The 71926-nt window shown below is 48.5% G+C and overlaps 1 long non-coding RNA gene and 1 pseudogene across 1 annotated transcript; both read left to right on the plus strand.

Annotated features, from left to right (window-relative positions):
* The first annotated feature begins 3523 nt into the window (after positions 1-3523).
* Positions 3524-4089, plus strand: LOC126929377 (uncharacterized). Its single transcript, XR_007717161.1, has 2 exons — positions 3524-3595; positions 4027-4089. It is a non-coding gene; the product is annotated as an uncharacterized LOC126929377 (long non-coding RNA).
* A 13310-nt stretch (positions 4090-17399) lies between these two features.
* LOC126964095 (uncharacterized) lies at positions 17400-31863 on the plus strand (annotated as a pseudogene).
* Positions 31864-71926: the final 40063 nt, after the last annotated feature.

Genomic DNA, 71926 nt, shown 5'->3' on the forward strand with positions numbered 1-71926 from the left:
GCGCAGGTGCTTTTCCAAATAATTTCTTGTCTTGTTTTATTAAGTGAGACATACTAAGGATGCTATTCTTTCTGTTATCAGCCCATTATCAGTATTGGAGTCAGTTTCACAAGTAATTTCTGATTCACTTGCTTTCCGAAGAGAGGGCTTCCCACACATGCAGGACCTTGGACCAAAGCAGGACAAGAAGCATTTGAAGTCCTGGAGTAGAACTTCAGAATTAAAGTCTTACATCATTTTCATCATTGTAAAAAATGTGCATTCATTGTGAAAATGGATGTGAATTTTTCACAGCAATATTTGGAGGAACATAACGAGTAGCCGTTTAAGGAGTGACTATCCTATGTTTCTTCTGGGCATCCTAAGACGCTCTCCAGAAAAAGTGAGCCAGCAGCTCTGACGTCTTTCCCGACGCAGCTTTTCAACAGGAAATGCTCATTCAGGCATTTGTGGGAGTGATGTCTGCCCAAATAAGTGTTGCAAAGACACAGTTCTTGGAAGGTAAAACTGAAGCAAGTGAAGGATCAGGCTCATCTCATTACCTGATTTGTTATTTTTATTGTAGAAGCAAATTTAATGGCATGAAAAAGATGGTAATGTATAGATACATGAAAATTAGCAGGTTATAAAACAATACGCAGTGCACGTTATCATTACAAGTAGGTGTATATTTTAAATGTGTGTGTAAAAATAAACATGAAAAGCTGCATGTCAAAATACATTTAGCAGATTTCATTGGTGGATATTTGGATTATGTTTTCTTTTTATTCTCATTTTTTAAAGGGGCTTGACAGTCAATTCTGTTTCCCAGGTTAGGTTTCCTTCAAACTGTTCAACTGAAATTAGCAAATGCTAACCAAGGATCCAGGATGAGTCCTTAGTGCGTGCCAGAGATGGTCAGTAACAACAGCTATCATAATGGTAATAGTGTCACGATGATGGCATCACTAGTTAGGACTATGTGGGCTGTACGTAAGAGAAACTCAATGGTAGCTTAAGAAATTGAGCTTTAATCCTCCCACCTGCTTTATACGATGAAGTCCAGAGATGGGCAATCCAAATAGTAGCTTCACAGTGCTACTGAAACCCAGCCGCCTTCTTTCTCTCCTCTTACCCATCCTTCTAGTGTGCTTTTCATCCTGAGAGCAAAATGGCTGCTTTGTCTCCAGACATCACATCCAGAGTCCAAGAAGAAAGAAGGGAGGATAGGAAAGAAAGGAAATTTTAAAATCTTTTTTTTTTTTTCCTGTTAAGGAGAGAAACCTGCCAAAGGATTGTGACCATGGTCACATGGTCATTTCTAGTTTCAAGGAGGTCTAGGAAGGTGAACGTTGTTAAACAGGCACATCTAATAATGTGCCTATTGTGAAATGCAATTTACTGCCTGAGTAAAATTGAGATTCTGTTAGTGAAGAATAAAACGAAAGTGGATATTGGTTGAGGACCTTGCAGTGTTCACCCCAAATAACAATAGTGGTCATAATATCATTTCCTATGAGTTTTACTGCATGCTGAGAACTGTGTTGAATGCATTAATGTTTTGTGTCAAACATTAATAACTATTATTATTATGATTTCAGATCACAGTAAAAGAAACAGAGGCTCAGAGAGGTGGAGCCAATTGCCTGAAGCCACACAGAATATCAGCTGGAGTCAGGATTCTAACACCATCCCATGTGAGTTTAGACATGTGCACATAATCCCCAGGACATACCAAGAGAAACAGGCATTCAACATATCAAGGGATAGCCGTTTCTCCCAGAGCCCAGACTTATGGGCTGTGGCTCTTGTGTCCCTTAAGACCAGTGCTGCTTGAACTGTAATGTGCATTGAATCACTTGAGGATCCTATTAAAATGCAGGTTCTGGGCCGGGCACAGTGGCTCATGCCTGTAATCCCAGCACTTTGGGAGGCCGAGGTGGGTGGATCACGAGGTCAGATCGAGACCATCCTGGCGAACACGGTGAAACCCCATCTCTACTAAAAATACAAAAAAATTAGCCAGGCGTGGTGGCGGGCGCCTGTAGTCCCAGCTTCTAGGGAGGCTGAGGCAGGAGAATGGCGTGAACCCAGGAGGTGGCGGAGCTTGCAGTGAGCGGAGATCGCGCCACTGTACTCCAGCCTGGGCGACAGAGCGAGACTCCGTCTCAAAAAAAAAAAAAGAAAAAAAAAATGCAGGTTATGGTTCCTGGCTGGGCCTGAGATTTTGCATTCCTAACAAACTCCCAGGCAATGCCCATGCTTGTAGTCTGTGGACAGTACTTTGAATACCTGAAGCCACCTCCCAGACATGTCCCACCTCCCTGGAGCTGGCCTCCTGGTTTCAGACATGTGGGCGATCGGGGTTGAGAACATACAGTGCACGGAAGGAATGCGCACAAATGCAGGGCTCCAGGGAAGAAAAGCCACAGCACAGGACCCAGTAGGAAAACTGCCACGAGGGGGGACCAAGCCGAGGAGAGCTTTGCTCCTGCTGCTTTCCTCAAGGAAGAGCCTGCTTCCTGCAGTAAGTGAAGTCTAGGGTGCAAGGACACCTAATGATGTGCCTCAGACCCAGAGGATCCATTAAGAATCTGATGCTCCTAGAAAACTGGCTCCATCGTCAGTGTCTCAGGAACCGCTGGGTTGTGACTTTTTTTCTTTGGTGCTAGGATGACAATGGTGATGATAATAATGGTGATGATGACAAAGATGACTATGAAGAAGTAGGAAGAGATTTGGAAGAGGGAGAAGAGGAAGGAGAGGAGGAAGAAGAAGGTCATCAGAGTTTGTTGAACACTTACTACATGCCTGATCTCAGTTAACCCTTAAACTCACCTGGTGAGGGTTGTACTACATTTATTCCCATTTTACAGATGAGGAAACCAAGCCTCAAGGAAGCTGAGTCTCCTGTCCAAGCCCATGCAGTTGGCAAGTTGCAGATCCGGAGCAGAGTACAAAACTCCCTTATCTGTGTCTCCAAGAGACACCGTGACCTATTATGGCTTCCCTCTGCTGGTTCAGGCGTAGTCTCAGAATTTTTCCTGCCCCATTGCCCTTGCCACCCCATTAACCCCACTTGCTGCAGGTAGCCGATGCTATCTCCTGCCAGCCTGGAGCCAGGCTAAGAGGAAGAGAAAGGAGGAAATGCCTGCAGAAACATCCTATGGAAAGAACACTTTGGGTTCAGAAAAAAGAAAAGCCCGTGTCTCACTTGCGGCCCCACCCTTCGCTAGGTACAGCCAGTTCTGCTCCGAGGCTTGTCTTGAAAACCCAAATTTGTTCTAGTGTGATTGACGTGTTAGTGGATAATTTGAGTGTGATGTGAATTTGGTTTTTACCTATATGTGATTTTGTCCTCAGGAAATGCTAGGCCGTTGCAGAAAACTACATCCTGCTTGGTCAAGCCCTGCAGGACACACACACAAGCATGTGCACACACACGTGGCCCTCCAATGCCACCTCAGCTGTGGGTTAGGAGCCACACCTATCTGCACCTGGTGTTACAACCGTCTGCTCCATTTCGGGTAACCTCCCTTCCTCCACCACACAATCACTTAGAAACTGTCACTCTTCTTGGGCCCAGGTGCACAGGGGAATTCAGATCTTTCCCAAGGTAAGTGCCATGTTTACTTTAGTGTTCATGCATTTCCCACACATTTAATGTGTGTAAAATGGTGCTATCATTTTATTCGGCTTCTATCTTTGTTTTTAATGTTACCAGTAATGTTTTGAGTGTTGTGCTCCTGACCCCATTTTTGCCATAAGCCCTGCATGGTATGGAGATTTTTAGGAACCATATGTTACCTGACAGATCTGACCATATATGAGTTGGGCTCGTCACCTGGCCTTCTGGGAGTCTCAGGTTCCCTATTTGTAAAATGGACATAGTAAACCCATCTCCATCTCACAGAGGATAGTAAAAAGAGGCCTGGCCTTGGAGTCTGGGGGCTGGGCCCAGTCAGGCTCTAAGACCCACTGGGCCACCTTGGGGACTTGGGTTCCTGAGATCCAATCTCTGAGCATCAGTTTCACTGTCTGTTGCAGGAGCACCACTTCCCCCACGTTGTCCACCTCGTCCACCTCACAGAACAGCCGGGTGGCTTAGAGGTGAGCTCTCAAATGTCAACAGGCTTTGCAAATTCCAGTGGTCAGCATGATGTGAGTAGTTCAGTCTTTCCACAGGGATCTCGGAGTCCCAGGGTCACAGCAGACCAGAACTTGACCTGGAGGCTGCTGTCCCCCAAACTGTTGTATGGACCCTGCAATAGCTGGGGAGTCCTCATCCCAACAGCCCTGCAGTCTCCCACCAAGGGCGTCTGCTGACCCTCCTGGTGGCCCTGTGAGGAAGCCAGGAGTCACTAATGCTGCTCTATCGAAGGGGACAGATGGATCACAGCTGATAAGTGACTTGCCCAGAGTTTTGCGGCTTGGAACTCACAGGACAGAAGCCGGTAATCAGCTGGGGAAGCACCCAGCTCTCTGCCCCTCGTAAGCCAATCTCTGCAGCAAGGTCCGGCTTCCCTCGGGACGCCCCATCAGCGTAACGTGAACTCATTTTGAATGTAAAGACAATGTCAAAGCCCTACAGCTACTTATAACAGAGCACGTGTTTACTAGCTCACTCTCCAGGGGGGAATATTGCTATTGTGAATATACAACTACTCATAACCACCCTCTTAAAAGTCTCCTCTACTCCAAAATATTTACTAATGTATTGAAGTATTTCTTTTCTTGTAGTGAAAGGAAATCAAGATAATTCTAAAATTGTAGAAGAAAACAAACAAACAAAAAAACTATAAAGGAGAAAGCAGAAGTTTCACATATTCTGACCATTATTAATCTCAAAATATTTTCTTCCAGGTCCTTGTCTATGACAGCCTGTGCTGAGTGCCACTGCGCTGTGTGTATGCAGTCTGCACTCAGTGTCAGGCACAAACACGCCGTTTCCGTTTTATTAAAAAAATACTCTGCATACATCAAAGTATGCTTGCATTAAAAGTATGCAAACATCAGTTTTAATAACTGTATAAATAGTCCATCATAAGGACATTCCATAATTTATTTAATCACTTTGGTAGTGTTGGACATTTAATTTTTTAAAAAGTCAAATAATGCCATGATTAATGCCTGTTTATATGAACCTGTTTTCATTTCCTGATTATTGTCTTGGGCCAGATTCCCAAAAGTGGAATTACTGATTAAAGTGGATGAGTGTTTTTAACACATTTCTTCACACACACACACACACACACACACACACACACACACACACACCCATCAACAAATAGTTTTTCCTGAAGGAGTTTCCAGCAGTGTATAAGAAAACCTATTTCACCACACCATCCCCAGCAATGAGAATTACTATTTTCAAAAATCTTTGTTACATTAACTTTTTGGATGACATCTCATTTTCTCGATTGCATTTGATTAACTCAAAATGTATTTCTACAGGGCAGGGAACATCACACACTGGGGCCTGTCGTGCGGGGGGGGGGGGAGGGGGGAGGGATAGCATTAGGAGAAATAGCTAATGTAAATGACAAGTTAATGGGTGCAGCAAACCAACATGGCACATGTATACCTATGTAACAAACCTGCATGTTGTGCACATGTACCCTAGAACTTAAAGTAGAATAAATAAATAAATAAATAAATAAATAAATAAATAAAATAATAAATAAAGAAAGAAATGTATTTCTAAACAGGTTTTTCCCTAACAATATGTTAAAGCCTCAAAGTGAATATCAGAACTGGATTTTAAGGCTTGTCCCTTGTGAGTGAGGACATAAGCTCTGCTGAGCCACTGAGCAGTCCAGCAGCCTTGGCAGTTAGGTCAGCTGGTCACTGGCCCCCGGGGAAGGGAGATTCCCTTCCCGCTTTGCAGCAATCTGAGTTCTAAGACTGCACTGGCATTGGAGGAGCTGTTCAAGAAACACCAATCTGGGTTTTTAGGCCAGATGATTTGAGGCTGCTGTGACCTGGATGGTCCCAGCTGCTGGTTCTGGAGTGCACTTTGCCAGAGGAGTAGTTCAGGTTTCACAGGGTGTGACGGGTCCATCGTGTGGGCCAAGAAACATCTGCGGCCACATAAAGGATTGAAAATATTATAAGAACAGGTCATAGTCCTAGCATGTCTTTTCAAGGGTTACACTAAATGACAGAGTTAGGGCTGAAAAATGAGGGTCGACTGGCTGAGTCTCCTGGCCCTGGATAACTTTTTTCCTTTTTAGTTATGGGACCTCGCTTTGTTGCCCAGGCTGGAGTGCAGTGGCCATTCACAGGTGCAGTCATAGCATGCTACAGTTCCAAACTCCTGGGCTCAAACGATCCCCCGCCATGGCCTCTTGAGTAGTTGGGACTACAGGCACATGCTGCAGTGCTCAGGTGGCTTTTGTGACCCCATTTGACACTAGCGTGGCTTTCGCTCGTCAGTCAGCTGACGCTCCAGGCATGCTTTTTCTTCCCAGGACTGCACCCATCTCCTGCCTCAACTCAGGAGCAGTCTTGGCATTTATCAATCAGCAGACAGCCGAGCCAGCACCTGGAAGATATCTCCCCAATGCTGTAAGTTCGAGGTATTCCCTTTTAAAACGGTTAGATTCCGGGCAAGGGGGATAAAAGATATCAAACAATTAAAGCAGTTGCCTCTTGGGGACAAGTTTGGGGTTTGTAAAATGGTAAGCGTGTGCCACCGGGAGGCAACGGAGCTATCGAAAAGACTGTGGCATTTGGAGTGAGGAGACCTGGGTTCAAGCCCAGCCAGGTAATCTCAAGTAAGTCACAAGGGCACTGACCTTCAGTGTCCTCACCAGTGGGTGATGATTAAAATGCAGCAGTGTGGTACAAGCCACCTGTGCTCAGCAAAGCAGCATCCGGACATGAGGAATCCCAGGACCATTGCCATGGTGATTACCACACTGATAGTGGGGTACTGTGGTCCACCTTCCTTCCTTTGTTGTTTGTTTTTTTTCAATTGAGACAGAGTCTCACTCTGTCAGGCTGGAGTGCAGTAGTGCAATCTTGGCTCACTGCAAACTTCGCCTTCTGGGGTCAAGGGATTCTCCTGCCTCAGCCTCTCTAGTAGCTGGGATTAAAGGCACCCGCCACCACACCTGACAAATTTTTGTATTTTTAGTAGAGACATCTTTCTCCATGTTGGCCAGGCTGGTCTCCAACTCCTGGCCTCAAGTGATCCGTCCACCTCGGCCTCCCAAAGTGCTGGGATTACAGGCATGAGCCACCATGCCTGGCCAGCCTTACTTCCTTTGGTTTTGGTACAACCAACCTTGTTTGTAAAGTTGTATAAATGTATATAAAAATAGGTATATTTTGTACATGTGCACACACTATATGCATATATTGATATCATATATTGATATATGTAAACATACATGTGTGTATCTCTGTATATAAGATATATTAATATATATGTGCATATATATTGATAATGAAATACATATATGTCAAAAAATACATTTGTTTCCCATGTTTTGTTTCTAGTTCTAATTGTAAGTCACAGGCAGATCTCTTTCTATAATGAAAAAACACTTCTTTTTTTTTTTTTGTAAAACTGTTATTTAATTCTCTGTGACTTCCCCCATCAAAATACTATTTGAAGAAAAACCTAAACGTGAACTAAAAAATCTGATAGAGTTATCATTCCTTTCACAAGTCTGGTTGGGCTGGAATAATTTCAGTGGACAATGAGAGCAAAATAGATGCTAAGATTAAACTCACCCTGAAGTGAGCACCCCCATGATGGATGAGGAACGGCTGCTGGTGACAGACTTAGCATCGAATCCATAGCTTCATGCCCAGTGAGTGGCTGTGGGCTTCTCCTCTGCATCTACTGTGGCCTCACCAGCTTACTTGGGATTTTCCGGTGATGATAACATTACCCTCTCCAGGCAGATGGCCATGTTCACGTTCTTTTAGCCACTGCAATCTGTCCAGCATGGGGCGAGCTTGCCTCCTTCCCAGGCTGATCAGCTTGGCCCGCTGGACTGAGCCAGAGGAGGTGATCCAGGGCGGTGGCTGGCCAGGTTGGGCGGGAGACTAGCCCCTCAAAGGCAGGGCAGAGAGAGCACTAATGCAGGATGGCTCAGCAGGAACCCCGGGAAGGACCTGTTTCTCCAAACACAGTGCCTACAAGAGACTTTTAGGGGCCAAGGAAAAGGTTTCAACTTCTTTGAAAATCCGAAGAATAGTGGCTTGGAAGTGAAACAGAGCAGGGTGTCTGGGTGGTGGAGTGTGGGAGGGGTCGGTGAGGGCAGAGGAGGAGGGTCCCCCGGGGCGTGCTGGAGAGCGGGAGGTCTATCCAGGGAGAACAGGACACTGGGGATGTACAAAATCACACCAGGTGGGGAACAGGAGAGAAGAGATGGTGACAAGTTGGGAGGGGTTGTACCAGAAGCCCTGGGAGACCAAGAGCACTGTCCAGGGAGAGATGCTGGGGGCTCCTGGGCTGTGCATGGAGAAGGGGACAGATTCAGAGACACGAACACGCACACCTGGACGTGCTCCCATCTCTACCTGCGCCCCTACCTCCCTCAGCCGCTGCCCTGACTCTCTCACCTTTGCATGGCCAACTTGCTCCTGCCTACCTCTCCTTGTGCCCGTCACTGCCCCTCCCATCTGGCTTCCTGCCCTCTGCAAAAAAGCACCCGGTGAGAGGCCCCATGACCTCCATATGCCCAAGTCCAGAGCACTCTGCCTTCAGTTCTCATTTTACCTGGTTTTTGGCAGCTTGACACAGTAACCAAACGACCTTTCCTTCTGGCTTCTGCAAAACCAGACTCCTGCTTTCCCCTGCAGTCCGGGGACTTCAGCTGCCAGACTCTCCAGCAGCTTCTTCCCAGGTTCCTTCTCTTCTCTACCTGCTTTCCAGGTGAGCTCACCAGAGCCTGTGGCCCCAGTCACCACTGAGGCTACTGCCAGGTGTAGCAAAGAAAAACACAGGACACCCAGTTAGGCTTGACTTGCAGATGGACAGCAGGTCATTTTTGAGTATATCCCAAATGTTTCACAAGCCACAGCATGGGGTCCCCTGTTTGATGTGACTCCCCTAATTACCACCTCTGCACCGATACCTCCCAAACCAATTCCTTCAACCCAAACACAACCAAATCTTTCTGACTGCAGACCTGCCTGCCCACCTCCTGCTCATCATTTTACTAGAATGCTGCAAATGAACGGGGCTTCAATAGGCCAAAACCCAGACCCCCTCTCTACCCCACTCCAAGCTCATCATGGCCACAGTGAATTGTACCATCAGAAAATTAGAAGTGATACTCTTGAATCCATGTGTCCTGGCCTTTATCTTGTTGATTTCACTGCCTAATGGTCTCTAATTCATTCACTGTTTTCCTACCAGTCTTCTCCAAATTGTTTGCACCTCTTGCCTAGATACTCATGACTCTCTTAACTGCTTTCACCCTCTTCTTTCTGATCCTCCCTCCCCTCACTACAAATTCTCCTCCCAAGCGATCTTGTCACACAGACACATTGGATGTGTCATTGAGTGGCTCCTCAATGCTGCTGGATAAAGCCCAGTGTCTGGAGCATGACCCTTGAACCTCTGATGTAGTCCGGCCCCTGCCTCCTTCCCCAATCCCTCGTCCTTGGAGGGTGGGACCAGGGTAGGGAGAGAGAGCATTGACCACAAGTGCACAAATGGAAAAAGGGGTGGAAATTACTCAGAATCAAGATCAATAATGCAATGCTTAACAAATAAAAATTAATGCAAAAAATGTGATATAAAAGTTTTAGGTCATGATGGGCTTCGACCTGCACCTGCATGACCTGCCTCACTCACCTTACCGTGACCTTGGTCTTGTGAGACCCTGTCCTGATTTTAAAATTTGATATTTTATTTATCATGAATGTTTCACATTAATTTTGATTGTTTTCTAAGTGTTGCATTAAAATCATTAAAATATTCTTTATCTTGATCACTGAGTTTTTTTGTGTGCCCTTAAATTTTGGGGTGCAAGGTGAGTGCCTCTCTCCACTCTTGTCCTGGACCTGTGACCTTGCTTTCCAAGCTTCTCCCAGATTCTCTCTCACACAGGGTCCTGTTCTACTGCTGAGCACTCGTTCAGTGACCTGCCCCAGCAGGCACCATCCACTCATGGTGCAGATCTCACTGTCACCCTGACCCTGCACCCGAGCTCTTGTCCCTCAGTACCGCTGGCTCCGTGTGAGACTCACTGGTTCGTGTCTGTCTCCACCACTGGATGCTTTGAGGAGTAGTTGGGGACTGGAGAATCTCAGTGCCCCGACAGTGCCAGACACATGGAAGGATGGATGAAGAATGAATGAATGAACAGGCAGCATTGCTAGAACTCAAGGTTTTATCAATGAACCCTCACGGTGTTGTCATGTTCAGATAATTAAACTCAGTGGAATTCAGAATTTGAGAATCTAAGCACTGTTGAGTTGTCCTTAAGGCATATCTTGCCTGGTCTAATACATGGAGCTTATCGTGGTTTATCTGCAATTCAAAAATCTTCTTCTTACAGGCTTTTAGTCACCACTGGGTCTTGAAGGAGGAGTGAAATGGAAACTATCCGAACAGGACTGTAACAGCTCTCTTCCTCCAGGCACTCGCCTGTGATTTGCCACTTGATCTCACAGCTGCACGTCTGCCCCAGCACAGAGCCCAGCACTCGGAGGCTGCTCAGTCATATTCCGTAGACCAATGCCTGTGCAGCTAGCTTTGCTTTTAACTGCAGCATGGAATTTTATCCAGGACAAAGGCCACTTCAGTGCATTGTTCTTCTCTGCTCTGATGTTTAGGAATCTTAAGATGATTACAGTACATGTCTCCTGCAGATTCAATAAGCACATATTCTGTCTTCTAATCTTTTTATCAACAGTTTAATTGGAACTTCTTTCAAATTTCTACCCAGATCCCACTAAAGGTGAAAACAAGGGCTTATATTCCTAGGACCCGGGGCATGTTTTATCTCAAAAACTCTTCGGTTTTGCATTCTTCTCTGATCTTTTCTGTATCTTTTTAACAGAAAAATTAGTTCCCGTGCCAAGTCTTTGGACAAAATCTACACTCCAGGAAGACAAGCTCTGTTTTCCTGGTATTTTCCTGCTGCCTGAGACCTGCAGGGCCAGGACGATGGTGAGCCAAGTGCCATGCTCATGGCTCAGAATCAAGGAGGCCTCACTTGTAGAGACCGGCCCCGCGCTTGCGTGAGCCTGGAGGTGACATTGCTGAGTGTTTTGCATCCTTGTGCCTCGCCTGCCTCATCCTATTCTCAGCCCTGCTTGCACCCTGCTGTGAATCCCATTGTCAGAGATGGGAGCAGACCCTCAAGCTCAAAAGTGGTGCCAGAGAGTTCTGTCTCCCTGATTGCCCCGTTGGCTGCCCCAGATGTCAATCTCACGTGCATCAAAACAGAGGCGATTCTGACAAAACACCTCCTTAAAGATCTGACATGTGACTGTTGTGTAGACAATGAAGTCATTCACAGTGTTATCATCCATCCATTTATTTATTTATTTATATATGTTGTGAGACAGAATCTCGCTCTGTCGCCCAGGCTGCAGTGCAGTGGCGCGATCTGGGCTCACTGCAACCTCCGCCTCCCGGACTCAAGTGATTCTCCTGCTTCAGCCTACCGAGTAGCTGAGATTACAGGTGCATGCCAGTGTACCCGGCTAATGTTTGTATTTTTAGTAGAGACAGGGTTTCGCTATGTTGGCCAGACTGGTCTCAAACTCCTGACCTCAGGTGATCCACCTGTCTCAGCCTCTCAAAATGCCGGAATTCCAGGCGTGAGCCACCATGCCCGGCCCCATTCACTCATTTATTTGTTTTTAAAAAGTCGTTACCAAAATGTAGCCTATCCCCAACATCTGCATGCCAGGTTCCACGCTGGACACTGAGACCACAGTGGGGACCAGACACACTGGATACCGCGCTGGACACTGAGACCACAGTGGGGACCAGACAGACCAGGGTCCTGGCCGGGGCCTGCATTGCGGTGACTTTGCTGTATTTGCATGAGCATAACCAGCCTGGAAAAAAGGAGTCTGTGTCTCAGTGAAGCTGGGCTTGTTCCTGGGTTATGCCCAGGCATCCCGCTTCTGCATTTGCAAAGCTAACTGGTCCTTGAGAGGTGCTTGCTCCAAGAGTCAAACAGACTCGGGAGGTGCAGGATTTGGGGCCCTGGAATAGGCTTGGGATGCACATTTGCAGCTTAGAGTCAGGGGAGTCCTGTGGGTCAACCCTGTCCAGCCTTTTCACATTTGGCCCCCTTTCCTGCAACATCTGTGAACATCTGGCCAAACAGGTTCTGCCAAGCCCACTTTCTCACATGCTGATCTCAAACGTTTGTCTGTAATTTGTTGGGCTCAACATCTTCATCATGGTGTATATTTGAGGGGTTGGAGGGCTTACCTCTTTTCTCCTTTAGAAAGCGTGTGGAGCCAGGTGGACACGGTTTAACCGTGCTGGGGGAGATGTGTGCTTATGGGCAGAGGTTGCTGGGTGCAGGGCCTGCCCAGGGCTGCCTGCCATTGCTGGGAGCTTAGGGATGATTTAGAGATAAGGAGGATTTTGCTACTTCAGAGAGCTTTGGCATAGTCCCTGAAATGGCAATAATCAGTCAGAAACATTAAAAATGAAAAAAAGAAAAAAAGCAGAAGGAGGGAAATCACAGGAAAGAAAAAATGATGCCACGTTGCCAAGCAAGACGTTTTAGAAATAAAATAGAAACAGCACCAGAGACTCACCTGGTAGGTTTTCAAGTTTTAGAAAATGCTCATTTCTGGGGCCAGGTGCCATGGCTCACCCCTGTAATCCCAGTACTTCGGGAGGCCGAGGCGGGCAGATCACGAGGTCAGGAGTTCGAGACCAGCCTCCCAATATGGTGAAATCCTGTCTCTACTAAAAATAAAAAAAATTAGCTGGGCATGGTGGCATACTCGTGTATTCCCAGTCGCTTGGGAGGCTGAGGCAGGAGAATCGCTTGAACCCAGCAGGTGGAAGTCGCTGTGAGCTGAGATAGAGCCACTATACTCCTGGCAGGACAAGAGCAAAATTCCATCTCAGAAAAAAAAAGAAAAAAGAAAAAAAATGCTCATTTCTTTTTAGGGACATGGATGAAGCTGGAAGTCATCATTCTTAACAAACTAACACAGGAACAGAAAACCAACCGCATGTTCTCGCTTATAAGAAGGAGGTGAACAATGAGAACACAGGGAGGGGAACATCACACACTGGGGCCTGTCGGGGAGTGGGGGCAAGGGGAGGGACAGCATTAGGACAAATACCAAATGCATGCGGGGCTTAAAACCTAGATGACAGGTTGATAGGTGCAGCAAACCACCATGGCACATGTATACCCGTATAACAAACCTGCGTGTCCTGCACATGTATCTCAGAACTTAAAGTAAAATAAAAAAATTAAAAAAGACAATGCTCATTTCTGGCGACATGTCAGAATCACACGAGGCCTCTCCAACAAAGCAGGCCACCGACACCTTCAGTGGCACTAGGGAAGGCCTGGGCGTGTACCATTTGAAAGCACGCCCGCCTCCAAACCAGGTGACTCCGGCAGGCAGCCAAAGCTGAGAAGCCCTTGCTTTCAGGCTCGTGTTGGAGCAGGAAAGTGTCCTCAGTCAACACTCTCTCATCCTTTCCCATACTCCTTTGTTCTGCTGAATTTTTTTTGGCATCTTATTAAAAGATTCCCCAATGATGAAACAACTATCCTCTCATCTTTGCTCTTCCCGTATTTCATATTATATTTCTATTTCTCTTCCCATTTGGATCTGCTTTGTGAAGGTTTTTGTTTTGTTGTTTTTCTTTCCTAATTTCTCCCCAACTTCAACTCCCCCAACCCCCCACCCCACTTGTGTGGTGCAGCTCAGCTCATACAAACAGCTCCGAGACCCACAGCGGCATGGATATTTTTGACTGTGCAGCTGCAGTCTCTCTGGGAACTCAGCTACAGAAATCCCATGAAGATAGCAGGATCCGAAAGAGATAACAGCGCCTGCATTTCTGCTGCCTACTGCAAGGACTTTGCAGGTCCTGGAGGAACCCGGGCCAGCTCTGAGGCCGGGGAAGTGGGTGGATGGGACTGAGGCTTGCCCTCCTCCCTTTGCAGCTTTTCTGTTGCGTTCCTCTGCAGGTCGACAGCCAGAGGGGGTGTCTGAGGCCTCCTCAGGGTGCCACCTGCAACTAGGTCAGCAGTTCTCAACCAGGGACATTGGGCAATGACTGGAGATAGGTCTGGCTGTCAGGAAAGGGTGCGAGGTGCTCCTGGCATCTAGTGGGTAGAGGCCACGGATGCTGCTTAACATCCTACGATGCCCAGGACAGCCCCTGCCCACCCTTTAAAGAGAATGAACTTGCCCCAGTGTCAATAATGCCCAGGTGAGAACCCTTGAACCAGAACATAAAGTCCTTGAAGGCTGGCAAGGTTTCCCTCTTCCTTGGCAGCCGATAGTTTATTATTACTGAATTTGGGTTAGGATAGAGTTGCATCAACCCCAATCATTTTTGTACCACTATCACTTGTTTCATAAATTTCTTTAAATTAAATCACTGTGCTTTCTTAAGTCCAATAAATGTATTTAACATGAAAATTTTAAATAATTACAGTATTTGGGCAACCAGTATCACATGCCACAAATAGACAATACCCCTAAAAATAAGTGAAATGAAGACACAGCCGAGTTATGCGTGTGGCTGGCTGGAGACGGTTGCCTGTGAAGGTTCTGAATATGAGGTTCCCTTTTTCCTGTTTGTTGCCATTCAAATGTCAGAAAAGGGTTAAAATATGCTCGCACTCCGTGGAAACTTTCTCCTTGCAGTCGTGGAAGGGCCCGGGAGAGGGAATGAACTTCGACCTAAGTCTTCTCTGAAGTACGTTCCTCGAACTAGGGGTCACTGGAGCCTGCCTGTCCTAGGCCAACCCAGGAGCTGGGCTCCCTGACCCAGGGGCAGCCTGGGGTGGTCACCGTGCTGTGGATTCTAGAGGGGAGCGGCTTGAGTTCCAGGCTCCGTGCTGCCCGTCACCAACTCTGCAATCTCAAGTGTCATTTAAATTTCTCGGCCTCAGTTTCTTTCTTCACCTGTAAAGTGGGGTGTTGCTGTGCCCACTCCTAGTGTGGTGATGAGGATGGCAGGAGAGAACGAACACACACTCCACGCTCGGCACAGTACTGCACCCACTTCCTGCTCAGTAATCCCAAGTCTTCCCGTAACGCATTGTCAGGAAACATGAAGACATTTTCCACTAATGATAGTAGTGATGATGGTAGTGGTGGTAGTGATGGTGATGATGGTGGTAGTGATGGTGGTAGTGGTGGTAGTGATGGTGATGATGGTGGTAGTGATGGTGGTAGTGGTGATAGTGGTGGTGGTGGTGTTGGTGGTGATAGTAATTATGGTGATGATGGTGGTAGTGGTGCTGGTGGTGGTGATATGATGATGTGATGATGGTGATTATAGTAGTGATGGTGGTAGTGGTGGTAGTGATGGTGATGATGGTGGTAGTGATGGTGGTGATGATGATGGTGGTGGTGATGATGGTGGTGATGGTGGTGATGATAGTAATGATAGTGGTGATGGTGATGATAATGGTAGTTGTCATGATTGTAGTGGTGATGGTTGGTGGTGATGGTCTTGGTGATGGTGATAACAGAGTGTGTCTAATGTAAATATAACGTGGTTAGAAAAAGTCTCAAAGAGAAGGCAAAATGTTTGTACAGATCTAAAGAAAACAAGGGAGTAATGTGCTGGTCTAGCAGGAGCCTGTTTCATGTGGAGGAACAGCAAGTGTGCAGGTCAGGAGGGGAGAGTGGACCCAGCACCTGAGGACTGGCAAGGAGGCTGGTGGGCTGGGACTGAACTCTCTGGGAGAGTGCAGGCAGAGTACGGGAAGAGGCAGGGGGCGGGTGTCATGAGACCGAGGCCATAACCAGAACTTCAGCTTTTATACTGCATAAGATGCGGATGCACGGGAGCATCATGAGCTGAGAGGTGACACCTGGGACTTAACTTCCATCTCCATGGGGCCCCTCTGGCTGTGGAGATGGCAGACTCGGGGGTGAGGGACTCACATGGGCACCTAGGAAGAGACATCTGCAAGAATCAGGATGGGTTCTCCTACAAGAAGGGCTCATATCCAGAATCTATGCTGGAGGACAAATTGACAAATTTACAGCCAAATAAGTGTGGGGAGGGAGGGTGAGGGAGACCCTGCTCTGAGTCAGGGTTTGTTTTCTGCCCTGGCCACCACGTTCCCTCTGCCATCGTGGGTGGGAGGCTGACAGAGTGGATGGGAAGGCAGAAGCTGGTTGGATGCGCTGCAGAATAGCCTTGAAGGGTTTAAGCTGGCAGAGGACAGGTCCCTGGCCTTGGGCAGGACAAGCTGTGGCTTTGGTGAGGCCAGTGGGCCTGGCAGGAGCCAGCACCCCATGGCCTGACCCTGGCCGGCTGAGGAGGGTAAACAGATTCAAAGGCTTCCCAGGCAGAGGAGGCAGGGCAGGACCCAGACAAGGGCTCTGGCTGTCTCCATGTCCCCTCTCCTGCGGATGTTTGGCTTCTCTGGGAGGGCAGGAAAGAAGAGGCAGGCACCTGTATTATTTCAGCTGAAGGCGCGAGGAATAGTGCAGCGGAAAAACCCAAAAGGAGTGTGGGGACAGTGTTCCCAGAGCTGGGCGTCTCCACGGGGGAGTGGCCTGGCAGGATGGATGCCCATGACCTGCGTGGACTGGACGTCGCTGCTGGGGAGGGGGAGCTGGGGGCAGTGTCTGGCTGCCCAAGGGGCCAGCAGAGGCTTTGTACAGCGAGAGACCCTTGAAGTAAGGTGGCGTCTCCAAGAGCCAGGGTCCTGGGAAGCACATGTTTGGGGAAGCCCTAAAATGGAATGGTGAAAAAAAGAGAGGAGGACATAAAACGACAGAAAGGGAAGGGGTCGGGCGGAGGTAGAGCTAAGCATTTGATCATGGACACTTCTCCATAATGACTCAGCCCACAGAGCCCCTGTGCCCCGACTTGGGGTGGACATTGCCAGCAGCTTGGGTCCCCACCACACCGCGGCCCATGTGCTCTTCCCACATCCTGGAATTTTTCTCTCTCCTCCTCCTCACCTCAGAAATCCTACCCAGACCTGATGGCGGGCCAACGACTGCCTCTCTGAGAAGGCCACACATCTCCCCAGGGCCTGCACTGTGTCTTGGTCTGTCTTCTGCCAGAGCAGTTGTTTCTCCATCAGGGACCGTTCTGCCCCTCCCACACGGGACATTTTACAATGTCTGGAGACATTTTTGATTGTCAAAATGGGGGAAGTAGGGTGTGCTCCTGGCATATCTCGGGCAGAGGCTAAGGATGCTGCTAAATATCCCAGGATGCACAGTGCAGCCCCTCAGAGAATCACCAGCCCCAGATGTCGGAAGTGTGGTGAGAGGAAAGCCCTGGAGGGTGTTGGGGGTGTTTTGGGTGAGGGCATGTTCACATCACTGTCTGCTCTATGTTGGGTGCTTATTTTAAGCCAAATGCTGTCCTGAACTTCTCACACGCACTGTTCCCTCTAACTCTCACAGTCCCCTGTACGGAGGCCCTGTAGACAGCAGTGATAGGTGAGGGAGTGGCATCCTCCAGTACTTGGCATGCAATAGATGCTCAATAAAACAGATCTCTGGCCTTGTGGGGTGCAATCGCCTAGAGAAGAGAGACAGAGGGAGGTGGAAATTTCTCCTGGATGAGAAATGGTTGCAGCTGACATTGAAAAAGAACACGTCCATCCCAGCACAGCTCTGGGCAGATGCCATCCAGACACAGCCAGGTCCAGTGGGTGCTTCTCTGGGCTGGGCTTATCCAGCTCACAGCTGTCCTAAGTGCAGGACCACTCCTGCCTTTGTTTTTTTCAGCTGTGTTACCTGTAGTGGGTATGGAAGTACATCCCCAGATCCCACCCCCATGAAGAACTGACTGCTCCAGCTGCTGGGATGTCTATCAGCAGCCAGCTGCAGAAGTCAGAACCTGTGAGGACTGCCTCAGTGGCAAGAGGCTGCCATCCCCTAGGCCATGTTTCTCCTGGGGTGACCACATCAGATTCTATCTTAGCAGACTGGAGAGAGAACCTCTTGATGGTCTTGAAGAAGCAAGTTGCCACGTGTGAACTGCCTATAAAGCCAGTTATGTGGAAGGGAACTTCGGATTCCTCTAGGACCTCCAACTGACAACCAGTAAGGAGTTGGGAAAAGAAATGGGTGCTGCCCACAGCAGGAAAGAGCTTGGAAGCAGATTCTTCCACAGTCAAGTCTCTGGATGAGAATGCAGCCCAGTCAACACCTTGATTGCAGCCTGTGAGACCCTGTGTAAAGGATCCATCTAAGTCATGCCTAGACACCTGACCCATGGAAACTGTGAGATAACAAATGTGTGTTGTCTTAAGCCACTAAGTTTGTGGTAATTTGTTATGCAATAATAGAACACTAATTATTGCTAGTGATAAAGAAAGTAAATGCTGCATGTACACCAGCAGACATTCAATAGATGATGTTTGTTATTATGTTCATCTATCTATCCGTCCATCCATCCGTCCGTCCATCTTCCTTCTTTCCTTCCTTCCTTCCTTCCTTCCTTCCTTCCTTCCTTCCTTCCTTCCTTCCTTCCTTCCTTCCTTCCTTCCTTCCTTCCTTCCTTCTTTCTATCTATACAGCCAGCCATCCTGTAGAGTGAGGGCTATCACAAGGAAATTCTGTACCTTGCAAAAGTGCTGGTGCTTTGACCAGCTGAGTCTGGGATCCCAGGGGTGTATGGGAGTCTTCTCGGGATGTCCTTTATCTGCACTTTTTAACACACAGTAAACATTGACCATCTTTGAGAAGGCACCGCAATTTTTTTCAAATTTTTGGAGCCAACCTTAGGACCAAGAGACACTAAAGATCTTGCCATCTAAGTCTGATCTAAGGAAAATTAAACTTGTGGGGTGTGTGTGTGTGTGTGTGTGTGTGTGTGTGTGTGTTTACCCATGAGGTTTGTCAAAGGCAGGGTGGGCAAGACACCCAGTCTATCCTCTCTCCCACCCGTTTGGCCCAAGCCCTGAATGGCTTCAGGTTGTGAGTGATGAGTGCACAAGGGAGCAGGGGAGCTTCTGCGTGGATCCAGCTCTCCATCTGGTCGTCAGTGGGGAGACCAGACACAGATGTCAAATATCTACAGCAAATGTGAGACTATTTGGGTACAATTTAGCAGAAACGAGTCATCCTGCAGACATAAACATTTTAATCGGAGTGACAATTTATTCAAACAATTTGACAATGCTTACACATGCTGAACAGATGGGCTAGGGTGGGGGGCCCAGCAAGAGAGCTGGTGGGGGAAGGAAGCCCCCGGCAGAGACTGGCAGGACTACTGGGAGGGGCAGAGTGGAAGATGAGGGCTCCCTGCCCTTCCCATCCCCAGACAGGCTCCTGGAATGACCCCAGATCGCACCCCAGGAATCCTGCCTGTGCTTTCTGACACCTTTGTTGATGTCCTGAACTGCCGGGGACTTGAGGTAAATGCTGCAAAAAGGAAGGCCATTCATTCATTAATTCACTCATTTAAAAAGTATTTGCTGAGCGTCTGTGAAGGGCCAGGCCTTGTGCTGGATGCTATGTGCTGTACACATGTATGTGCATGCATGTGTACATGTGTGTAGCCTCATCCACTATTCATGCCTTCTGATCTCTGAATTTGGAGTTTGTAGTTGTCTGAGGCTGGCCCAGAAGTAGCTCCTAATTTGAGGCTTTTGGTGCAAGCGGTTTGTTTGGCGATTGATCCCAGGAAGCTCCTGTTGGGGTGTGAGGAACGGAGAGGCAAGGAAAGGGAGGAAACAGACACAGGGCAGTAATGAGCTGGCTGTGGAGTTGCTACCCCATAGGCAATTTCACTGGGGACCCCAGGGAGATGGTGTGGGGCATGCCTCAGACATACCTTCCCAACCCCCAGGTCCTACTAACTGAGGGCGTTGGCTCCTGGGCACTTCCTAATCCATCCCACCTGGGCTGAGGAGCGAAGGTACTTGCCGTGGCTCATGGTACTGCACTAGCTGGTGAGTATCCAGGGAACGTGAGCTCACAGGTGGTGCTTTTGCATCAATACTGCTCTGCTGAGTGATGCATCAATTTTACTCCGGCCTGGCAGATGAAGGAAACTGAGGCCCACAGACTGAAATGACATGCCCAAGGTGTCCAGTTGGTTAGCAGTAAAGCCAGAGTAGATCTCATGTTTTCTGAGCTCCCATCCACTGCTCTCTCCTCAGTACTATATTGCGATTGTCAGTGCTTCTTTGGGACATTTAAAAGAAAATTAATTCACAGTAAAAAATTATGTCAGTGGAACAGTCCCTGATATTCAGGCTCTTAGCTGTCCCTTTGATGAGCTTATTTGATTAGAAGTGTGTGAGCTCTTTGGCCCTGATTGAGAAATCATCGTCTGAGGCCCTGGGACAACTATGGTCAGCCCCTTGGCCCTTGATGTACTTGGGGTTTCTTTCCCTACGGCAGTGGGCAGAGTTCGGAGCCCTCATCCTCTCATCTCAAAGCAGCACCCTTCAAGCTACCTCCCCTTCTCCCTCATTTCTCACCCCAGTCCACATTGTCCAGGAGTGAGTCTTCCGAACCAACTTCAGGCACAATTTCCTCTTCTCCAAAACCACCATGAAGGCCATTTGGAGTCAGTGATAAGATTCAAGTCTCAGACCCAGGCATCCACCTGCCCTCTCCATAATGACTCTGTCATGCAGCAAAGGCCAACATCCAAATGGTGCCCTGGGGTTGCCTCCAAAGTTGCCCTTGTCCATCTCGGCGGGCATCCCTGCAGGGTACAGCAGGGCAGAACCTGACCCTGGGAGTCATCTTGACATCCCAGACCTTTCCTCACCTGCTCCTCCCATCCACCAGCAGGTGACATGAGATCTTCCTCCAAAACACATCTTGGATCCCATTCCTGGTATTCATCTCCTCCCTAGTCCAAGGTCTCACCACATCCCAATGGTCTCTCTCCTTCATCCACTCTTACCCACCCCTTGATCTGTTTTCCATTCAGCAGCCTGAGCCATCTTTTAAAAACTTAAATTGGATGGCATTGTGAGCATGTGTAAAATGCTCCAATAACTCTCAGTGGTTCTTACTGTGACCACAGAGGACCCCCATGATAGGTGCTGCCTGGCTTTGTGTTCCCCACCCTCCCCTTCCTCCACCCCACTTTATTCCAGGCACACTGGTGGCTTTCGGTGCCTTGCCCACTCCTCTCTCCACATCCCCTCTCCCTTGGATGCATCTTCTAGCTGATCTCCACCCACCCTCCCTTTTATCCTCCAGAACTCAGCCAAAATGTCAGCACCCGGGAGGCCCTTCCCAGAGTCTCTTACAAGGTGTCTCCCTGCCATTCTCCACACCAACACTCAAGAATCTGCCATGGTGTAATAATATGCCTATTGCGGTCACTGTCTCTTCTGCAAGACTGTAAGCTACACAGGCAGGCACCATGTTTATTTTGTTCAGCAGTATATTCCCCGATATCTGGCATGTACTAGGGTTTGTTTCCTGGAAAATTGTTGAATGAATAAACAAGTGGTGGAATAAATCTCTAGGGCTGCTTCTCACTCCAAAATCAGAAACATTTTCCATCAGATTCAAAACCTTTCCCTTAAAGGGCTCCCTCCAAGGTCCAGTCCTGGACACCCGGCCTTCATGGCTCCTGGAAATCTCTCACCCCACATTCCACACTCCCGACGCTCCACACAGGCGGGGCCATCAGCTTCTGTCATGCCTTTCTGTCTGTTCTCTCTTTTGTTCATTTCTGATCCCTTTGCCCCAGGTGTCCCAACAGCATCTGCCTATGGAAATCCTTACTGCTTAAAGCCCAGTCCAACACCATCTCCTCCAGGTGACCTTCCTCGTCCCCCAAGCCAGAAGAAAGGGCTGACATTCACGGTGCTTCTTGCTATGTGTCAGGCTCTTGGCTAAGATATTATACCCTGGGGCAGATTGTGTTTTTCAGAGAAGAGTGCCATCAATGATTCCACACCACTTGCTCTTCTAACAAATGTGACATTGACACTCCTCCCATTCAGTAGTGGGAGGAGCTTGGGTGGAGCGATAGGGAATATGGCAGAAATGATGCTGTGTGGCTCCCAAGACTGGTCATGAGAATGCTATGAGCTTCCACCTTGTTCCCTAGGATTGTTCATTATTCAGAGTGCCATTGAACTGGATATACAGTCAATTCGGCTTTTATTTTTCTTTCCCTTAATGACAAATCCACTGGGAAAAGGCTATGAGTAACTGTGAGACCCCAAAGCATGAGGGCACATGTTCTGTAACAAATGTTTGACAAGACGGCCATCTCCTTCGAGTAGGGATGAACTGTTTCCCTCCTCCTTTCCCTCCTCCTGTCTCAGGTTTTCCGAGCGTAGATGCTTCCCAATTTATCTCTTAATATAATCTCCAGTAACTCACCCCCCTCCTCCCAAGCAAGTGGAATGGTTTTGCAATTTAATTTAATCACCCACTGAGTTTCCAAAATTAATTTCCTGTTAGAAATAAATATTGTACTATGAATTATAAATCAGACCAGGCGGTAATTTGCAGACAACCTGTAAATTACAATTTCTACTGTTGTTCTCTGCAGCAAATAGAAGAGGGAGCACTTAGTGTCCCCGAGATTGAGCCTGTGCAGCCACTTAGGAGGAATGTCAGGTCTGAGTGGACGTGTCATCCACGGTGGAAGGCTCTGGCTGCCAGGGGGCCTCCCGCCATCAGCTGCTTCTGCTCCTTATGATTCTGTAGCACCAGTGTTCAGAGAGCTCCCCACTGTCTATTGGCCCCCGGGGGTAGAACTATGAATATCAAGGTCCCTGATCCAGGACATCAGTGCCTCTTAGTCATGCCCCACATGAAGAGGCTGTGATAATAAAGATGGAGGGAAGGACTCACACTGCACTCACCGCGTGCTGATGGCTGATTCTAAGCATTTGTATATATTAATTGATTTGATCTTCACAATAGCCCTATGAGGTAGGCTCTATGATCAGCATTCTATTATGGAAAAGGAAACTGAGGCACAGAGAACACAAGTAACCTGCCAATGATGGTGAGTCAGCAGGTGGCAGTGCCCTGTTGTGTGAGGCAACCTGGGTCCAGAATTGGGGTACTCCTCACCCCTCATGCTCATGTCCTGGTTGACCCACGCTCACCCCACTGCCTTCTCCCCGGCCAGGCCACTTTCATCTCTAAGCCTGATGGCCATCGGAGCTCCCAGCCAGTCTCCAGCTTCCATTTGTCTCTTCCAGGACCCCTCCCTCACCAAGGAACTCAGAGAACTCCTTAGAAATGGGAACTCCAGTGTGAAAATCCCAGGACTGCCTCGTGCTCTTAGGATGAATGACACGACACCCTTGCCTCCAGGCGACTACCAGGTGGGCAGGAAAGACGGAAGCTCTCAGCACCGGCGAGCTGGGCCCCTGACAGAGGTTGTACACTGTGGCTTCTTACAGAGAAATGACGACCTCACAGGTTGCACTGGGGGTGGGAATGAAAAGATCCTGGGAGGGGCACATGTCTGTGTTTCTCTGGTGAGCAAACCACTCACAAATCCATGAGGCAAAGTCCCAGCATCCATTCAACATCCATGTAGCCAAGTCGTTATTGACTAAAAGCTAAGCCATCAAAAGTAGGGTGACTCCATGGTGAGTGGCACAAGGAAGACCCTTGGCCCCAAGTAACTCTCAGTTCAGGAAAAGGATGGACAGTAAGCTGGCAACCCCAGAGCTGCATGGCCCACCCGTGCTGGGAAGTGGGGTGTGGGGCCGTGCATGGGCCTGAGGGGGCTTCTGGTGGCTTTCCTTTCCTCCCACAGCCTACGGGTCTGGGGAAGCTACTCTCATCGACCCAACTCACAGGTGAGGAAACTGAGATGTGAAGTGACTTTCCCCAGGTCATAGGGCTGGCATGTGGCAGAGCCGAGGGCATCAGGCAGCTGGCTGCACAGCCTGTGGGGTGACTCTCATGAGTCCCAGCTGTTTTTTCCTGATTCTCAGTAAGTTGTTGAATGAGAATGTCAGGCCAGCCAGCAGAGGCAGCTCATGGGGGTCCTGCCTAGAGTGGGTTCCCTCACCCACTCTGGGCAGATCATTCTTTCCTTCCAGACAGTCTTTGGATCCATCAGTCTTTCTATTGCAGGTCCAGAAGCCCAGTGCAAAATAGCTAAGAAAAAAAAGAAAGTGTACTGCCTCATTTTCACTAGAAATTCTGGGATAGTGCTAGTGGCAGGCACGGCTGGATCTAGGGACTTGAGCTCTGTCTTCTGGATCATTCTGTGTCTCTCCTCACTTGATTCTATGTGGCTTCTGGTCTGCTTCTAGAAAAGAGGCTGCCCTGCCCTGCAGTCAGGGAGCACCCAAGCTGTCATCCACGGGTGTCCTCGCAGCTCCACACCCAAAAGGAAAAGCCACTTCACCACCAACAGCAAACACAGCCATTTTCAGAGAGGGCCCAAAAGACCTGGCTGAGGCCAACTGCCCACTCCTGAGCCTACCACTGTGGCCAGAGGAATGGGTGCTGTGACTGTCTAAGGCATTGATGAATGCAGCGAAGACGTAGGGCAGGAATGACATTCGACGTCGGCCACAAGGTGCTCCAAGCGCTCCAAGTGCTGTGCTGGAAGCGGCTTCTGCCTCACAGGAGGCTTGGGTTGGGCTGCCCCCGGGAAAACCTTGGGGTAGACCAAGAGAAATCCCCAAACTACCTTCCCACGGCTTTCCCAGCCTTGGCCTCCAGAGCCATTCAGGATGAACGGTGGAGGTGCTTGTGAGCATTCCTGGTCTGGAGCAGGCTCACTGGGAAGGTGTAGAAAACAAAAGACAAAGCTGGCCTCTCTTCTCATTGAACTATTCAGCCACATTCGAGTGTCTCCTCCATTGCCTCATTCCACTATCTGAACACCATTTAACTGAGAGTGATGACAGTAACCCCCTGAAATGAATTCACTTGAAGGTACAAATGGCTGATAAGTCACTCAGGTCCTTTCCCACCTGGCAGTTGGTCACCTGATGGTCTTAATGGTCCCTGGAAAGTGGGGTGTCAAGGGTGAGGCAGTGGAAGGAAGAGAAGGGAAAGGAAGGGTCTACAGTGCATGATGTTGGACCATGTCTGTTTCCTTTGGGGAACAAGGAAGATTCTTCTGGGACTGTCATCACAGTGCCTGGTCCCTGTACCCCCTGGGATGGCAGGTGACCTAACTTAAGCCGTTATGGCCCCATCCCTCTTGTCAAGAGGTTGGGCCGGAAATGGTATTCCCTGAAATTGCTGTGCTTGGAGCAGCACAGAAAGAAGCTTTTTGTGTTGTTCCTGCCACTGAGAGGACACACACCTAAAATGGCAGAGGCTGCTGTCTCTGCCATGGGGCCAAGGGACAGGAGCCTTTTTGAGGGAGGAGAGCCAGAAGCTGAGTAGAAGCAGGCAGAGGCAAGAAGGAGAAAGACCCCAGAAGACAGAGCCTGAGTTCCTGGATCCAGCCGTGCCTGCAGCCAGACCTACTTCTGAAAAACACCTTAAAATGAACCAGTAAACTCCCTTTTGTTTCTCAGTTACTTTGAGTTGGGCTCCTGTGACCTCAGTAGCCAGCTTGACTGATCTGAGGGTTGGCCGAGAGAGTGGTTACCATTTCCATCCCCACCTCCTCCTCTGTCTCCTCCTTCTCCTCTTTCTTCTTCGTGGGCATGACCACTCATTAAGTGCATACTCTGATCCGTGTGCACACAGGCCAAGCCTCTGTGTGGATTATATCAGCAAATCCTTCTAGCGAGCATCACTTTATACTTCTCGGTCCAGCTCAGACAGAGCCAGCACCCAGGCCTCTGACTCCAGGTCCACGTTCTTCCCAATTCTCCGTGCACAGACAGTCTTGCTTCAGGCAGAGGGTCCACCTCCCACACAGTGACCAGACCAGCACTGTCCCCAAGGATGGGACAGAGTGTGACCGGAACAGCTGGGCAGAACACCTGGCAGTGCTTCTTGCCCCATTTTTTTCAGTGCATAAATTCCCTTTTCTTTGCTTCTTTCATCTGGCCCCAGGCCTGGTTCCCTGGGGGACAGGGAAGAAGCAAGTATTTCCTGGAGGCATACTCGGCTTAAGTTTAGGCTAAAAAGCCTTTTTGACATGTAGAAATGGAAACTGCCAGAGCCCTGGGGTTAAACCCTTCCGGTCCCAGTTCCGTTGGTAAAACAGAAAAGAGAGCTTGTGTGGAGGGGTGGTGGGGACGGCGCCGGGCCGCTGTGGCTGTGGGCCTAGTGCTTGGAGGGCAATGTGAATGGGAGCAGCAATAGGCTAGTGAGGGTCGGGGGAGCGGTGAAGGGGTGACAAGAACCTGAGAACCTTGGATCCCAATTTTTAGTGGTTGGGGCTTCCAGACAATAAGGTGAAACTTCCTCACTGCAGACGGAAGCTTTATGCAAATCTCAAAGATGTCAGGCTTGCAGATTTGGGGAAGTTTTATTTTAAAAATTGTGGCAAAATATGCATAGGATAAAATTTATCTTTTTAAGTGTATGGCTTCAGGTCACTAAGTACATTCACATCATTCATATTGTTGTACAACTGTCACCGCCTTCCATCAAAAGAGCTTTTTTTTCTTTCTTTCTTTTTTGAGACGAAGTTTTGCTCTTGTCACCCAGGCTGGAGCGCAGTGGTGCCATCTCGGCTCCCTGCAACCTCCATCTCCTGGCCTCAAGCAATTCTCCTGCCTCAGCCTCCCTAGTAGCTGGGATTACAGGTGCCCACCACCATGCCTGGCTAATTCACCATGTTGGCCAGGCTGGTCTCAAACTCCTGACCTTCAGGTGATTTGCCCACCTCAGCTTCCCACAGTGCTGGGATTATAGGCGTGAGCCACTGCTCCTGGCCCAGTAGAACATTTTCATCATCACCACAAACTGAAATTCTGCCCGGGTTGAATACCTCCCCGTTCCCCCTCCCCCAAGCCCTTGGCAGCCTCCATTCCACTTCCCGTCTCTATGACTCCGGCCACTTTAGGTGCTTCCTCCAAGTGGAATTATCCCGTCTGTCCTTTCATGACTGGCTTATTTTGCTTAGCCCAATGTCCTCAAGGTTTGTCCATGTTGCAGCAGGTAACTCTTTCTAAGCCCTCCCAGCTGACATGTGTAGGCAGAGTTTTCTGAACTTTCCAAAAACATGCATGGGCCTTTCTGATCCCATGATGGGATCAAACATTTCTGGGCCTCAGAAACCCATGAAAATGATTTGCTCATTTAAAGACCAAACAGAATGATTACGGTGTATTTAGAGTGAGGAACAGCCACATTCTTGAAGGATGAACATTCAGAGATGACGGTGGGACAAATGTTCACTTATGCCACCAGGAACAAGCACTGAGCTTCTAAGGAGAAATTCCCAGCTCTGGTGACACTAACATTAATTGGCCAGTTTTATGTAACAACAATAAAAGTTTTAGAAACTTCTTAAAATCTCCAGCCTGCAGATCTTTGCTCTGTGGTCGATGCTGGCGTCTTCCTAGGAGCCCCCTTCCAGCTAGGTCTTCCTAGGACCCCCCTTCAGGCTAGCTCTGGGCAGCGTCCTGATCTTCGGTGAGTTCTGACATTCTGGTTTGTTTTAAATGCTGTCCAGCCACGCTTCTCACAGCACCTCACGTCTAACCCATCAACAACCTCTGAGTGACTTGATGTGGAGCTGACTCCATTCTGGGTCCTGTCCCAAAGCAGAATTTCTGAGCTAGAAGAGGATCGTTGCCGAAAGGTGAGATGTCATGCACAGGCTTCTGCGGTCTCTCCAGGGGGCCCACCATCCTTCCAGTCTTTCCCTGGTGGAACTTTCTCTCCCTGCAGAATGCTTCTAATTGGAAAGGAATGGCATATATACATATATATATATATATTTTTTGGAGACAAGAGTTTTGCTCTTGTTGCCCATGCTGGAGTTCAGTGGCACGATCTCGGCTCACTGCAACCTCTGCCTCCTGGGTTCAAGCGATTCTCCTGCCTGGGATTACAGGCACCTGCCACCACACCCAGCTAATTTTTGTATTTTTAGTAGAGACGGCGTTTCATCATGTTGGCCAGGCAGGCCTCGAACTCCTGACCTCAGGTAATCCACCCGCCTTGGCCTCCCAAAGTGCTGGGATTGCAGGCATTAGCGACCACGCCCGGCCCGGCACATACTTTCTACATCAGCACTTCTAAGCGTGCACCCCATGAACTGCTTACCCCGGAATCACCCCAGGACAGGGCCCGCAGAATCTGCATTTTAAATCATCTCCCCACTAGGTTCTTGTGCTCACCAAAGCCTAAAGACCAACTGATTCTCTTACGTTTGAATTTTTTAGAGCAAACTTGGGTTATTTTTATAACCAAATAAAAATCAAGATAAATAGCCATTTTCTTTCTTTTTTCTTTTTCCAGCTGTTCTCTTCCCTTCCTTTCTTCTCTCCTTTAGAGAACCGAAGTTAAGACCCTACGCAGACATCACAGCACCTCCTCTCCCTGACCTTCCGATTCAGGGGCTGCATTCCCCTTTTCCCTTTCTCTCTCTTTCTTTCCTTCTTTTTCTTTCTTTCTCTCTCTCTTTCTTTTTCTTTCTTTCTTTCTCTCTTTCCTTCTTTCCTCCTTCCTTCTTCCTTTTTCTTTTCTTCCTTTCTTTTTGACAGAGTCTTGCTCTGTCACCCAGGTTGGAGTGTAGTGGTGCTATCTCTGCTCACTGCAACCCCTGCCTCCTGGGTTCAAGTGATTCTCGTGCCTCAGCCTCCCAAGTAGCTGGGACTATAGGTGCCCACCACCATGCCAGGCTAATTTTTTGTATTTTAATTTAGAATTTCTTCAGGGCTCGACTTTGGAGATCAGTAGGGAGGAGGGTGCGCACCCCAGGAAGTGGGGATGCTCCGGAAACGGGTTTGCTGGCTGTGGCCTTGGACAAGCTTCCCAGGTTCCAGGCTGGCTGTCTGCACCTGCTACGTGTTCCCAGGGGAGTGCGGGAGACCCAGGCCGAGCAGCACAGCCTCCTCGCTGGAGGGGCCATCACTGTGGGGCCCCTGCTTTTGTTGCCAAGGGCCCAACCTGGAAGGCCCTGGGTGCAAGGTCAGGCATCTTAGAGGCCAAGGGAAGAAAGCCAGACCTCCTTTTATTTTTTTCTAAAGAGTAAACAATACAGCTAATAAAAGGGATGAACTCTTAGACTTTTCTAGAATCTTCTCAAGACAGCCTGCTCTCCAGGCCCCCACAGTCCTGGATGCAGCACGGGCCTTCGGAGAGAACCCCAGGCAACACGATGGCACCGTTTCTGTCACACAGCGTCCTCAGCTCCTCTGTGCTGCTTTTCCCTGTGAGGTCCTTCCCAGCACTCAGTACAATGACCAGCACAGGAACCACCTGCTTTCTCTCAGGGCTCACCTCCTCAGTGTTAGTGCCCCACTGCTGGACTGGGAACTCCACGAAGCCAGAGCTATGACTCTTTTGTTTGTTGCTGTGTTCCTGGTGCCTGGCGCACAGTAGGCCTTCAATATACTGTTTATTTACTAGCTCAATAAAGGGCATACATTTCCCAAATCCTCTGAATTTACAGGATCACAGAATGCAGTCATTCCCCTTTTCCCTTTCTCTCTCTTTCTTTCTCTCTTTCTCTTTCTTTCTTTCTTTCTTTTCTTTCTTTCTTTCTTTCTGTCTTTCTTTCTTTCTTTCTTTCTTTCTTTCTTTCTTTCTTTCTTTCTTTCTTTCTTTCTTTCTTTCTTTCTTTCTTTCTTTCTTTCTTTCTTTCTTCTTTCTTTCTCTTTCCTTCTTTCCTTCCTTCCTTCTTCCTTCTTCCTTTTTCTTTTCTTCCTTTCTTTTTGACAGAGTCTTGCTCTGTCACCCAGGTCGGAGTGTAATGGTGCTACCTCTGCTCACTGCAACCCCTGCCTCCCGGGTTCAAGTGATTCTCGTGCCTCAGCCTCCCAAGTAGCTGGGACTATAGATGCCCACCACCATGCCCGGCTAATTTTTTGTATTTTTATTTTAGTAGAGATGGGGTTTCACCCTGTTGCCCAGGCTGGTCTCGAAATTCTGACCTCAGGCAATCCACCCAACTCGGTCTCCCAAAGTGCTGGGATTACAGATGTGAGCCACCTTGCCCAGCTGCAGTCATTACACATTTTTTTGAGGGCCTGCAACATGCCAGGAACTTTGCCAGGTATGAGATCCATTAGAAAACAAGAGCCCTACCCAGTTCTTGCCTCATGGAGCTGAGTGATACTAGTACAAACAAGGTTTTGGGAAACAGAGAGACAAGGGTTTAAAAATTCCAGGTCTGCCACTTACCTGGGTGCACTTGGGCAGCTGAGCACCAGGGCCTCGGTTTCTCCATTTGTAACCCGGAAGTGATGACAGCATCCCAGGGCCTCGGTTTCTCCGTTTGTAACCCGGAAGTGATGGCAGCATCAACTTCATCAGGTGGGTGGATTGGAGACAATGTGTGTAACGTGTTTAACAAAATGCTTAGTACCTACTATGTGCTCAGTAAATTAGCTTCTGCATTATAATCCTAGGGCTGCTGTTACAGAGAACCAGGGGGTTGAACACAACAGAAATTTGTTCTCTCACAATTCTGGAGGCCAGAAGTCCAACGTCAAGGTATCAGCAAGGCTGGCTCCTTCTGGGGGCTGTAAGAGAAAATCCATTCCACGCAACTCAGGAATCCTCCATGCTCCTTGGCTTATGGCAGCAAAACTCCAGTCTGACTCTCGGCCAAGTGGCTCCTCTCTCCTGTGTTCTTATAGCTCTGTACCCCTTTCCTCTCGTAAGGGTGCCAGTCGCTGAATTTAGGACCCACCCTGATCCATTATGATGTCAACTGACCTAAGTACATTTGCATTTCTACATAAGCCCACATTCTGAGGTTCTGGGGAGGCATGAATTTTGGGAGGGACACTATCCCGCCCAGAACAGCTTCTGTTATTTAGTGTGTGTGTGCTCAGTGCTTTGTAGACTTGACTTGATTCCCTCCTCCTAGCCATATTATGAGGATGGGACAGTGGCTACCTTGCCTCAGATGAGGAGGCGAGGCACAGAGCCTTGGAACCTCTCAGGATACATGATCATCTTTGCCCTTGCTTGGAATTCACCTGGTTTTCAAAGAGGGGGACTGCAGCAGAGCCTCCCAACCTGACTTTTCTCTCCAAACGGCAGTCCCTGCACGACAACGAACAAGGAGAAGCTGGGCTCCAGAGAGCCGTATGTTCACAGGTTCCACAGCGAGAAGAAATGTCCTGGTTTAAAACGGACATTGATCAGACCTGCTGGGAGGGCGAGCAGGAGGCAGAAAGGCACGGCTGCTTCCAAGTTTCTGTTGGCAGAGAGGGCAGAGCTGACAACTCCCAGTGAAACTGCAAGAGCAGAGACAGGGCCAGCCCGGAACCCCAGCCCCACTCACAGCTCTAGGTTGACGCTTCTCAGCGGGAAGAGCTCTATCTCTCTCAAAAGTTTCAATAATCTTATCCTAACCTGGCACAGAACCTCACCCTTCCTGGGAACACAGGAATGTTTGCTACTTGATGTCAATAAAATCCAACTCCTTAAGGTCTCTCCTGGGATCGAAGGGGTGGAGTTCATTCCACACCATTCTGAGGACAGAGTCAGAGGAATTTGCTGGGTCTTCTCTGGCTCGGAATAAGTCCACCAGGCATTTCTACCTTATCCAGAAGACAATCGTTTATTTGCACAAGTGCACAGCGGCTGACACCGCCAGCACTAACCACATTGGATTCTCGGTCCACTGTCATTGAAGGCTCCAGCCCTCATTCAAGGCTGGTCTGTTCCCGTAGGCCTTCTGACGAGTGCCACATTTTGTTCCTCTAAATTGGGTGAAGCCCCCTCAAATGCTAGTTTCAAAGAGCCTTTGCTACAAAGGCAGGTGCTGGAGCCCCAAATCCAAAGGCTCTGACTCAGTAGGTCCAGGTTGGGGTCCCAGGACTGTAATACAGGTGTTCCTGGCACCACACTTGGCCAAATGCTGGGTAGCTTGGAAGAAAGCTCCAGAAGCAATCTAGAGCTTTATATCATCACTCAAAAGTAAAGATTTGTAGGAAAGATCTAAACCAGTGTCTTTCCAAGTTCCCAGCTTCTTCATCCAAGCTGCTGGTTGAGGGGAAGGTGATTTTAGATTTTAGGGCATCGATTTATATAGTGTGAAAATTATTCCCCTCTGGTTAGATCAAAGGAAAATTCTTCATCTGGCACTAAGAGTCTTTAGCACCTCCTGACACTTCTAAGCTCCCTTTTGAACAAAGAGAGAGAGGCCTCAGGCTTGAAGCCATCAGCAGGCAGCAGTATCTGGCTGGAATTTAGCAATGTTCATTTGTGGTCAAGGTATTTATTTCTGTAGTTACCTTTCATTAATGGCAAGCAACATCGACTTCCATTTATGATAATGATATCAAGTTCCCTTTTAGTTAAATGTTTCATTAGAAAAGTGAGGTGATTCACAGAAAAAGAAAAATAGGGACTTGAATTATAGTACAGGTGCTGGGTCAGGACAAAATGATGGTGGCGGTTCAGAAATTACTGATTTTTGGGAAATGCTAGTCTAGTCGATGCTTAGCATTTGGGGTTGAGAAAACCAAGGCCTTGAGAGGGGAAGGAACTCGTCTGAGCTCACACAATATCAGGTGGTGGTCTTTGCTGTCACCCACAGTCACCCACCATGGAGCTCTGCAGAACCGCCACTTGTGAACCAGGGGATCTGAGCTCACGGGGGAAGTGTGAGTCTCAAGGCACCAACATCTTTAAAACAGATAAAAATAAAGCGGCAAGAGTGACCTCACCCCAGCATGTGGTGGCCGCTGAGAGCAGAGGGCTGTAAAAGTTAATTGCCCTCTATTTGTGACCTGCTGTAGCAGGCGGGCCTCCTTCGAGGGGGTCACCCGAGAGGCGGCGGGCAATGGAAACATTCTTTGGGCCTGACACAGTGGTTCAACAGTGACCTCACCCCAACAACTGAAGACTTGTTATTCAAAACTTAATTTTATTTTGTTTCTAAGTGCTTAGGAGCTGGGGCTAAGGCAACTTTTGTCATCAAAAGGAAGGCCCAGGTCTTGGAAAGGAGCAGAGCATCCTGAGTGTCTGCCGAGCGCCGACTTTGCAGCCGCAGGTTCAAGCTCTTCCCTAACCCCGGCAGATCTGCCTTCTCAGTCCTATTGGTCTCCATGTGTGGTTCGCGCGATCTCTGGGCTTTGCTGATGTGAAGCCACGGGGAGGTGGAGTTTTAAGAGTGATGTTCTCCGCGGGAAGAGCGCTTTCTTTCTCGAACATTTCAGTAAACTCATCCCAACCTGGCACAGAACCTCACCCTTCCTGGGGACACAGGAATGTTTGCTACTTGATGTCAATAAAATGCAACTCCTGAACGTCTCTCCTGGGGTCCATTCATAGGGTGGGGTTCCTCTCTCGGGTCCCCCATTCAAGGCTGCTCTGTTCCTGCAGATCTTTGTTCTGTTTCTCTAACTTTAGCCAAGCTCCCTCAAACGCTAGTTTCAAAGAGCCTTTGTTACAAAGGCAAGTGCTAGGGCCCCAAATCCAAAGGCTCTGACTCAGTAGGTCCAGGGTGGGATTCCAGGACCATTATACAAGTGGTCTGGGCATCACACTTGGCCAAATGCTGTGAGATCCTCACACAAGACATGTATTGAAGGAGGGCTCTAAGGAGAAGCTGGAAAGGCAGTGAGGGCAGAAAGGGTCTGGGCAACGATTGGTCTCAGCTGGAGTCTAGCACAGTCCCATGGGGAGCCCTGGAACAAAAATGATGCCACGGAGTTGAAACTGTGTTAGGTGCGAGGCAAAGCATTCAAACCCCATGTCAGTCAGTCACCAGCTATACGATGCCTGTGGGGTGGGCAAGGAGGACCTTCTCAGTCATGGACACTTTTCCAGAGAAGGCAACAGCAGCGTCTTTAGAAGCATTCGTGCTCTGGTAAACCAGCTCTCAGGGATCACAGGAGGAAGAGTGCTGATTTATAGTTTTTGCCAATGTCTGTGGTGTCCATACTTCCTCTATGCCAATTGCAAAGCTACCAATGGTTTAACAATGGGCTCACAAATTTCCTGAATATTTAACAACGAGTTCTTTCAAGCCCAGAGGAGCTGGCTCAAGCACACTCTACATTAGCAGTCAACTCTCAAGACAGCCGGAGGAAGCGAAGGTTCCTGGAAAGAAGACTGTGGCAGAACACACAGCGCCTCTTGGGCCTGGATGATGGCAGGTGCTTTCTAACCAAGATTCCTGCTTCCTCTCTCACCCATTGCCTTTCCTTGTCCCATGAGCAGGAGCATCTTTGGCAGACACAACTCTAACACGCCACCCCGGGATTAAAACCGTTCACAGACCCTCCGTCACCTTAGGGATAAAGTCCCCTCCTCACTTTGGCCCTCAAAACTCTGCCCCTTGGACCCCTGTTGACCACCTCTTTCCACTCGCTTTCTCGTGGACTTTCTGCTCCGACCACCCTGACTCTTCTCCCGTCCTTGAAGTTTTGATCTCTCTCATGACCAGACATCCAGGCCGCTTCACATGCAGCCCTTTTGGCCAGAGACACAATGATGGCCCCTGCCCCATCCGCTCAGCCCACCTCACTTCAACACAGAATTGGTGGAACATCTACTTTGCATCTGTCTCATTTGTGAGCAGGGCATTCAGGACCGGCTGTGTGAGCTTGGGCCAGTTCACCCCATCTCTGGGCTAAGTTTGCAGTCTGTCTTCCACCCTGGACTGGTTTCTCCTTGAAGGTAAAGACTTTGTGCGGCTTCATTACTCTTCAAAATCCAACACCTAGTACAGGGCCTTATTATGGAGAAATGAACAAATTGATCAGTCTACCAAATGAATTATGAATGTCTGAGTGGTCAAGGCTGCTGCTTGGTAGTAAATGTCTCCAAGAAGAGCCCCTCAGAAAAGTCTCCCTGTGCCCTGCAGCCTCACCCTGAGGACTTGAGAGTGAAGTCACGGTGCTAAGAGCTGGCCCAGGCTCAGCCCCAAGTGTGCCAGCTGCTTCTTAGATGTGGCTCCATTTACTCCTCACAACAGACCTGGGTAGGAGATCAAAGCATTGCCCCATTTTAGAGACAAGGAAATTGAAGAGGCTCAAGGGGTTAAATAAATTACCCAGGGCCAAGTGGTTACTCAATAACAATTGTTCTACAACAGACTTTTTCACCAACAGCATTTCCTTCCACCATACAGAGCTATCATAGAGCAGTGCCTCATCATTTTATCTGCTGCTCTGTATCTCCCAGCACGGATGCACCTTCCTCTGTTTAAATGTCCCCGTTTGCTGAGCATTTGCATGGTTTTCCTTTGCTTTTTTTTGTGTGTGATCTCTGCATGCCTGTGTGAGTAGTGCTATATTGGCTGGAAGAGGAAGACGCAGATAAGAGTGAAGTTCACATCTTGAGTGATTTTGCAGCTAAACTTATGGGCAGTGAAGAATTCACACTGCCCAGAGAGAGTTTGGCCTTTGTCCCTGGCTCCTGGGAGGTGGCCTCTAAGCCCTTGGAATGTCCTGTCTGATAAAAGTGTCTTTGTTTACCTGGGAAATCTTAGGCCACACAATATTATCTATGTCAACAGTATGATTTATGGTGGGGGTCTTTGGTCACCCAGTACCAACCTGACCTTTGGAAGGACTGGAGGCCAAAGGCCAGCCACATAGGCAGTCATGCATGTCTACGTGCCTGAACCCCAATAAAAACTCTGGGTATGGAGGCTCACACGAGCTTCTCTGGCTGGCAAATCTCCATGTATGTGGTCATACATCATTGCCAGGAAAAGTGAGTGCTGTCTGGGACTTAGGAGAGGACAACTAGAATTTTTATGCTTGGAACTTCCCTGGGCTCTGCTCCATGTTTTTTTCCAATGACCAGTTTTAATCTAAATTATTTTGTGTAACAAACTGTGACAGAGTACAGTGGCTTTCAGTGAGTCCTGTGAATCCTTTAAGCAAATTATGAACCCTGAGGATAGGCTTGGGGACCCCAAATTTGTAATCAGTCACAGTTGTCTTGGGGATCCCTACTCTGCAATTTCCATTTCAAGAATGCCTCCTCCAGGACTGGCCCTAGAAAGAAAGTGCCAAGAGGCCTCCCACTGCATCTTGCCCATGGCTAGATCCCTTGGTCCCAGCACCCAGTAGACATCCAGTCAATACTTGTTGAATCTACACATTCAACAATGGCAGTCCCCGACCATCAGCCTGAGCTGTTAATGTTATTATCCCCACTTTAAGAGGCTGAGGAATCAGGAGTTCAGGGAGGAAGCACCCGGGGAAATTGTATGGGTTGGGGCCAAGCCCGGGGTTGCTTGACTTTTCAAAGTTGGACTCCATGGAGACCAATCCTGGCCTATGATGATGCTATCTCTTCCATGCATGCATCTGGCCTCAAAGAAAGGAAGATGGTGAGGACAGGGGGAGAGAGAGAGACCTTTGTGAGTATGAAAGGGAAAACCAGATGAGAGGAGATAACTGCTTCAATGCCATGCTTTTTATTATAGAAATCTGTACTTAGAGGTTAAAGAAAAGATTTTTTTTTTGGTTGTTATTTGCTTAAGAGAATTGGAGAACTGAGAGCTGTCTGGGTGGATGATTAATGGGGAAAAAATTACATTTCAATGAGGTCTCTCCTCCTGAAGGGTGACTCTCATCAAAGGGATGTATAGAGTGGATGTCAGGTTCATTTCCTCATTTCCGTCTCAGCTGGGGCTGAAAGAGACTCTCTTAAGGGGGAATCGGGTAGAAAAATTGCAGTGTAAGTCCAAGAGTCTTGTTATTAAAAATAACATGGCTAACGTCTACAGAACACTTGCTAGGGCCAGGTGCTGTGCCGAGCATGCAGTTTGCAGTATCACGTACATAGAACAGCCGCATGAATTACATGCCAAGAGCATCCCCGTTTCACAGATGGACAAAATGGGGCACAGGGAGCTTCAGCAGTTGGACCAGGGTCCCAGGGCTTGGAACGTGACTGAGAGCAGATCTGCCTGGCTCCTTGGTCACGGCTCTTCCATCCAGATTCGTTTAAGGGCTGACCCTGATTCTGACAGGGCTAACCATGAGCCCAAGATCCACAGATCTGGTTTTAAGGAGAGGATTGAAAGAGGCCGTACCCATGAGCAGGCTCCATCGCTGTCTGTCCAGCGCACTGGGATGTGGGCACCTCGCTCTTCTCCATCATAGGGCACAGTCTCCTCCCAGGTGTCTCCTTTCCCATACATGTGGGCTGTGGTTTTGTAATGGGGAGGAAATGGAGGAGACTCTTCCTGCTGCTTTGGGGCTCAGGAAAGCAGAGTTGGGGGAAGGCTCTTCTCTCTGTCTCTACTTTTACTCAGCCCTGTCCCAGCACCTCAAGGATATCAGAGGCAGGGCCATCAGCAGGAACACTGTGCTCATCGCAGGCCACTGTTTAACATGACTGTCCCCAGCAGAGGAGGCCAGACAGTTGTGGGTTCTGTGGCAAGTGCTCGGACAGACTGGCTGGGGGCTCTTCCAAGGCCCCTCAGCATTAATGAGGGTGGGGCTTCTGCTGATACCAGGCCTGAGGCTGTGAGCCTGGAAACATGGAGCCTCTTCCAATTTCCTTGTATGATGTCCTTGGCCATGCGTTTCCTAAGCCTCTCCTCTATCCTGTTTATATTGCCAACTGCACTAGCTCTTAGGTAGACAGAGCTGCAACACTAAGTTCTTTTTCTCTGCTCATCTTTCTTCCCTCACCCCATTCTTGTCAACTCCTGCTGCAAGGGGTTCCCCAATGCAGCACATGGAGAGGACGTGCTGGTTGCAGGGCCGCTAAAATGCTCTGCTGGAGGCCACTTTTGACCAGCACGAGAGGGTAAAGACAGCCAAGGTCCCCTCTCCTCCACCCCTGGTGACTCCAGGAGGGTTCTCCTGGGGAGAATTATGGTAGAACACAGATCAGGGTTTGTCTTATAATCCTGTAAATATTTACAAATGTGCTAGACTTTGGAGTTAGAGCAGTGAACAGAGCATCACAATTCCTGTCCTCATGGAGCTGATGATAAATGGATAGATGGATAGATGGATGGATGGATGGATGGATGGATGGATGGATGGATGGATGCATGGGTGGATGCATGGGTGGATAAATGGGGGTGAGTGGGCGGGTGGTTGGATGGATAGATGATTGGATGGATGGATAGGTGAATAATGGATTGATGGATGAATTGGTGGGTGAATGAATGGATAAATAGATGGGTGTGTGAATGGGTGGATGGACAGACAGACTAGACTTAAACCTCAGCTCTTCAGTAGTGTGTGATCTTGGACAAATTGCATAACATCTCTGTGTCTTAGTGTTCTCATCTGTTAAATGGTGATGACAATAGTATCAATTTCAGAAGTTTTTTTCTTAAGATAAAATGAACAAACATATAAAGTGCTTAGAATAGGGTCTGCACAAGGTAAGTGCTACATGAATTGGATTATGTTAGTGGAAAAGGCAGACATTAACCAAAATTTTTGTTAGAAGTTGTAACATTGTAACTAGTCAGAACCACAAAGGAGAGGCATGAGAACATTTAACAGGGTTTGGGGAGCGGTGGGTGGAGAGTGAGGGCCAGGCTGACCTAGGCAGGGAGGGAAGGAAAAGGTGAGGTGAGCAGTAGGTTCATGAGGGGCCCAGGCAAGGAGGGGTGAGCACAGCATTTCAGGCTCAGGGAACTGCACGTGCAAAGGCCCTGTGGAAGAATAAAGAGCACAAGATCTGAGAGGCAGTCACACGACTGAAGCTCGGGGACAGGTGGCATGAAGTGGGCAGGGGCTGAGAGATCAGCAGAAGCTGGACCCTGCAGGGGCTTCACCTTCCCAAGAGCAGTGCGGGCCAGGAAGGGAGGGAGGTTGGGAGTCATATCTGTGTTTCAAGAAGCTTGATATTATCTAACAAGCCCAGCAGTCAGCTCAGGCCCCCAGAAGCCTCAGGCTGGCCATCTGCAGACAATGCTGGTGGACACCAAGGCTCTGCAGAGCTGGAGGTGCCGGGCCCCCAGAGGTGGGTTGAAGGGTACCCAGGAGGCAGAACCAGAGCCCCACTCTCACTCCAAACAGAGCAGGCCTTTAAGCATATTTCATCTGGTACATATGTTGGGGCTTTGACAAAAGATGTCACTCAAGAGGTCTCCACAGCCAAATAAAAGGGGAAGAAAAAGAAATAAAAGAAAACCATTTATAAGCCAACCCCTTTGCCATGCAGGTGGGGAAACCAAGGCCTTGTGTGCCCTACAGCTACACAGTTCATGGCTGAACTGGGCCCTGGACCCCCTCCCTGCACTGCGCTGTGCTTTCCTGGAGTCTTATTAATATATTTCCTGAATGCTAGATAATATTTCTGTTGCCTTAGCAAATTAGCACAGACTTAGCTCAGCAACACCAGCTTACCCTCCTACAGTTCCGTGGGTGGGAAGTGCTCAGGGGTCTCCTCGCTGGGCTGTAATCGGGGGTGCACAGGGCTGCATTCCTTCTGGAGGCTCCAGAGGAGGATGGGTTTCTGTTCCAGGCCGTTGGTGGACTTCACTTCCTAGGAGTTGTGGGATTGAGGTCCCCCTTCCTGGCTGGCTGTCTTGGCCGGGGGCCTCTCTGCAGCCTGCACATGACCTCCGCTCAGGGCCAGCGTCGGGACATGGAATTCTGCTCATGCTACATGGTCGCAACCCTTCTTAGGAGCTGGTGTCACTCTCACTGTGGCTGCCAGAGTTTCTCTACTTTAAAAACATAATTTTAATTGTGGTAAAATACGCATAACATAAAAGTTCCCACCCTAACTATTTCTGAGTGTGTAGTTTGGTGCATTAAGTACACTCACATTGCTGTGGAACCATCACCACCATTCATCTCCAGAGTTTTTTCAATTTCCCAAACTGAAACCCTGTCCCCCGTAAACATTCACTCCCCATTCCCTTGTCTTCCAGTCCCTGGAAACTACCATGCTATTTTCTGTCTCTATGAATTACTGTAGGGGTTTCATATGAGTGGAATCAGACAGTATTCGTCCTTCTGAGACTGATTCCACTTAATATCATGTCTTCAAGGTTCACCCATGCTGTAGCCTGTGTCAGCATTCCTTTCCTTTTTAAGGCTGTGTAATATTCCATTGTTTGGGTGCACCTCATTGTGTATTCATTCATCCATCAGTGGACACTTGGGGTGCTTCTGCCTTTTGGCTATTGTGAATGACGCTGCTGTAAACATGCGTGCACAGGTGTCTGTTCAAGTCCCTGCTTCATTCTTTGGGGCACACACCCAGAAGTGGAATTGCTGGATCACATGATAATTTTATTTTTAATTTTTTGAGAAACCACCATACTGTTTTTCATTTTATATTCTCACCAACAATGCACAAAGTTTCCAATTTCTCCACATTCTCATCAACTCTAGTTTTATTTTTCTTTCTTTCTTTCTTTCTTTCTTTTTTAATAGTAGCCATCCTAAGGAGTGTGTTTGGGGAGGGGGTATCTCATTGTGGTTTTGATTTGCATTTCCCTAATGATGAGTGGTGTTTGATTTGCATTTCCCTAATGATGAGTGATGTTGACACTCAAGTAACTAGATTGTGGCCACTTAGATACCCAGCTAATCCAGGGTAATCTGCCCATCTGTAAATCTTATTTAATCACATCTGCAAAGTCTCTTTGCCATGTAAGGTGACATATCCACAGGTTCTGGGGGTTGAGACATGGACATTTTGGAGACCATTATTCTGCCTCCCACACCTGAGTAGCTAAAAATGAAGCTGGAGGGCTTCTTGGGGGAGCCTGTCCCCTTCTCTCTCTCAGACCAGGCTTTGGGGACAGCATTCCAGGACTGTGAGGACCTGCACACCTTCACAAAAATGCACTTGCTTCCAGGTATCTTGTTTCCTTGCCCAAGTCTCCAAAGATAAAGCACCTGAGGGCCCCCGTCACTCACCTCCTCTCCGTCTGTCCGTCCTGTCAGCAGATGTCGACTGGGTGGCTCCTCCAGGCCAGGTGTCATGCAGGCCTGACATAGATGGACCATCCATCTACCATCCATCCATCCATCCCATTCATTCATATGTTCTTCCATCCATTCACCCATTCTTCCATCCATATATCCTTTCATCCTTCCATCCATCCATCATCCATCTATCCATCTATTAATCCATTTATCCATCCACTATTCATCCATCTATCCACCATCCATCCATCCAGCCCCCCCACCCAATCCATCAAACCATCCGTCCATCTGTGCAGGGCACAGAAGTGGGCCAAGTCTTGGGTGGGACTCAGACGTGAGCTGCAGCGTCCCACCATCAAAATGAGGTTGCGAGTGTGTTAAGAACAGTGAAGAGAGACCATGGGGCACACCCACTCTGGGCTTGGAAGTTCGGGAAAGGCCTCACTGAGGAATTGATATTTAGTCTAAAGCAGGAAAGGAGAGTTTCCAGGCAGAGGGAGCAGAGTATGCAAAGGCCCTGCAGTTGGAAAGGGCTCAGGATCTGTGAGATGGCGAAGGTGGCTGGGTATAGTGAGCAGGAGGTTGGAGAAGTCAGTGGTTCTGTGTCCCATTCCAGAAACTTCTCTGGTATAAAGTACTCTCAATAGGGGATTGTTTTCCCTTCTGCAAAAATAACGGAAATACCACACGTAGGAGTTGTTGTGGGACCCATTACTCAACTGTAGTTGGAGGGACAGCACAACATCTTAATAAGAAACGCAGCTATCAGATTATTACTCCAGTGGAAAAGATTCAACACACAGCATCCATGAGACGAGAGTTAACGTGTGGGTGACCCACGGGAAGCAGGGGGTGTGGGGGAACCTCTTTCCCTCTCTTCCCGACCTGCTCTCCTGCCTCCCCTGCCTCCCTGCCCTCTGAAGATCTTCATTTGGAGTTGACTCACAAACAGATGAATCTTTTACAACCCCCATTTCCTCTGCTCCAGGCGGCCGGCACGACGAAATGGCATCTCCCCACAGTGAAAGCCAAGCCAAACAGATTAATTTTAGATGCATCTGCTGTAGATTAAACATTTGGAAAAGCCATTTTATAAATATTTTTTTTCCACAACCACATCCCCATATGGCCGCGAGCTCCGGCCTCATTCTGAATGCTGCTGGGGGCCTTACCCATATGTATTTAATGTTCACTCCAGGCTCAAGACTTCTGTTCCCGGCCTCCAGGGAGCATTCCAGAGCATGTTTTAATCTACTTTTGGGGAACGCATCAGACTCCTCTGGGCAAACAAAGCATGGGGAGCCTTCCTGGAGGTGGGATGGGGTTTGGGGAGGGAGAGTGTAGGGTAACCCCTTCTTGGGCCTCTTTCCAGATGGCTGACCCTCAGCTCTCTGTCTCTGCTCTGCACCGATCTAGGCCCTAGAAGTTCCAGGAAATGGGATCCTTGTCTTTCTAGAGCTCCCTGTCCAGCAGAAAAAAATCCCCCTTCAGGTCAGCCTTGGCTCCCTTGAGCCACCAGACTCCATGGACAGTCAGCAAGACCTGTGGGTTCTGCCTCATTGGTGCCTTCTGGGTCTGTCTCCACTGCCCGTTTCCATCGCCCCCAGCCCGTGGTTCATGCCTGGACTATCATTGACCTCCCAGCTGAGGCTCACTTGTCCACTCCCTTGCCCCAATCCAGCTACCCCCAGCAGCCTAAAGGCTCACATCTCTTCCCGGTCTAAAACCCAACACCGATGGAGAATGGTCACCCGCTTCCACCCCACCCTCTGCCATGAATGCTACATGCCTCAAGATGGTTGTCCAGGCCCCACAAGGCCCCATGCCTGCTGCTTCTCCTTTGGCTTGATTTTCTTTGATTTTGGAAATTACAGATTCAGAGGAACTCTCAAAAATAGTGCAGACAGGTCTGATGTGCCCTTTAAGTCCACAGCAGGAAGTAGAGTTCACTAGCAGGCGTCACCATGAGGGGTCTGGCAGGGGGAGGGCCTGTGAATCCACAGTGATTGCACGACAGCCAGTAATTACTCTGGGGCCACAGGATCCCGGTTTCTTCTGAATATAAGAGGCAACACGGGTCCAAATTTAACTTGACCTTTGCCTACCGTGTGGACCAGATGCTTCCCATTCCTACCCCGGCCCTTGCACTCAGTGTCTGTTCTTGCCTCACACAAAATCAGTGGACTTTTCCTTATTCAATTCCATGTTCCAATTTCTCATTCATGAGGCTGGTATGTGGAGCCTCCTGTTTTGGAATTCCAGCTCTGCACTAGGTAGGTAAATATGGGTACAGAGTGAAGGACTGCGAGGTGGGAACAGCTGGTCCAAAGGCCCTGAGGTAACAACAAGCTTCATGTGTCCAAGTGACAGGTAAAAGCCCAATGTAGGAGGAGGGAGGAAAAACAGGGCAGGATGAGTTGCTTGGTCCATTAAAACAAGGGCTCCCAGCCCTAGAAACAATACCAGGTAAGTCTTTGCTGCACTGGCTCTGTCTTGACTTCTGCTACCCACTGAGTATGGTGTCCTAGGCAAGTTTCTTAGGCCCTAAAATCTGTTTGGAATGATGAATGTTACCCAAATGTCTAGATTCATGTCCTGTTCTGCTGCCCTCAAAGACTTCAGGGTCTCATATGGGCTTTGCCCAGGTAGGGCTTGATGGTTGTAAGCAACAGAAACTGATACTGGCCACTGGAAGCAAAGAGCACATTTGCTGGGAGGGCACAGGGAGGACTCAGGATAAGCAAGGGAGGCTGGAGAACCTGCTTGGAATAAACCAGCTCTGGGGCAGAACCAAGGAATCATGGTAGCTGGGAGTAATGACAGACTCCCAGCTACCTTCTTGCAGGAATAAAGGAACTGCTTTTCTTAGCATCTAATAAATAATTTCATCATTCAATTGAAGAGTCAAAGTCCTAGAAGAAAGAGCACTGTGCCCACCTGGGCTAAGTATTCTCCAGCCTCACCCCAACCCTCACCCATTCTCTGTCTGTCTCCACGCTATCCTGAGCCCTGGGAAGATGGCCTTTAAAAACTGCATCCATGATGTCCCTTATCCTCTGACTTCTGATTAGATTTGACCAAAATGAGCACTTGCAGCAAGGAGGATGAGAGGAGAGACAGGAGGTTATGTGTCCTTCTCCCCAGGTTGTCACGGCCTGCCCTCCAATGGCCACAGTTCCTAATGGTGGTCGGGGACAAGGGGACCCAATCCTGGATCCAGTTCCTGCTGGGCTTCAGTGAGGCAGTTTCTGGCCTTTGCCGGCTATTGCTGGTCTTAGCTGCATTCCCTGCTGGATGGTCCTCTGTCCCTGCTTGCATCTCTGTACATGTTATGTCAAGCACTTCAGTTTTCTCTTGAGGCAAAGCTCACCTGTTCCTTCCCAGGGCCATGACTGGAACACCTCTTGGCTGGCCAGGGTGATGAGTGGACCCAGTCCATGGAGTCTGGGTAGAAACACATCAGTTACCCTGCAGGAGGGGCGAGGGAGCTGGGATACTGACATGCTAACTCCTGGCATTCATTGGTTGGGCATTGCTTTTCCTGGGCACCTTCAGCTTGCCTCATGTGTGGGTACAACAGGCATGAGCAGCCACTGAGGGCTCTCAGGCAAAGACACTCAGGGGCCGCCACTGGCACTAAAATGGTAATGGCCGAGCGGTTAATGGAGCACTGAGGAGCTGAATTTTTAATTGTATTTAATTCTAATTAATTTAAATTTAAAATGCCACATGTGGCTAGGAATTCCTGTATTGGAGAGTGCAGGTCTCAAAGGGACTATAGGTTCAAAATAAATAAGCACACAAGCAATTATGTAATGACAGTCTTGCACCTCATAACAACGTTTTGGTTAACAATGAACCACGTACACAATGGTGGTCACATAACATGATGACGGAGTTGCAAGATTCCTGTCACCTAGTGACATCACAGCTATCATAACTTCGGAGCACAACGCATTCCTCATGTGTTTGTTCTGATGCTGGTGCAAACAGACCTACCGTGCTGATAGTCATATAAAAGTCTAGCACTTAAAATTATGTGTGGTACATAATACCTGATAATAAATGACTCTGTTACTGGTTTATGCATGTACTATATTATACCTTTTGTCATTATTTGAGCATGGACTCCATATATATATATATGTGTGTGTGTGTGTGTGTGTGTATGTATACATATATACATGTATGTATACACATACATATATATATAAAGTTACCTGTAAAACAGCCTCAGGCAGTCTTTCGGGAGGAATCTGGAAGAAGGCATTGCTATCATAGAAGATGGCAGCTCCATGCGCGTTATTGCCCCTGAAGACCTTCCAGTGGAACAAGACGTGGAGGTGGAAGACAGTGATCCTAAGAATCCTGGCCCTGTCTAGGCCTAGGCTCATGTGTGTGCTTGTGTCTTCGTTTTTAACAAAAAAGCTTAAATAGTAAAAGTAAAACTTAAAAAAAATTAAAGCAGAAAAAAGGTATAGAATAAAGATATAAAGAAAGAAAACATAACTGCAAGCTTGTTTAGAAGAAAGAAAATATTTTTGTACATCTGTATAATGTGTTTGTTTTAAGCTAAGTGTTACCAGGAAAGCATCAAAAAGTTAAAAAATTAAAAAGTTAATAAAGTAAAAATTGACAGTAAGCTAGGGTTGATTTATTATTGAAGAAAGAAAAATATGTTTTTATACCTGTGGTGTTGCCAAAGTGTAGTGTTTATAAAGCATGAAGCAGTGAGCAGTAATGTCCCAGGTCATCACATCACTCCGCATTCACTCATTGATTCGCCCACAGCAACGTCCAGTCCTACAAGCTCCATTCATGCAGGTATCTTACACAGGTACAGCAGTTTTAAATTTTTTATACCATACTTTTACTGTACCTCGTCTGTGTTGAGATAGGTTTTGATACACAAACACTCACCATTGTGTTGCGACTGCCGGCAGTATTCAGTACAGCCATGGCTGCACAGCTACACACATAGCTCAGTGTGTAGGAGGCTACACCATCTGGGTTTGTGCAGCAGGCTCTATGATGTTTGCACAATGATGAGGTCGCCTAACAACTCATTTCGCAGAACGCATCCTGTCATTAAGTGACGTATGATGGCATCGATAAGATCACCATTTTGGGCTCTCACTGTGGCCTCTACAGTTTCCTTCTGAACAGGGTTACCAAGGAACGCCTAATTCAGCTGAGACCCAAAAGGCGGCTCTGAGGACGGAAAGGAGAGAGGTGGGGGAGGACCTTCCAGGCAGCAGAACAGCATGTGCAAAGTCATGAGGCACACGGAAGAAATGGAGGGAAGATCAATTAGACTGCAGAGTAATGAGTGCAGAGAGAGGGGACCAGGGATGGATAGGTAAGTGAGACCTAGGGGCCTTTATACCATTAGTCCCATTTTACAGAGAGGGAAAAGGAAGCTTCAAGAGGGAATGTACACATCCCGAACCACCCGCTAACATGAGGTGGGCAAGAATTTGCACCTAGGTTCATGTGGGGCCAAAGCCCGCTCTTAATCACAGCTATGCCGGCCCCTGGGAGGCGATGGCTTCCGTGCACAGCAGGAACAGCACCAAGATAGGAGCAGCATCTACCACCCTGCAGGATGGACTGAGTCGGGCTTGGAAACAGACATCCGGGACCTGTCCAGGCCTGGCTTCCCTCAGGAGGCAGCCGTTTCCCTGGGATGGAGGCTGGAAAGTGAGCCCCAGGCTGCCTAGCTTGGCCGTTGTTGACACAACACTTTTGGCCCAAAATCTCCAACCAGGAGTCCCCGGGAGGCAACACAGTGGAGAGGCACGGTCAGGTCCTCAGCCTGGGCCTGGAATAGAATAACCTGGAGGCTGACGGGAAGTGAGGTGTGGCAGCCGGTGAACAGGAAGAGGATGGGGCAAATGTGCAGAGAGCAGAGGTGCCATCTGGGAACTGTGTGAGGAAGTCCTCATTCCTCTGGGCCACTCTTGATGAGGCAAATTGGAGAGGTGATGTTCAGGCTTTAGAGTCTCAAGACCGGGTTCTAATCCACTCCCTAGCGCTAGAGTCAGCCTCTTCTCAGTTCCGAGCGTCAGTCTTCTCAGCTGTAATATAGGCTGAGGGACATTGTAAGGATTACCTAGCACAGCAGTTCTTAAAGTGTGTGGCCCCGGGACCCCTGGGTATTCCTAAGGCCACGATTTGCCTTTTAGTCCTCATTCTCTTGTGAGAGTACAGTGGAGTTTTCCAGCAGCTCCGTGACATGCGAGGACGTCATTGCTTTGCTGGCTGATGAAATGAATCTGTGCTGTGATTCCCGTGTTTAAAATTTTATTCGTTTTTATTTCTAACACAGAAATATCGATAGATACAACCTGCATAGATAAAAGCCCTTTGGGGTTCTCATTAATTTTAAGGGGTCCTGAGACCAACAAATTTGAGACCTTCTGGTGTAACGCTTACCACAGAGATCTGGTTAGCACCCAATGCCAATAAAACCGGAAGCTGTGCCTGTTTCACAGATGCGGAATAGAGTATGCTGGTCTTGGCTCCTGGGTTGGAAGCAACAGAGAGCACCTCTGGCTTGCTTAGGCAAATGAGGACTTCCTAGAACTCTCTTACTTCTAGAAGAAGCTGAAAACCAGACTGGAGCAGAGGGAAGTACGAAGCAGCATCCAAGGCCTGAGGTGCTGACGCCGTGGGAAGGTCAGCCTGAACAAAGCCACGTTTGGGGTCTCGCTGTCTGATGGAGCTGTTAAGGAGATACCCCACGCTGTCCTGGGCCAGGCCAGTGAGATTCCTCCCCCTGCAACTTGGTTCTTAAGCAGAGAGGCAACAACACTCACTGTCTAGAACACAAGGAAGCCCTTCCCTAGGATCCAGGAATCCCATTTTATCAACGGCCTTTCAAGAAAATGGGAGGTTTCCCACAGCCCCGCAACCCCCATGGCTCGTGGGGCAAATGCTTAAACCAGTCCCTCCCCCAGAAGGTGCCTGGGTGTTCAACGGAAGACTGATCCTGTCTGCACTTTAAAATTCACGATGAATCTCCCTGTGCCCAACGTCCGGAAGCCCTCGCTACAAACAAGCCTCGGCTCCCACTCCCCTTATCCCCCCCGAATCATGCCAGTTTTTGCAGAAGGCCGTGTGCACACTGCCTCCCCCGCAGCGGGAAATATTTCACTGGGTTTATTGGAGAAATTGCCTGTCAGATATGATTATTTGTTTGGAGTTCTGTATATCAAATTCTGCCGGAGCCAGCGTGCTGTCACGCAGAGTTTATAGGTATATGGCAGACGCAGTCCCATTAAACACTCCTTAAAAATACACTTGGTTAAAAACAACAACAGCAACAAACACCACCTTGTTTACAGTTAATGTAAAGGATCACAAAATCTTTCTTCCCCGGAGACTGCCTGTGTTCGACTGTGTTTACTGTCTGTGCAGTGGAGCCGATGACTCTGCCCTCACCCCCTATGGCCGCCCCCGCCAGGACACCTCTCCAGGAGGGAGGCCAGACGACGGACAGCCACGCTCTGTAATTCATTCCCGCTTTGCTGTGATTGCTTAATCACAGCAGGTGAGATGGATCCAGACTGACTAACCCTGAAAAAGGAATCCATCTGGCTCAGCTCAAATGATGTTTTGGACAGGGATTTGATGGGCAGCATTAAAAGGTTGAAGAAATCCATCTATCCACAAGCCCTTGTGAGTCCAATTCTGTCGGTTGATGAGATGCACAGAGGAAGGGCATTTCACTGGGGTTTTGCTGGCTAGAAGACCCTCGGGTTGGGGCTGAGTCCTCCTGGCATGTCCTGCCTCTTCCCAGCCCTCCCCCATCCTGGCTGGCCTGGATCCCTCTCCTGCTGGCCACACATCCCACCATGGCTGCAAGGATCGGATGCCCGTGTCTGCCTGTGTCTGGTTGTAAGCAGTTGATAATACGCCAGTGCTCCCCTCCCTTGGTCCACATTTGCTTTGGGCATGAGCCCGTACAGGATGTTAGCAGGTATTGGTCAGGGCAATGTTGGCTCACATCTGCTCAAATAAGTCAATGTCCTTCTTTTGATGACTCATTTAGCAGGGACAAGGAGCCTACCTGATGATGGCAGGCTGCTTACTGGGCCCCTACCCCAGATACATATAGCACCCTTTGTGCTTTCACTGTGCCAGGATTTGAGAAAGGGGCCGCTTTGCCTTTCCCTGTCATTCCTGGTGATGGCAGAGGGTCTACACTTGACATAGCTGCAGCCCGTGTATGGGCGTTTGCCCCTTCAGCTGAGGAGAAGTGTGAGTTCAGGCAGACAGCAATGCTGAGAGGGACATTCCACAGTTTCTCAGGGCAGGGAACAGCTACCACACTCTTCAGAGGACAGAAACAAACTCTATTCATGAATCCGTGCATTTCTATTGAAGGCTCCCAAAGATACAAGATGCCAAGATACAAATCTGTGATGAAAAAGGGAAGATATTTAGGGAGCGGCCAGGGAGCTCCTAAGAGCCCCAAACCACAGCACCCAGAACTGCCTACTTCGTTGACGTGCTTGAACACCACCAACTCTCATTCTCCGGTCTGTGCCTTTAGCCCCAAAATCCCAGGAAAGGGAGGGTGTGGTTCTCACTCTCATTGCCATTGGCAAAAATCTCCCCTAACCCAGCCCACCAAATGCTGTTGAGAGATCGCTGGGCACCAGCCCTGCCCTGGGCTTTGGGGATGTGCAGATGGACACACGACTACCGTGGCCTTCAGGGAGCTCTTGGACGACCGGGGAGTCAAGGTACGCTCCCAGAGCAGCCCATAAGAGAGGCCCTTCCTAAAGTGGTGGGCTCTGGTTAATGGAGGGATTGAGCATGGGGAAGAGGTACCCAGTATTGTTCCCACCCCCTCACTCCTATTTGCCAGTATCCTGGCTCCTTCTTCAGGGAACTACCCTTCCCCATTTTGTGAAGGTGGTTAGGGGCCGAATGAATGTGTGTGCAAAGTGCTACCGATTAGAACCTCTAACTCCAAACCCCAGCCAGACCCAATTCATGTCCTTTCCTGAGACTTCCATACCTGGACACTGAGAGACAGATGCTCTCTCTAGTGTTTAGAGCCCGAGGATACGGGACGCACAACGTCTGTGCCCACGTGCCCCTGTACAGTGGGCTGGGACAACTCGCAGGGAATCAGAGCAGAGAGAGAGAAAGAGCATACCCTAATAGCATCCACTGAGCTCCTAGATCAAATCACGCCTGAAGGTCTCCCTCTGGATTCTTCAATTCTGTGCGCCAATAAATTGTCCTGTTTTTTATTTTTTAAAAAACCATGGTGAGTTGATTTTCTGTCTCTTGCAATGGAGAGACTCCTGATTGACATAGGGGACCTAAGTGAGCTTCCTGGTGGATGTGCCATTTGGATGGGCCTTTAAAACAGTGGAGATTTGGGTAGGGATGAGAGCATCCAAACAGAGACTGACTGAAGCCAAGATGTGGACATGGAAAGTGGAGAGAGAGTACAGGGGAGTTCCTGCCTTTGTTCGCTGTGGTATCCCTTGTGGCTCAGTATAGCTGATGCACAAAATCAATGAATGACGAGGCTTTCATTGAACATGGAATGTGATTTGATGACTACGTATAGACAAATCTGGAAAGGCAGGTTTAGAAACCTCAGGCATCTCAATCACTCCCAGTGAATTAGCTCAGAGAGCAAAATAGTTAATGGGCTCCAGGGCCAAAGGCATAAACACCAAGCTTTGGTTTCTCTCAGAAACTGCCTAGGATCTGGGATCTGCACAACAACACACCTGACCCCCTCCCACACTCATGCATCTTCCTTTCAGGACAAAAATCTCACTTTCAATCAATAATTACATCATCACCTGACATGAATGCAAATGCAACTCTAAGTCAGTTTTTTCGTGCCAGGAGCCACAGTGGGAAACTGTTTCTCCGCTCTATTCATGGCTTTTGGAAGTGGCCCCGAGACAGAGACCGTTCCATCCATAAGGATGTCAGGAAGGAGTTATTGTCTATGCACCGAAAGGCTGAAATTTCAGCAATTGCTCGATGATCTAATCTGGAGTGAAGCTCCTCTTTCCCCACCAGGATGGTGCTTGAGCACTTTTGAAATGCTAATGTTTTCAGATCCAGACTCTTCGTTTTCAACATCTCAGATGCCAGAGTAAATTCAGGTGCCAGTGCCTACTGATTTTACAATTTCCTCGTTTCCTTCCCTGAACCCCTGCAACATGTATTTGATTTTATTTATGAAAGACTCAACCTCGGTAGACAGTGGGTTCAAGGGTTGCCCATTACTTACATCAGCCTGGAGCTGCAGGCCCAAACTTGCTGGTCTCCAGGGGCCCGACCTCCCTCTCTGGACCGTGGGTGGGCATTGCTCCTCTCAGCCTGCATTCTCTCTGCAATCTCCAGGGGCCTGAAGGGATGCCAATCACAGGGACCCAAAATGAACAAGACTAGGTTCCCCTTGCAGGAACTCACCGTCCACTTGGAGAGAAAGATGCACAAACAGAAAGCAGTGGGGTCAGTTTCACAAAAGGGATGGTGAGATGTAGGGAGAAGCGCGGTGCTCAGAGAGCGCCCTGGAAAGGCCGTGAGAACACATTCCCTCGATGAGCTTGTGTCCCCTGCCAGTTTCTGTGCAGGACGCTGCACACGCATTACCTCATTTGACCCCTGACACAACCCCACAGGGTAGATTCACCGTATCCATTTTCAGATAAAGAAACTGAGGCTCAGAGAGACAATGCAACGACAGAATTTGCACCCAGATCTCTAAGACTCCAAGGTCAATGTTCCAAGTAAGACTTTATTCTTAAGTTTTACATTATTTTAAAAATCACCACTCAATCACCAATGTCACTCAGGCCTTCAGAGCCGCCTGGCAGGTCAGCCTCACCCTGGTTGGTTTCCTCTCCCACGCTCTTAGACCACTATTTCCTGCCGTCTTCTCTAAGTTGGCTCTCTCCTTCCCACTGTGGGTCTTGTTTCCCTTTTCACTGGGAAAACAGAGCCATGTGACAGAATTTCTGTGTCCTTCTGTTTCCAAAAGCCCCAACTCTGTTTCCACCTGGGTCCTACCTTCCCTTTGGCATCAGTTATTGTCCCTCTGCCTCTGGACCAATAGATTTGACCCCCACCCCACCCAGGCTGCTGGCTCATCTGAATTAGCAATATAGATGATGTAAAGTTTTCTCTACTTTTCAAGAAAAACCCTCTTTCTTGACTCTTGTGGATGCCTGATTGTTGGCTCAATCCACAGCCTAGACTGAGGCTCCTGATGCCCCCACAGAACCTCCCATGGCCCAGCCCCCCGCGAACCTCCCATGACCCAGCCCCCTTGAACCTTCTGTGCCCCAGCTCCCCCGAACCTCCCATGACCCAGCCCCCCGAACCTCCCGTGCTCCAGCCCCCAGAACCTCCCACGCCCCAGCCCCCCCGAACGTCCCGTGCTTCAGTCCCACAGAACCTCCCATGCACCAGCTGCCTTGAACCTCTTGTGCTCCAGCCCCCCTGAAACTCCCATGCCCCAGCTCCCCCGAACCTCCCATGACCCAGCCCCACTGAACCTCCCGTGCCCCCACAATGCAAATCCCATTCTTCCTGTTTCTCTTGCCTTGGGGTCCTCCTTGACCTCTCACACTTTCTCTTTCTTCCTCCCCCACGTCTGATTCATACACAAATCTGATCAGTTCCATCAACCACCTCTCACCCCCTCCACCTCTGCTAAATTGGTTCATGTCATCAAACTTCCCTGGGGTGTCCGTCACTGTGCTCAGCTGGCCCCTCTGCCCACCCCGCTCACCAGGCTGTAGCCCACAGCAGCAAGAGGTCTGGAAAGTATAAGCCTCACCTTGTCACTGCTTTGTTCAAGATCTTCCCATTGTTTTTTTCTCACCAGAAACGAAAGCCTAAGTTTCTCCAAGGTCCACAAGTCTCTTTAGATCTTATCGAGTTATCTCACTTCGTCCACTCAAGTTCACTGGCTGAACTGTCCTTTGCCCTCAAAAGAATACACTTCTCTACAGCACTTCGAGAAACCTGTCTGCATCAGCGTCAGCTTGTTCATTCAATTGCTGCTCATCTCCTGACACTACAATGTAACTGCCTGGCATGAGGAATTGGGTTTTGTTTGCCTTTGTCTCCTTGGTGCCTAGGGCTGTGCCTAGCACAGAGTGGGCACCAGATAAATATTTGTGGAACGAGTGAATGAATATTTCTTGAAAGAGCCAAGGTTGCATGTGAACTATATAAATAAGGCATAAGCATATTTTTTTTTAATGGGAAAAAGAGGAAAGTCTGTGTTTGCAGGCTGGGACTTTGGCTCCTAGGGAGAGGCAGGATTGGTCTCACTGTCTCTTAGGGTATTGGGCCCCACTCCAGGAGTCTGCTTTTGCAAACAAATATAGCTAATGGTATATGCTCTTCCAAATGTGAACTGTTGCATTCTTGGGCATTTACCCCAGAAACATGAAAATGTATTTTCTCCCCAAAGCCTGTACATAAATGTTTATAGCAACTTTATTCATAATAGTCTCCAACTGGAAGCAATAGAGGTACCCTTCAATGGCTGAATGGTTGAACAAAACTGAGGTATGCCCATGTCATGGAATACTATGCAGCCTTTAAAAGGGCAAGTATTAGATGCAACAACTTGGATGGATATTCAGAGAATTGTGTAGAGTGGAAAAACGGTAATCTCAAGATGCTATGTACTAAATTATTCCATTCATATAATATTTTTAAAAGACAACATAATAGAGGTGGAGAACACATCAGTGGTTGCCAGTGATTGAGATGAAGTGGGAAGCAGAGGAGGTGGCTGTGGCTTTAAAAGGGCAGCATGAGGGGTCCTTTTAGAGAACCATCTGTACCTTGACTGTGGTGGGATCACACTAATCAACAGAGGTGATAGCATCCCACAGAACTAAATACACACACTCAAACACAGGTCAGTTTGCTAGAATCCACATAAGGTTCCTGGTTTGTATCAATGTCAATATTCTGGTTGTGGTATTGTACTGTAGTTGTGTAGGATGTGACCATTGGGGAAATGAGGGAAGGGTCCTTGAGATCTCTCTATATTCTTTCTTACAAGTGCATGTGGATCTATAATTACCTCAAAATACAAAGTTAATTAAAGATTGTACTGTGGTTTGAATATTTGCCCCCTTCAACAGAGTTTTATTGTTACTCAAATCAACCTCCCTGAAAATTCAGAGGCGAGGGTTTTTCAAAGATAGTTTGTCAGTCAATGAAATGGGCACTGCTGATTAGCTGGGGGTGCAGTCATAGGGATGTGGAAAACGCTTCTCATAAGCACTGAGTCCGGTTCCAGGTGGGGCCATAGGACCACTCGGTGGGTTGGCTGGTGGGGGGGAGCCATTGGTCATCAGAAATACAAATACCTGAAAAGACATCTCAAAAGGCTAATCTTAGGTTCTGCAATGGTGATGTTATTTGCAGGAGTAATTGGGAAAGTTGCAAGCCTTGTGGCCTCTGGAATAATGGCTGGTAATCCTTCCCATCTACACCTTAGCAGAATTCAGGCTCCTCTCATCCTCCTAACCTGGTGGTTTCACTAACTTCACAAAGGTGGTTAAGTTTGGGGGAGGGGCCATTATGCCCAGGAATGACCAAGGTCGGTTTGGAGTTAAAGGCAAGATGGGGATTAGTTAGATCAGATCTCTTTCACTGTCATAACTTTTTCACCTCGTAATTTTTGCAAAGGCGGTTCCAATTCTATCATGAAAGCTCTGCCCTCACAAGTAGACCGATCCATTCATGGATTAATAGATTAATGGGTTAATGGATTATCATGCGAGGGAGACTGGCGGCTTTACAAGAAAAGGAAGAGCAGCCTGAGTGAGCTGTGCACAGCCTCCTCACTGTGTGATGCCCTGCCCTGCCTTGGGACTCTGCAAAGTGTCCCCACCAGCAACAAAGCCCTCATCAGACATAACCCATTGACTTCTCAGACTTCATAACTGTAAGAAATAAATTCCTTTTCTTTATAAATTACCCAGTTCAAGTGTTCTGTTATAAGCAACAGAAAACAAACTAAGACAGAAAGTAAACAGAGAAAGTCAACCATTCGATTTGATGGGGCCATTAATAGAGGAAGCATTGGTGCTGTGAGAACACAGAAGGGGCAACCCACGGAGAGCTGATGAATCGGGGAAGAGTGACCACCAAACAGAGACCTGCAATCACATAGAACAAGCCACTGAAAGAGGGGACAAGGTGTTGCTGGGCAGAGAGAACTTAGGAGCAAATACCCAGAGGCGAGCAAAATATTGATCCCTAAGGACAGGGTGAGAAGTTCACACTGGATTAGGCAAAGCCCGGAGAAGGGGTCATGCGAGAGAAGGGACTGGAGAGGTGTGCGGGGGCGAGATGCCGTTGGCCTCACCTACCATGCTGGGAACTGAAGCCTTCTCTGGAGGGCATTGTGCCATTGATGGGATTCACAGAGGATGGAGATGTAAAGGCTTGTGTTTGAGACCTTACTGCAGACTTGCATGGGGGAAGGGACTGACCTTCTCCCTCCTGTCCCTGCTCTCCTAGGATGGCTCCATTCAGAGGCTGGCTTTTCGCCTCTGGGGGGCAGAGATGTTGGCAGAAACTCCCCATCCTTACAGCCCCAAAGCCAAGTGTACAGAGAAAGCCTCCTCTCCAGGGTCCAGGCATGTCTGAAGTTCGCTCTGACGGCACCAGCCTAAGCTGGCCACACACCCACCCCATGCCCAGGAAGATGAAGACTGACAGATGTGTGCTGGCCAGGAATGGAGCTCCATCCAGATCTCATTGTCTGAGAAAAGGGCAGGGGGAGGTCCCCAAACAAAGCCTGAAGACTGTCATTCAAAGAAGCAGGGAGGGATGCTGGGCAGGGTGGCATCAGCTCCTGTTCAAGTAAGGCTGGAGCAGGGATGGTGCTTCCCACGGAGCATCCACACTGGCCACGAGCTGGGGCTGTGGTGCCCTCAGGCTATACTGGCCGGTCTTGGCCCCTGGGATGCCCTACAGTGCCCCAGCTTTCCCCCAGGGGTCTGCTGAGTCACATCCAGGGGATGGGGTATCCTCGCTTCTGAAGCCACTGATGCACAAAAGATGCCAAGAGAAAAATAATCCCTGTTGAAATAAATGAATAGCTACTGTGTCCCCTTCTAACAATGCCCCCTGTGACTGCCGTGTTTCCCCCTGCAGTGTGGAGGGCTGGTAGACCCTGTTTCGTTCCCTCATTGCTCCGGATGAGGGCCAATCCCTCCACCTCTCCCGCGTCCAACAAGGACAGGAAAAGCCAGCACCATTCCTGGGCAACTTCCTGGTAAACTTCAGGGAGTTGCTTTACCTCCCTGAGCCTTAGTTTCCTTATCTATGAAATGGAGGTGTTAATCATAGCACATAGAGTATAATTTCAAAAATGTCAGTTAGTACAATTACTACGATTAGTCTAATTACACTACTTGAAACAGGGCATTTAGCTTGATGTGCCCCAGGCTTGCTTCTGTTGACTCCACACCCCTGTTCCCACTAACCAGAGCTGAACTTGAAAGCTGTTTTCCCCGGAGTGAAATGGCCTCCCTGAGTGGGATATTGGGACTGGTGCTGCAAACGGGTTTTAGATCAAGGGGCACAACAGGACAGCGACAGAACCCCCACATTGGGTTTTTAGAGGAACTTTCTCCTGAGATCTCAAGAAACCACCAGAGCTAACTCAGAAGAAGGGCCTGTAAGGGAGAGAGGTGAAGGCATGTGGCTACCTTAGCTTGGCATCTCTACTCCAAGTGCCCACATGCTGGCCAGAGCACAGGCCCATGGCCCTCTCCAAGTCAGTGAGGCTTTTGGAGACCAAGGGGCTCAGGTGCCCACCACCCAAGGGGCCACTAAGGCATCAGACCCTGGAACTCCAGCACATTCTCTGTTAGTCGGAAGATGAAAGAAGGAAAGAATATTCTTATGATATTGTGAAATATATACGTCAACTCCATTTCCTGGAATATAACTCCTGACATCCTTAGGAACTCCAAAACGTTATCTTTTCATCTGCTAATGAGTTGACTGGTGACTGGCAGCCCCTAAGTAGCATCAGGATGGGATTGGTCACCAGAAAGACACCAGAGCAGGATAAGAGGTGTGGGACTTTCAGCTCACTCCCAGGCAGGGGAGAGGGGCTGAGGGGTAAGTGGCTCACCAGTGGCCAATGATTTCATCAATCACACATATGTAATGAAGCTTCCCTAAAAACCCAAAAGGACAGGGCTCAGGGAGCTTCTGGATAGCTGAGCATGTAGAGGCTTGCAGAAAGGTAGACAAGGGCGGTGGCGCCTCCCAACTCCCTGGAGACAGAAGGCCCTGCACTCAGGACCCTTTCAGCCCTTGCCCTGCGTGTCTTTTCGTCTGGTTGTTCATTTGTATTCTTTAAATTATCCTTTGTCATCAACTAGTAAACATGCATTTCCCTGAGTTCTGTGAGCCTGTCTAGGAAATAAATTAAACTTGAGGGGAAGGTTTTGAGAACCCCAATTTACAGGTCAAAAGCGCAGGGGCTTGCATTTCGTGCCGAAATGGCGGAGGGCAGGCTCAGGGACAGAATCCTCTGCCTGTGGGATCTGACACTATCTCTGCAGAATGGAATCAGGGGACACCCAGCTGGCATCGCGGCAGAATAGATGGCTTGCTTGCTGGTGGGAAGAAACCCTCACACATTTGCTCACGGAAGTTTTCTGTGTTGCTTGTTGTGGTGTGAGAGGAGAGGAAGATCAGTTTGTGGTTTTAATTTGTTTTTACTTACATCTGAATGGAAGGCTTGCATGGATCCACCGGCGCTACTACAGGACATGGTTTCATCATCATTCCTGTTTCACAGATGAGGAGACACAGCCTGTGCAGGCATTGCAGGTACTCTGCTCAAACCTGCTTCAAGCCCCTTGACCCCTCTGCTCACCCTACCTGGCATCCATGTGCCTTTGCCTCTAATTGCCTGCCCCTGTACCTCTTGAGATATGTCCCCTTCCCCTGGAGCCTGGACAGAGCGGAGGATCTTATACTGCCCCTGCTTCCCACAGAGGTCATGCCCAGTGACTGCCTGAGCTCCCTGGATTGGAGTGAGGACAAACTCGCAGGTGCAACTGACCCTAAAATTGAGAGAGAGCCTGGCAGCTCGAGAGGCTGTGGGTGCTCCCTGGAGGGGTTGCCCTTTTCCCTGAGGGATGGTTTTGAGGACACTCAGTCTCTGTGCAGGCACATGCAGGAATGAGCACGTGGTGCAGGCCCCTCTTGTGGCAGGAGCACAGGGCAGGAGTCAGTAGGTGGGATTCCAGTCCCCCCTTCACCTCTCAGCTTGTGTGACCCTAGAGAAGTCTCTTAACCAATCTCAGCTTCACTTGGAGGTGGGGTGCTCTGCCATCTGGAAAGAAGGCACAAAAACACCTGCTTCAGCTGGGCGTGGTGGCGAGCGCTTGTAGTCCCAGCTACTGAGGAAGCTGAGGCAGGAGAATTGCTGGAACCTGGGAGGCAGAGGTTGCAGTGAGCAGAGATTGCGCCGCTGAACTCCAGCCTGGGCGACAGAACAAGACTCCATCTCAAACAAAACAAAAGAAACAAACAAAACAAAACAAAGCAAATGAACAAAAATCACCTGCTTCCTGTTAAGGTGAAAGCTTTGTCACCTCTTGGTGTGTACAGTCTAAGGGGTGAGGACAACCACATTGATTACAGGGTGGAGGTGCAGGCTGAGGTCTGCCCAGCTCATTCTGTGCTTGCTGTGGGTTGCGGGGAATGAGAAATTAAGCAATGAATGAAGACTTTCCATATTGTCCCAGGGTTTTTTTTTTCCACGGGACCCCAAAGTACCTGGACCACTGTATACCCCCCAGGTTTGAATCCTCTGAATTCAAACCCAAGCCACAACGTGCCCGTTCCCAAGCAGGACACAGAGGACACGACCCATGTCTGGCATGACTTTGCTAACACTGAAGCTGAGGACTCACACACCAGGAGCCAGGGTCACATTTTACATTCATTTAATCTTTACAGAAACCTGAGAGGGCAGTACTTTTTTCTCCCTTTTCCAAATGAGAAAACCAAGGTTCACAAACCATTATATAGCTATAGATAGAGTCCACAGATATGGAGGGTAAAACCAAGGCTCACCAAGCACTATAGATACAGATATAGTCAGCTAGATTAGATAGACGGGAATAAAAGAAGAAGGGATGAGGGAAGAAAGGAAGAAGGAAGGAAGGAAACAAGAAAGGAAGGAAGATAGGGATTTGTGTGGAATGCAGAAACTATTATATTTAGAACACAAATTCAAGAATGAATTGGAGTTTGTTCTTGTTTTTATTTTTGTGTGTGTTTCATTTTGTTTGTCTGTTATGATGTTTCTTCTTCTAGGAGAAGAAGCACAGTATAATAATATATGGCCCAGGTACTGTGGGGTCTCCATGGAAGTGAAAGGACAATATGGAAAGTCTTCATTCAATACTTAATTTCTCGGTGCCCACATCCCAAAGCAGGCACAGAACGAGCTGGACAGACCTCAGCCTGCACCTCCACCCTGTTTCTTCCAGAAAATCACAGAAATAAATATTTCTTGGTAATAAAATAAAGGCAGACACTGCCACCTTTCCTTCCTGCCTGTGCAGGCAGATGCGTTGTGTGGCGGATCTCAGTGTCAGAAAGACGGCTGGAGGGGAGAAGTGTGGCCGCCCTCAGTCAATTAATGGTGGTAATTACACACTGCAAACAGTCTGGGGTATAATTAAGACCGGAGGCCCAGGGCTGGGTGTGCACCCCATTGAGATGAGCACCATCAAACAATGGGGGTTGGAGACTCAGCTCTCTCCAGGAGACATCAACATGTCTGGTCCAGCCCTTGGGGCAGGATGCAGCCTCCTTCCTCCTGCACAATCATGAGTTCTCCCAGGACAAAGCTCGCCTTCCGGTGGGACCCACATTCTGGCCAAGTGCCTGGCTTAGCAGAGGAGGCTGGCCCTTAGCAGAGGCAGGCCCCAGAGAGAGCCACATCCTGGGAGGGACTGAGGGAGGGGTGGGTGTTCCATGTCAACTAGAAGCTCATGGGGTCTGGGACTGACTTTCATCCACCCCCTCTGCTTCCTGCCAAGCTGCTCCACCTACAGTCTCCAAAATCCACTTTGGGACTCAAACCCCAACACCTGGAACCACCGTGAAGCACCCCCTTCTTTCTCATCTCTGATGCTGCATCGAATCATTTGTTTGTTCACTTATGGCATAAATATTAATTGGGAGCCTCCCATAAACCATGTTTTTGTCATCACCAGGGACAGCCAATTCCACTTCCCGAATGTTCTCCATGTCCATAGCACCCACTTGGAGCGAGCTCCTGTCACCTCATCAATTACAGCCAACTCCTCATGGTCTCCTGATGTCCTCTCCAACCCCTCCAGGATAAGATTAGAAAACGCAAGTCCGCTCAGGTCTTTTCTCTGCTGAACACCTTCCAAGAGCTTACCATTGTCCCTATCATGAGACAAGGCCCCGATGAGCCCCTGCACAACCAGGCCCCACCATGTTGCCCAGCCCTAGCTCCAGCCACCCTGGCCATCTCTCTTTCTGCTTACAATCCCAAACTGTTTCCTTGGTCAGGGGCATTCTTTCTCTCACTTCTCTCCTTGCTCATAAAACTTCAGCTTATTTTATTTGCCCAGTTTAAACAGCCTTTCTTCAGAGGAACCTCTTCTGACCCTCCTTGTTGAGTCATGTACCCCAATACATGGTTTCATGGTTCCATGTTGTTGCCTTTTGAAAGTGAAATATGCTGTAATTATTTGTTTAGTGTCTTCTTCCTCTGACAGTTTTTTGCAAGTTGCATGATAGCACTGTCTCATGTAGCTTGCTTATTGCTGTGTCTCCAGTGGCAGGAACTGTGCCTTGCACATAGTAGGTCTTCACTTCATTGAATGAATGAGTGAATAAGCAAACAAATCCATGAATGAATGCATGGCTTTTATCTTTCCCCTGGGACATATAGAGGCAGCATATTACCTTTTCTGCTTTTTATTTTCTTGTGACCCACCTTGAGTGTTCTATTTATTTTGGTTTGATTCTTGTCATTTATCATTTCTGTCCTTCAGGTTCCCAATTAATATGGGGTTCAGAGTTGTGGGAATTAAAGATGGCTACAAATTATTTGAGGTTCCTCCCATTGAGAGGTAAAGTTCATGTTGTCTCTGCTTGAATCATGGCTGGTGCCTGATCAATGGGTATGGTGGAAGAGATGCTCTGTCCATTCCAGGCTTTGTCTTTAAGGGGATTGCTAGCTTCCACTTTTTTCCTCTTGATACCCTGAGCCCTCATGAATGGATTCTGACTGCTTTGAGGCTGCCATGCTGTGAGGAAGCCCAAGCTAGCCATATTGGGTGATGTAGATAGAGGATAAGGAGGAGGAGAGAGAGGAAGAGGATAAGGAGGAGGAGAGAGAGGAAGAGGAGAAGGAGGAGGAAGAGAGGAGGAAGGAGGAGAAGAAGCAGGAGGAGGAGGGAGAGGAGAAGCAGGAGGAAGATGAGGAGAAGGGGCAGGAAGAACAAGGAAGGAGAAGGAGGATGGGGAAAAGGGAGAGAAAGAGAAAGGAGGAGGAAGATGGGGAAGAGGTGTACTGGGAGGAGGAGGAAAAATGGAGGAGGAGGAAGAAGAGGAGGAGAGTGAAGAAGAGGAGGGTGAGGAAGAGGAGGGTGAGGAAGAGGAGGAGGAGGAGAAAGAGAAGGAGGAGGAGAAGGGTGAGGAGAGGGGGAAGGAGAACAAAGTGGAGGAGGAGGGGAAAAGGGAGGAGGAAGAGCGGGAGGAAGAGGAGAAAAGGGAGGAGGAAGTGGGGGAGGAGGAGGAGGAGAGATGCCTAGTCATCCCCCAGTTGTTCAAGTTTTCTCGGCTGAGGGCCCAGACTTGTGCTGTCCCTGCTGTGTGTCATCCGCCTGGCACATGGAGTTGTGATACAGCATAGTGATAAATAGCTGCATGAAGTCTTGATTTTTGGGGTGGTTTGTTAGGTAACAGTAGATAACAAGAGCAGGGACTCCTCAGTTTTGACAGGGAAGAAAAAATTTTGAGACCATTAAGTAATGCCATATCTGCCCCCACCCATCACACTTGCAAATCCTCCCATGAGAGAGCTTGCTCTCCTAGAATGCTTCTGTAATAAAAATAAACAGATAAATAGCATATCCATGGGTTTCTGACTTATGAGGCAGAAAGATTCCTTTGGTTTTTTGTTTCAGGGAGTCTTTCCTTGTGGTCTTTTATTTTTCCAAAACAGACTCTCTGTTGGTTTTCATTACTCTGTGACCACTGGAAAATTCTAATCCTTAATGCAAGACCTCTATTTTAAGACATTTTAAGAATCAAGAAAATTGGGAAGAAAACTATGTCCAGAAGAAATGGAGCATCCCAGAATGCTCTGAAGGTGGGAGTGGGGAGGGATCTGAGACCAAAAAACTCCTCATGTCTTCTTACTACATGGCCCCAGCCTGGAGCTCACCTGCAGCCTAAGTGCTGACTCCTAAGTCCTCAGCCTCCTTTTCCATGGGTGTATGGTGGAGGGCAGATCAGTTGGGGTGGGTGTGGAATTATTTGAATGTCGGTTGTTTACCTCCTCTGCCAAAGCTGAGGTCCTCTGTTCTGGTCATCTGTTGCTATGATGTGTTTGTTGGATGAACAGAAGTGATCCTTCCTTTGAAGCTGGGCTGAGTGGGTCTTGTTTATAGGTGGAAATGCACTTGGTAACCTTGGCTTGTGCCTCTTTCTGTGGAGATAGCTCCATGTTGCTGGTTAAGGGGCAGCTGCACATAGTCATGGCATCCAGTAACTTGCCAGCAGCTTCCAGGGGGACTGCCACTGACAACCTTCCTTGGATTGAGTGCCTGGGAGGATATATGTGGGCAACTTCATGAATGAGTAGAACAGGAGCACATCAGGAATTTGAACAGATGTCATCTAGAGGAGCAGGAACTCCATCTCCCTCCCAACATTCAAGAAATGGGTGTTTCTTTCAGTGAGGGGAGCCAGCTCCTAGGTTGGTAAAAACAATGAAGAGTGGAGGAAGGACTTCGTAGACGGGGAGGTCTGGGTGAACAATAAACTACTGGCCTGAAAGGAAGAACTGGGACAGAACAGACTGAGCCTACCTGGGGTGGTGAAAGAGTAGAATGCATGGTCAGGGTGGCCTAGGAAGGCCCCAGGGTAAAGTGGAAAACCCGTGGCCAAACAAGACACTCAGGGCTGGCATGGTCATGAGTGCCAGGAGACTAGCCTGGAACTTGTGCAAATGTCCCAGACTCTACAGTTTTCAAGTTGCTCTCCACCCAGCAGCCCAGGCCTTCTTCTCTAAACCTTCTCTAAAATTAAGTCATGTCTTGCCTACTTTTCTTCAAATCCTGCAGTCCTCCTAACATTCTATCCTGCATGTCTTGGTTTCAGCCAACTTCCTTGGACTCCATGTACCCACAAGGCCTCTGGCGCACCAGGCTTCTCGTAGCCCCTGGTGCTCATTCTGCTCTCTCCAACCTCAGGACCTTTGCACATGCTGGTCCCTCCACTTGGAAAGCTTTTCTCTCCTCTCTTTACCTAATTAACAACTAGTCATCCTTTACATCTTGATCGGTTATCATTTGTTTGGGTAAACATCCCCAGAGCCCCCTAAGTAGGTTTGCTTCCTATTCTAAATTCTTCTAGCCTCGTGTACTTTTCTCTTTGACCCCAAGTCAGAGCTTTTGTCATAAGAGCTGTCTCCCTCACAAAAGGACTGGCTCTGTGAAGGCAGAGACCTTATCACTTTTGGCCTATTGTTGTATCTTCAATTCTCAGCACATAGTAGGTGGTTAAGAAACCTCATTGAATGAATGGATAATGAGAATCATTCACTCAAGATGCATGAGTGAATCACTAGGGAGTCGTTTGTCCTGGTTTGCTTCAGATTCACCTAGAAAAACCCCAGACATTTTCTCAAAAAAAGCGTAAATCATGGTAGATGTGTCTTTCATGAGGGAAGAGAATAATTTATTTACTTTTATTTTGTGGTGCTAACAGGGGAACAGGTTTCCAGGCCCTAGAAAAAGCCTCTCCCCTGTCCTCTCACTTATTGTAAACCACACTGATTTGCTGCAAGCCCAGGGTGGGCCATGGCTTATGTGACCCAGAGGAGCTTTCCCTGACCCCTACCTCACACCATGCACAGAAAGCAATTCTAAAATGCTTATGAATTAAAATGTAGAAAATAAAACAATAAGGCTTCAACATGATGACAAAGGAAATTATCTTTATAACTCTGGAGTAGGCAAAGAATTCTGAAGCAGGACACAAATAACATTGTCTAAAATGTGAAAGATTGCTAAATTGAACCACATTGCAGTTAAGAACTTTTATCCATCAAAGGAAACCATTATGAGAGTAAAAAAGGCCACACAGAGCAAGAAAATATGTGCAATATATGTATTAGTCCATTCTCATGCCATTATAAAGAAATACCTGAGACTGGGTAATTTATAAAGAAAAGCAGCTTAATTGACTCACAGTTCCACAGGGCTGGGGAGGCCTCAGGAAAGTTACAATCATGGTGGAAGGGGAAGCAAACATACCCTTCTTCACATGGTGGAAGGAAGGAGAAGTGCCAAGCAAAAGGGGTAAAAGTTCCTTGTAAAACCATCAGATCTTGTGAGAACTCACTATCACAAGAACAGCATGGGGGGAACCACTCCCATCATTCAATTACTTCCCACTGGGTCCCTCCCATGATGTGTGGGGATTATGGGATTACTATTCAAGATGAGATTTGCGTGGGGACACAAAGCCAAACCATATTATATAGACATCCAACAAAGGATTTGTCCATGCAGAATATATAAAGAGCTCCTGCAAATGATTAAGAGAAAGATAGATAAACCACAAGAAAGATGAGCAAACGACTTGAAAGGGCACTCCACATAAAGGACGTTCTGATGTCCATAAACACATCAAAGGACAGTCACCTCTGTAGTCATTAGAGCAATGCAAAAAAAGGAAAGCCACACTAAGATGCCATGCATGCCCAGCAGAATCTCTAAAATTTGAAACTCAGGTAGGCCAGGTGCTGTAATCCCAGCACTTTGGGAGCCTGAGGTGGGTGGATCACGAGGTCAGGAGTTCAAGACCAGCCTGGCCAAGATGGTGAAACCCCGTCTCTACTAAAAATACAAAAAAATTGGCCGGGCTTGGTAGCAGGTGCCTGTAATCCCAGCTACTCGGAAGGCTGAGGCAGAGAATTACTTGAATCTGGGAGACGGAGGTTGCAGTGAGCCCAGATCATGCCACTGCACTCCAGCCTGGGCGACAGAGTGAGACTCGGTCTAGAAAAACAAAAACAAAAACAAAAACAAAAAAACCTCAGGTAATACCAAGGGTAGGCTAAAATGTGGAACAACTACCTGCTGGCGTGAGGGTAAAATGGTTTGACTTTGGGAAACTCTGGCAGTAGCTAATAAAGCCGAATATGTTTATGGTTGAGGATCCATCAATTCCATCCCTGGGTAGAGACTCAACAGATATACATATATGTGTCCACAAAAGACTTGTACGAGGACATACATAGCAGCTGTGCATATTAGCCCCAAACTGGAAACAGCCTAAATGTTCACCAACTGTAAAAGGACACATATGGTGTATTTCATGCAGTGGAATAGTGCTCAGTACAAAAAGGAATAAACTAGTTCTACATTGCTTCACCCACACCCAACAACATGGACTTAAAGTCGTGCAAAAGAAGCCAGACACAGAAGAGGGCATACAACAGGTATGAGTTCAGTCATAGACAGCTGGAGAAGAGACACAACTCACCTGTCGGGACCTATGGGTCAGAGACTGGGAAGGGGAGCTGCTTGGGACTGAAATTCTTCTTCTTCTGCGTGGAGGGTGAGGACACCGTGCAATCACTTTGTGGAGATTCCTAGAGCTGTATGCTAATGCTTTGTGCACTTATCTGAACATCACTTACACTTCTATTAATGTTTACCTAAAAAATAAATAGAAATAAATTAAGCCCATGCTCCAGCCACTCAAACATGTGTTTATTTATGGCACAGCACCTCGGAAGTCATCTGGGGCCCAATTTTCTGAGTCCAAAGCAAGTTACTTAAATTGTCTGAGACTTAGTTTTCTCATCTATGAAAAGAAGGTAATGATGACAATGTTGCCCTCCCAGGGTTGTTGATAAGGTAACTGAAATCATACCTATCGAGAGACAGAGAGGAAGCTGAGACAGGGCTCATGCTCATACACAGCTTTCTAGAGTCAGCAGGGCACCTCCCACTCTCTAAGATCACCTTGTTAACAGGAGTTGTCTCTCTGGCTAAAATGTACACTCCGAGTGAGCAGGGGGCTCGGCAGTCTTGCTCCCATTGTGCCCAGTTCGGTGCTTACCACTGCAGGTGTTTAATAATTATTCATTAAATGGCTGAGCAGGGAGTCTGGGGACCCTTGAGGCAGAATCCCCCCAACCCCCCGCCAGCCCAGGAACAGGCGAGAAAAGGAAGCATCTCTGGTACAAGAACAGAAGGGGAGGGAAGGTCAGCATGGCCACAGGGAGCCATCTGGGCACGCACTTGCTTGTCCATGCCTAGAATGGGCTGCTACTCAAACATCCAGCCCTCGTAACTTACCTAAGCCTTGGGGGAGAAGGGGAAAGAAAGGAAGAACACAATTGGAAAAGGCAACTCTTCCTCCTGTTCACCAGGCAGAGAGGGATATGTTCCCAGCTGGCCTGGGACTCTTGGCTCCGGGACCAAAATGAACCTTCAGAGTTGCTTCCCGCCTGGGTAAACTTGGCACATTTTTAAAGTTATGCCAGGACCACCAAAGATCAGGAAGAACATTCCCTGAAGGCACCAAAGGGATGGTGAAGCCTCCTCACCAAGTTACGAGGCAGCCCTCAACCTCCTTTCCTGCTGGGGTCCCCAACTCGCAGCGAGCAGGACTGGAAGGCAACACTTCCTAAGGACTCCAGCCCAGCCCGGGGCAGGTGGCGGCAGCGGCACCAAGGCCCGGCCACTAAATTCTGCCCAAGAAGGCAGTCGGGGGATGATGAAAATGTGTCCCCACCTTTTCCAGGGAGCTCTGTCTGACAGGACGTCATAAAAAATCTTTTAATCTTTGTCACTGTGGGTAGGCGGGGAGGGCAAAAGTCTCAATGTTTTAAAGGGAAATTTTAATTAGTATGTAAATTCGACTTGCGGCATTAAAATGTCATTTGCTAAGTAAATGTTGCTGCACTCCAAGTTCAGGTATTTATTTGATCCTGTCCTGCCAAGGTGCCTTTGTGGGTTTCCTGAGTGTGTAATAACAGCATTTCAAAAACAAGATGAAATTCTCCCTCTGTTACAATGCACCCGGGTTACGGCTTCGCCGCCAGTGATGTGACTGGAATATTTTAAGGCAGCAGCCGCCGGCTCTGGCAGCCAAACTCCAGCCCCTCCTTTCTGCCTGTCTGAGATGGCCTCTCTGGAATCCCTGAATCCCGAGCCCCGAGCAGCCCCACTGGGGAGCCAGTCACCTGCAAAGGGGGTTGGACCTTTGAGTGACTGAGCATGGCACAGCCTCCAGAAAACCCACGTGGAGCACCTGCAAGAGAAAGGGCAGATCACCAGGGGCTGCATATTCCTTAATTCCAAGATACATGGTGATTTGATGACAGGGATCCAAAGCATGGGAGGTCACTGTCCAGCCTTTCCATGTGCTGGGATTTCCTCTCAGGTGTGATCAAGCACATTCCGCATGTTAATTAAACTTTACTAAACCATCCCAGTGTGCAAGTGTGCATGTGTGTGTACGTATGTGCACATGTGAGCGTGTGTTCACGTGTGCGTGCAGCCCCAGCTGCAGCTCAAAGCTGCCCACTCCCCAACAGTGGCACACCAGCTCTTAGCCATGTCTAAACAGCAAGTGTATCAGCTGCTGCCAGGTCTGAGCTGACTGTGTATGTGTGGATGTGTGTGTGTGCATATGCACTGTGGGCACATGTGTGTATGTGTGTGCATGTGTGTGTTCATTTGCATGTGGGCACATGTGTGTACATGTGTGCATGTGTGTGGCTATGCATGTATGCACATGTGTATATGTATGTGTGTGGGTGTGCACATGAGTGTGCCTGTGCGTGTTGAGAGTAATTCTGCTAATTACTACACTCCCCAGATGTCCACATGCACAGATGGAGTCGAGGAGACATGACCCAACTGGTCTCCCTTCCCTGAAGCTTCCCCTGCTCCTGATCCTAGTTTCCCAACACAGTTTTTGGAGGAAGATGACTGGGAGGCACCTTCAGGATGTGGAGTGTCTCGACCGGAAGTACCCACAAGGGAGTTGGCTCTCATGCTGGTCCTGCCACTCCCCAGCTGAGACCTCCATCCTGAATCTCCAGCCTCCAATGCCAATCCCTGAGCCCCTCTTCTCCAACTCAGAAAATGGCACTATAGGCATCCAGGTGGCCAAGGCCCAAAGACAGGGCGTCCTCCGGGGCTTGCCTGAGGGCACCATCTGCTGTGGAGGAGAGAAGAGGCCAGGAAAAGAGCCGAATGGGCTGTTTCTGTGCCGTTTATAGGTGTTAAGTCAACACTCCAAGACCTCCAGCCCCGTCTGACAAGTTATATTTGCCCAGCCTGCCAGAGTGCTAATCGTCGCTGTAAAAACATCCCACCTTTGGCTACTGAATATTTATATTGTAAAATCCAAGTCGAATCACAACAAAGAGGCATCCTTTCCCCCACACTTTTGTTACACTGGAAGAAGGAAGATGCTTGAATCAGAGGCCCAGGGGTTTAAACAGCTGTTTTCGTTTCATCATTGTTGCATTCATTGAAAAACATTGGCTGAGGACCTACTAGGTGCAGGCCCATGCTCAGCACTGGGATTGAGCAGCAAAAGACAGACAATTCTGCCAATTCAGAGCCCACGGTTTGGGAGGAAAGACAAAAGTCATATGGGAATTAGAATGGGAGGCATGCCACCTCCACAGGCCTGAGCTCATGGGTCAGAGGCTGGGTGGATGCGGACATATAAGGAGATCATTTGACCTCTCTGGGCCTCTGTATATTGGTGAGCCCTGGTGAGAATGAGCAATCCTCGCACCAAGGTCTGGCTCTGGTGTCCACGTGCTTTGCCCTCTCCATGTACCTCTGACGTCAGCAGCAGTGGCTGGCTCTCACTAGTTCAGACTCCACGTGCCCCACCCTGAGTGCATGGGCATCCTCTCTGCTTCAGAGCCTTCTCAGAAGCCAGGAGAGCCTTCTCTGCCACACCCGGGTGTGGTCCAGAAACATGAGCCAGTCAATCAATGGGGGAAGCCAGCCAACAGATTGATGCTGTAAAAACATCCCACATTTGGCTACTGAATATTTATATTGTGAAATCCAAGTAGAGTCACAATAAAGAGGCATCCTTTTCCCCACACTCCTCCTGTACTGGAAGAAGAAAGATACTTGAATCAGAGGCCCAGGAGCACACACCCTCTGCGTTCAGGTGGATAACTTCTGTTTGCTTCTCTGGGGTCCCAGGGAACTGAGCCCTCAGTGCCTAAGTAACACAGCCTTGCATTGCTGTCTCCTCCTTCCTTGTCTCAATGGGGATTCCCCGCTCCCTGGGGTCACTTCAGGCTCTGCTTTTTGTAGAACCCAGACAGCTCCAGACCCACCACTGGTGTCTCCTGGCAGTTGGTGCCATAGGCTACATGTCTGTGCCCCCCTAACACACACTTTCCTATGTTGAAGCCCTAACCCTTAACGTAAGGATACTTAGAGGTTGGGCCTTTGATTGGTATTTAGGTCATGAGCATGCAGTCTTCATGAACAGGATTACAAAAAGAGACACGAGAATTTGCTTTCTCTCTCTCTGCCATGTAAGGACATCGAGAAGGTGTATCTGCCAATTAGGAACCCTCCAGTCCTCACCAGACACTAGATCTGATGGCCTCTTGATCGTGGACTTCTCAGCCCCCAGACCTGTGAGTAATTAATATTTGTCATTTAAGCCACCCAGTCTAGGGTGTGTTTGTTATAGAAACTGAACTAAGTCATTTGGTAAAGAAAGAACCAAATTGGCAATGAGGAAGAACATTGTGTATCAAGGATATAAAACCAGTTCAGCAAAAAGAAACGGAGGGGAGCAGTGACAGGGGCTTATCTGACTGCAGTAGGATCAGTGCTGGGTCCAATTTTATTTGACATTTTCTTAAATCTCACTCCTCTCCTGTCATCATACAACTTAGGAAACCTTAATAGTCCTCATTAGCCAGGCCACCCTCTAATTAAAGAGCCAGGGCAAGCTCTCTAATTCTGTTTCATTGTAGGTAAAATTGGGAATTCCAGTTCTGAAATCCTTTGATGCCTCTTCTCAGCTCAAGGTAGTGACCCCAACACATGCATTTAGGTCCCCATATCCCCCCCCCATACCCCCAGTAATGTAACAATGTAGCAATATAGCAAAGATATCAATCAGCCATCAGCCAGCTCGGCTCCTGGGGCCACGAATGTGAGCATCCCAGCTGGAAAGGGAGTCTAGAGTCTAAAGACACATACTTTCCAACCACTGAGTCTGTCAGTACAAGCCCGTACTGCATTTGGTGCTCAGCAGAAGACACTGTAAGTAGCAGGCAGGTTCAGCTCAGTGTCTTCAAGGATCATGGTGACTCTACTTGATTTTGCCTTTGGTGCCCATCTATAGAACTTAACAACTGGGCCATGTGCCCATCCACACTTGGGCAAGGAACCCCATGGAGCCCAGCTCAGACCAGAGAGCATGAAGGGTATGAGGACAGCAGAATTTGGGGCGGTCACCTGTGGTGGAAGGTACGGGGCACCATTGTCCACACTGAACAGGGACCTCAGTGGGTGTCATATAGCCAGGCTGGAAGGGAGCATCTACCCTGATTCCAGCTCAGTTATTGGGGGATGGGAGGCAGGAAGTGAGTCCAAGAAGGACATCTTCAGAAATGTGGACGAGGGATGGAGGAAGTTTCTGTTGACCCACATCAGCCCTGGGGAATTCCTGTCTCCAGTGGTGTTTCTTCCCAGGGAACAGGGAAGGGCTGGCTCAATGGCTGACCCCGTGGACTTTCTCCCCACCAGCTGGCCCCTCCCTCCCACCTCTTCCCTGCTGGGAGAACCCACCTTCCTGGACTGAGACTGAAGCAGTCACTCTTTACAGCTAGGAGAAGCCCCATGACGCAGTACCATCCAAAGGGATGTGAGGGGGGTATGGCAGACTCCACCAGGTCCCTCTTACATTTATATGTCTCTATTGGTTTCCGAGTTAGTGTGGCGAGATAAAATACAGGATGCACAGTTTAATTTGAATTTCAGAGAAACAGTGAATACTTTTTTAGCATAAGTATGTCACAAATATTGTATGGGACATACTTATGCTAAAAATGACTTGTTAATGATTTTAAATTCAAATTTAACTGAGAATACTATATGATAAACTTGCTACATTTGACAACTCTTTTTGAATGCTTTTGACCTTTACCTGCAATTACCTTCCCGTGAGCTAGAAGTGTCTGGGAGTTTATAATCCCTCGGATGGCCCTTGGTCAATGACTAAAGAGTGCAGGAGTTTGGGCCCCAGAAAGTGGCACAGGTTCCAAAGCATGATTCACACTGCAGAGGTCCCGCAGGATCAGGCTGAGCTGACTCTGCCTGGAATCCTGTACTTGATTCCCTTCTTCCCCTCCGTCATAGGAGCACCTTCTTAATAATTCTGCAAGGAGCCCTCATCTCTGGATTCTCCTGGAGGAACTGACCTAAGAAAGGGAGCTTCTGTGAAAAAATATTTTCCCTGACAAAAGGAAGGAGTCTTTGTTAGCAATCCATCCCTGCAGTCCTGCTCACACACTTTGTCAGGAGGAGGGATGTGTGGGTCCTGGCAGCCATCTCATGGTCATGACCAAGGGCATCACTGTCCCCGAGAGGACAGCAAGG

This window comes from Macaca thibetana, chromosome 10 (assembly GCF_024542745.1).
Source record: "Macaca thibetana thibetana isolate TM-01 chromosome 10, ASM2454274v1, whole genome shotgun sequence".
Lineage (NCBI taxonomy): Eukaryota > Metazoa > Chordata > Mammalia > Primates > Cercopithecidae > Macaca > Macaca thibetana.